Source organism: Papaver somniferum, chromosome 4, assembly GCF_003573695.1.
Source record: "Papaver somniferum cultivar HN1 chromosome 4, ASM357369v1, whole genome shotgun sequence".
In the NCBI taxonomy this organism is placed as follows: Eukaryota; Viridiplantae; Streptophyta; class Magnoliopsida; order Ranunculales; family Papaveraceae; genus Papaver; species Papaver somniferum.
In genome coordinates, this window is record NC_039361.1 from 42,069,540 (window position 1) to 42,130,487 (window position 60,948).

Consider the following 60,948-nt stretch of genomic DNA (forward strand, 5'->3'; position numbering starts at 1 on the left):
CTAATAACAAAATTTAAATCCCACAATTCTTGCTGAGACAATTCAGCAAACATTTGAAATGCATATTTTTGTTTTACCTTGAGGATATCTAAGAAAAGTGAATATTGTCGGGTTTCCTTCTTCATGGCTTAAACCAAAAACTGAACTTGGTTTTTTTTTTCCTACAACAAAAATAAGGAACAAATGATTGAATCCCAGAAAAAATTATAAACAAAAGCATCAGCAAAGAAACCCCCCGTAAAAAATGTAATTGAAACTGCACAAATATAGAAGTAAGGAAAGGGGAAAAGCTTACATGTTTGAACCGGTGGAACGAATGTTGTTTTCGAATGGGATGTGACATTATATATGGAAGCCACTGAAAACTAAGATGATCGTAACATCGAGAAACATTAATAAGAAGAAGAAGGTGAGAGGGTTATTCAACGTTGGTGATTAATTGAAATATCTTCTTCTGATGAAGAGGGGATCGAAAGGTTGAATCATTTTTAAGGTTATGCAGTTACAGAATAAATAGGAAAAGGAGAAATAGTTTTAGGAATTCACTGCGCCTATGTACACGTGGTGGGGACACACACAACAACTTACCATTGGATTAACTCAATTCTGGATGAGAAGATCACAGCCGGTAGTTAGAAAATCCAATGTATCATGGCCGCTGGGTGACACACCAAATCCTCCAGTTGTATAAGCATTGACGAAAGATGCAACATGACATTCCATGAGAAAGCACAAACCCTTTTTCGACTATCTTTAGAAATACTAAGACATTTTGAATTCTGATGTAATAAAAGTAAATCAAGGAATGATATTAAACATGCAAATAACAAACAAGTACACATGGACGGCACCAAACAGACACAATTTCAAAATCAACGTTGATGCAACTTGGTCTTCATAAGGACAACCTTATCGTTAGGATTTAATTCTTCGAAATGATGCGGATGAAAGTGAAAACAGAGGAGCATGACCATTATCATGTCTAGATCAATAATATGCATAAGTGGTTTAATTTCTCCCGACAGCAACATAGGCAACATAAAAATGACTGAAAAACTTCAGGATAGAGTTAGAGTGATTGTGAAACCTTAATCAACTATTTAAACTGAAATTGAACAACTATCTCATGGCGCGGTAAAAAAGTGGGAAGACTAATAAATTCCTACCAAAACTTTCTAGGTTTATATTTTGATTCAATGCCCAATACACTGGTAAAAAAAATTCCTTTTAATTTTAGTTTAGATTGGGAAAGCACTCCCCAATTTTGTATTATGGAAAACTCTCAGTAGATAAATCTAAATTATCTAATATTAGGAGAGGACTTCTTCATCCCTCCATATTAGATGTCTCTACTAATGATATACAACTCAGGGTTAGAACAACATTTGGATATTAAATTTTCATTTACAAAAAAAAAAATTCAAATTAGTAAAATATTTAAACAATAAAAACAATTAGAAAAAAAGTTTAAAATGTTTATCCAAAAATTTTGATTTTTTGTAGAGGAAAAATAGATTTTTGGTCGAACAGCACCTGACCCATAATATGGTTCATTCATTTTTGAAGGATCACTTGATTGGTCCTAATACCATATACTTGTTTCTACCGGGGTCCATCCATATCATAAGGTTTTACCCGGAGGTTCAAAATACTTGATAGCAAAGGAAAAACATAATAAACCTCTATGTCAAATTTGTGTGGAATACACGATCCATAATCCATCTTTCCGCCGCCACCACCACCAGCACCGCCGTCACCACCACTCCATTACCACCACCGCTAACTAACTACAACTATCACTAATATTCCACCACCACTATTAGTTTACTCCATCTTTGTTCAATTTTGTCGCCGCTGATGCCGCCACCACTGTTGCCACCATCGCCGCCATTAAAATTCAGGATCAACAACTGAAGTTGATCCAAAAATTAAAAGTTAAAAAATAAATTTACTAATGCATATTTCAGTTTTTTTTTTGTGTCAATAAATCGAAGTTTATCCCAGTGAATGGAGTCAACAATCAAAATTGATAAAAATAACTAGAAAATATTCCGGTTAAGCCGTGTCAACAATGAAAATGGAATAAACAATGGAAGTTGACCCCAAAAAGGTGGAGCTGAGGAACATTGTTTCCATATTATAGTGTCAACAACCAAAATTGATCCCTTTAAGTGGTATCAATAGTTGAAGTTGATCCCATTAAGTGAGATCAACAATGGAAGTTGATCAAAAATATATGGATCAACAGTTGGAGTTGACATCATTTATATGTTTGTTTCCTGTAAAAACCAATAAACCAGAAATCTGCAAACTGACATATCCTTAAGAAACACAAGAATAACATTCATCATAAAAATAAATCAGAGTGTATGTCATTACAAACATAACAAGTCCAAACTGAAAAAGCGGGGGTCTAACAACCACACTCAATATTTCGTTCGGGAATCTGAATAGAAAAACTCCAATATACTTTTAAGAGAATCAACTAGACATTTGGACTCAATCTAAGAAAATTATACCAAAGAGTTTATATCTCTATCTCTTCAATTAATCTTCAATCAACAAATAGGAATTTTCGAGCCCGATTCAATATAAGAGATATAACTTTAACGGTACCAAAGACCAATGTTCAAGGATCAATCAATTTCAATCAACAACCAAAGGTTGGATTTCCCAATTGATTGATTCAATGCACAACCTGTGATACTTCAATTATATAACAAAATATAATGTGGAAAGGAAATAACACAGACGCCAGAATTTTGTTAATGAGGAAAACGACAAATGTAGAAAAATCCCGGGACCTAGTCCAGAACACCACATTGTATTAAGCCACTACAGACACTGGGCTACTACCAATGAACTTTGGACTGGACTATTAGCAAATCATATAAACCTAATCAAATCTTCGTTTATACTCAAATATTAGTACAATTAAAATCATTCCAATAAAACCAAAATCAATTACAATAAAGCCCAAAATCACTTCAATAACCGTTGATTTTTCATATATTGAACCAAAAATCAGTTTTAATTGAATAAAAATGGCAGAAACAAGAAGATTAAGTTTTAAAAAGTCAACAATAAAAAACAAAGAGTATAATCAACATCTCATAAAAATCAGCAGCAAAAATCGAGGGATACCCAAAAGAAGTGACTAATAAATGTATATTCCTTTCTAGATCCAACGTTTTATTCTAATTTTTGATGTTTTGTTATGTTTTAAAAGTGCAGATACCATAAACTGTGTTGATCTACTTGATTTATGTGATTTTCCATTCATGTAAAGGAAGTTTCTAGAATTGAATATTCAATAACCAAATTTAGTGATTAGTAACGGTAAGTGCAGCACTGCAAGAGAAGATGACACTTAGCCCAAAACTGAAGAGAAAAGAGTATATACACAACCTGAGGAATGAACTTGTTTCGTGCTTGATAATAATGCTGAGTTCACCAGGAGGAGTGACCACAATAGTTGGGCCAAATTCATAAGCCGCAAAGTTAGCAACTTCCCCGACAATCACTGCAAAAATGAAATCATCCCACTAATAACGTAGTCTTGAAATAGAAAATCATGCAACTCAGATGGCTGAGTTAACTTCATAAGAGATATTTCATGTTCGAATGTTAATACTTTACTCAGCGGGAATTGAGTTAACCAAAAACACAAAACTTAAAGAAACCAACATGGTAACATAACAAAATTTAAAAAACAATCGATACAAAAAATAATTATGGTTCACTGCCTAAGGAACCATTGCAGATGTAAAATGCCCTTCAGGCAATCAAATCAACCACGTCAAACAATTAGAAGAACAAGATTCAAGGACTAATAAAGCAATCTAGTTTCTGAAGTCCAGTATTTAGAAGAATCATTGCTTGGAACAACAAAGTGTACATTTATCTCCCAAGCACATAAGGCAAGGAAAATACTGATGACTACACTTGCAGGAACCAAAAAACTCAAATTATAGAAAGAAAACCATCCAAAAGTGAAAAGGCGGGGGTATAACAACAACGCCAAATATTTCGCTTAGCAATCCGTATGGACTAACTCCAATACACTTTGCTAAAGAAACAACTAGACGGTTATACTCAATCTAGATTAAGTATATCAAGGAGTTAATATCTCTCTCTTGTTATGATTTACACGAGCTAACAAAAATCAGCGAGTCCTTAATCAAACGCAAGGAATAACTTGGATGGTACCAAAGACCAATATCCAAGGATCAATCAATGACAATCAACAACCAAAGGTTGGATTACTCTAATTGATGATCTAACACACAACCTGTATTATTTCAATTATAAAGATAAAACAATATAACGCAGAAATTGAAATAACACAGACACCAGAAATTTTGTTAACGAATAAACCACAAATGCAGAAAAACTCCGGGACCTAGTCCAGATTGAACGCACATTGTATTAAGCCGCTACAGACACTAGCCTACTCCAAGCTAACTTCGGACTGGACTGTAGTTGAACCCCAACCAGTCTCCCACTGATCCAAGGTACAGTTGTACTCCCTACGCCTCTGATCCTAGCAGGATACTACGCACTTGATTCCCTTAACTGATCTCACCCACAACTAAGAGTTGCTACGACCCAAAATCACAGGCTTTGAAAATAAAAAATCTGTCTCACATAGACAAGTCTATCAAAGGATCAATCTGTCTCCCACATATAAACCCTAAAAGGTTTTGTTCCGTCTTTTGATAATAATCAAGGTGAACAGGAACCAATTGATAATCCGGTCTTATATTCCCGAAGAACATCCTGGAGTTATCAATCACCTCACAACAATCTTAATCGTACGGTAGCGAAACAAGATGTTGCGGAATCACAAAAAATGATACGAAGATGTTTGTGATTACTTTTTATATCTTGCCTATCAGAGATATCAATCTCAAGCCAATCAATCTGATTGTACTCGTACGATAGAAGATGCAAGATCAGATACCACAACTACGATAAAAGTAGTGTCGGCCTGGCTTCACAATCTCAGTGAAGTCTTTAAGTCGTTAACCTGGTTTTAGAAGAAGAAAACTAAAGGTTAAAGGAGAACCGACTCTAGTATGCAAACTAGTATCACACGTGAGGTGTGGGGATTAGTTTTGCAAAGATACTAGAGTTCCCCTTATATAGTCTTTCAAATCAGGGTTTGCAATTAAGTTACCTTGGTAACAAAGTAATCAATATCCACCGTTAGATGAAAACCTTATTTAGATTCAAGCTAATATTTCTCAACCGTTAGATCGAAAACTTATCTTGTTACACACACTTGACAATGCACGCTTCTAGGTTTGTTAACCGTACCCAAACGTATGCACTTGTTGGTTCAACAATAGTTAACCAAATGGTTAGCCATATGAGCATTCCACATCAACCACGTTTTTCATCACCGTAACTAGTTCAAATGACTTCAAGATGAACTAGTTAGAGAGTTGTTCAATTGCAAGGAAATCTCATGTACTACACAAGATACAATTGAAGCAAAGAAGATTTGATTCACTTGAATCGGTTCATGAACTTTTATAGCCACAGCATGCAAACTGCATTCCTTAGTATTTTTAAGTTTAAGTTCAGAAATCATCTTCAGATATATAACCTTCTCAAGTTCGCAGACTAGGTTCGTGGTCTTAAGTTACCGGGCAGAGTTTACAAACTCCAGTAGAAATTCTCGGGTATAAGAACTTTTCCGGTTCGCGGACTGAGTTTGCGGACTTAGTTTCACGCAAATAGTTTGTCAACTCCAGCAGAAATTCTCGGGTTTGAGAACTTTGGAAGTTCGCGGACTTGGCTCACGCCATTCTTCCGGTTCTCCTGATCAACAAAGTTCGCAAACTTTGGTTCAAGGAATAGGAATTATACATAAATGTGTTTCCACAAAAATGCTTGTGTCCACCATTGGTTATGTAATCTAAACTCTCATTTCAATCATTGAAACATTCTTAGAGGACGTTATATAGTTGTTACACCATTTATCGTCAAAGCAATTTTCTAGATGATTGAAACATATCATGACTTTCGTCACATGGTTAAAGCGAAAATCTTACCAACTCATATTTCGAGATATAGATAGGCGAGGTATACTCGGCTCGAAATACCAAATGTGTATAATCAAAGTCTATATATATAGCATACAACTTCTTGTATCAAAGAGTAGGAGATAGAGTAGATAAACTTTTGAGTGATAGATAAGTTCAAGTCTTCACATACCTTTTTGTCGAGAAGTTCCACCGGTTTCTTGAGTAGTTCTTCTACTTGTATGATGAATCGCCATGAATTCCTTGAGCTCAACTACACTTTCTATCCTAGTCCGAGACTTAGCTATAATAGACTAGAAATCAAGACTTATAATTTTGATCACTAACATTGACAAACATGCTTGAGATAGCAACGCATGAGATTTCGACCGAGAAATGCTCTAACAGAAGCAAAACAAGAGATCATTGTTACGCTGAAAAATCTTGATGCATTGAAAACTGAGTTGGAAAAGGTTACTGCTGACCTTGGTCTCATAAAGTCTTACATCAATGATATTCACAAAGAGAATCACCCCTCTAATGTTGTAATGAATGTTGTTGTTCAATGCATCAAGATTTTTCAGCGTAACAATGAGCTCTTGTTTTGCTTATGTTAGAGCATTACTCGGTTGAACTCGCATGCGTTGCTATCTCAAGCATGTTTTTCAATGTTAATGATCAAAACTATAAGTCTTGATTTCTAGTCTATTATAGCTAAGTCTCGAACTAGGATAGAAAGTGTAGTTGAGCTCAAGGGTTTAATGGCGATTCATCATACAAGTAGAAGAACTACTCAAGGAACGGGTGGAACTTCTCGACAAAAAGGTATGTGAAGACTTGAACTTATCTATCACTCAAAAGTCTATCTACTCTATCTCCTGTTCTTTGAGACAAGAAGTCGTATCCTATATATATAGACTTGGATTATACACATTTGGTATTTCGAGACGAGTATACCTCGCCTATCTATATCTCAAAATATGTGTTGGTAAGCTTTTCGATTCGATCAAGTTTATCTTTACCATGTGACGAAAGTCATGATATGTTTCAATCATCTTAAAAATTGCTTTGAGGAGAAATGGTGTAATAACTATATAACGTCCTCTAAGAATGTTTCAATGATTGAAATCAGAGTTTATATTACATAACCAATGGTGGACATAAGCATTGTTGTGGAAACACATTTATGTATAAGTCCTACTACTTGAACCAATTTTTGCGAACTTTGTTGATCAAGAGAACCGGAAGAATGGCGTGAGCCAAGTCCGCGAACTGCCGAAGTTCTCAAACCCGAGAATTTCTGCTGGAGTGGACAAACTACTTGCGTGAAGCTAAGTCCGCGAACTCATTCCGCGAACCCAGTCCGGGAACCGGCGAAGTTCTCATACCCGAGAATTTCTTCTGGAGTTTGTAAACACTTCCCGGTAACTTAAGTCCACGAACCTAGTCTGTGAACTTGAGAAGGTTATATATCTGAAGATGATTTATGAACTTAAACTTAAAAAGACTAAGGAATGCAGTTTGCAAATCGTGGATGTAAAAGTTCATGAACCGATTCAAGTGAATCAAATCATCTTTGCTTCAATTGTATCTTGTGTAGTACATAAGATTTCCTTGCAATTGAACAACTCTCTAACTAGTTCATTTGAAGTCATTTGAACTAGTTATGGTGAAGAAGAACATGGTTGATATTAAACGCTCATATGGCTAACCTTTTAGTTCACTATTGTTGAACCAACAAGTGCATACGTTTGGATACAGTTAACAAACCTAGAAGTGTGCATTTCCAAGTGTGTGTAACAAGCTAAGTTTTCGATCTAACGGTTGAGAAATATTAGCTTGAATCTAAATCAGGTTTTCATCTAACGGTGAATATTGAATGCTTTGTTACTAAGCTAACATTGATTGAAAACCCTGATTTGAAAGACTATATAAAGGAGACATCTAGTATTGTGCAAAACTAATCCCCACACCTTACGTGTCATACTAGTTTGCGCGCTAGAGTCGATTCTCCTTTAACCTTTGGTTTTCTTCTTCTAAAACCAGGTTAACGACTTAAAGACTTCATTAGGATTGTGAATCCATACCGATGCTACTTTTATCGTAGTTGTGTGATCTAATCTTGCATCTTCTATCGTACGAGTACAATCAGATTGATTGGCTTGATATTTATATCTCTGATAGACAAGATATAAAAAGTAATCACAAACATCTTCGTCTCATTTTTTGTGATTCCGCAACATCTTGTTTCGCTACCATACGATTTAGATTGTTGTGAGGTGATTGATAAATCTAGGCTTTTCTTCGGGAATATAAGACCGGATTATTAATTGGTTCCTGTTCACCTTGATTTTTATCAAAAGGCGGAACAAAACCTTTAGGGTTTATCTGTGGGAGACAGATTGATCCTTTGATAGACTTGTCTGTGTGAGACAGATTTGTTTGTTGTCAATGCCTGCGATTTTTGGTCGTAGCAACTCTTAGTTGTGGGTGAGATCAGCTAAGGGAATCAAGTTCGCAGTATCCTGCTGGTATCAGAGGCGTAGGAGCATAACTGTACCTTGGATTAGTAGGAGATTGATTGGGGTTCAACTACAGTCCAGTCCGAAGTTAGCTTGGAGTAGGCTAGTGTCTGTAGAGGCTTAATACGTGATTGTTAAATCTGTACTAGGTCCCGGGGTTTTTCTGCATTTGCGGTTTCCTCGTTAACAAAATTTCTGGTGTCTGTGTTATTTCAATTTCCGCATTATATTGTTTTATCTTTATAATTGAAATAATACATGTTGTGCGTTAGATCATCAATTAGAGTAGTCCAACCTTTGGTTGTTGATTGTCATTGATTGATCCTTGGATACTGGTCTTTGGTACCATCCAAGTTATTCCTTGTATTTGATTAGAACTCGCAGTTCCTGCCTGAGTAAATCAAATCAAGAGAGAGATATAAACTCGTTGATATACTTTTAATTGATTGAGTCTTGTTGATTCTCTTAAAAGTATATTCGAGTTTTTCCATAAAGATTGCTAAGCGAAATATTGGGTGGTGTTGTTAGACCCCTGCTTTTTCAATTGGTATCAGAGCAGACAAACACGTTCAAGACCTTACAAGTCTGTGTTTGTAGCGATCTGACTCTATGGACAGATGTGTTATCTCTATTAACGTACCACCAGTCTTCCGTGACTCTAATTACTTATGGTGGAAAATTGTTATGCGAGCTTTTCTTCAAGCATGTGATTTTCAATCATGGGTATATGTTGTTAGTGGCTATGATGCTCCGGTTGTGGCAGTTGGAGATGTAAACGTTCCCAAGAATATTGGTGAATACATTCCTACTGAGATACTTGTTGCAATGCAAAATTCCGACGGTTTGAATGGAATCATACATGCCATTACCCCAAATTTTCAGCACCATGTGTCAAATTGTACTAGGTATAAAGATGCTTGGGATATCTTAGGAACCGTATTTGAAGGTAACTCCAGTGAAAAGGAAGCTAGACTTCAAAATATTAATTCTGATTGGGAGAACCTTCGTATGGCAGATGAAGATACATTTGATGAGTTTAATCAAAGAGTGTCTGAAATTGTTAATGCATCTTTTGCATTGGGTAAGACTATTTTTGAAAAGGACATTGTGATGAAAATTCTCAGATCGCTGCCATCTAGATATGAGTCTAAGAAGCATGCCATCGTTGAGGGAAATAACCTTGATAATCTTTCCAGAAATACATTGGTTGGAAAGCTAAAGATCTTTGATCATGAGAAAACATCCAAAATCGGAAAGGATGTTGCCTTTAAAGCACAGAAGAACACTAAATTACTTGATAAAGGTAAAAGTGTTTATGTCTCTGAGGATGATCGGTCTGAGGATGATTTTTCGGATGAAGATCTTGAAAAATCAGTCTCCTTGATCACAAGACAGTTTAGGGATCTTATATTGAAGAGAAGTAAACGGTTTTCAAGAGACAAACCTAAGTCATCAGATAAACCTCACAATCACGTTCTTCCTAAAAACAGGGATGCTGACGAGGCTGATGACGAGGAAATTCCACAATGCTTTAAGTGTAAAGGCTTTGGTAATTTTGCAAACGAGTTCCCAAATCGTAGAAAATACACTTGGAACAAAGGTCTTGCTGTAACACTTGATGAGATGTATGAGATCTATGATTCTGATGAAGACAGGAAATCAAGTGTCGGTCTTCTATGTAAAAACATTGATTTTGATAATTGTAGCAATACATATATCAACCTTGATGGTTTCAATGAAGAGGAGAATCCAATCAAGCTAGAAGAATTAATTGACCCATCCTTTGGAAACTTTGGTTGTAATGTTTCAGGATCTACTATGTGTCTAGCTGCGTTCACACCACAGATGCCTGAATACTATTCAAGTTTGATGTGCTCCATTTTGTTCTAAGAAGGGTCATGAACTATCAAGATGTTACAATTACAAACATAAAGTGAGGCATGCAAACAAACTTCAACGAAGAGCAAATCGATTGGCAAGGAAGCTTAAACTTGCTCAGAAGACTACTGAGGTATGTAGGATTTTATCTTCGTCTAAGAAGTTGGTTTCCAAAGACAAAATAAGACCATTAGAGAAGAAGGTATGGTCAAATCGCTTTGATAGACAGAAGTCAGAGGATTCCTCTCAAGAGGAAAATAGTGGAAAAATTGTCGTTCACCACAGCACAAATTAATCGTGTTGTTTGGTAAATCTTGTCTCATGTGCCTGATCAAAAGAGATAAGATTATGTACCGCTCAGGCTTTAGGAAAAGTTTTTTTTCTTAGGTTTGTTTTTCCTATCTATCAAATAAAGGATTATTATCGACAATTCTACTTTTATAGGGTTTAGAGTTGGACGTCCACGAACCTGTTTAAAGGTTGCGAACCCTACATTCCTTTTTCCTCTCTGATATTGTTTGTATCTTAAGACTGCTTGATGAGATTGCTAATTCCACTCATAAAAACCAGTTGTTTATAATTATTCTCTAATCATCATATCTTTGGATGGAAAGATGTCAATATGATTGTTAAGCCATCAATCAAGGAAAAAGAGAAATCTCCAGTAACTCCTTCCTTGAAAAGAAAGAGGAGGAATACAAGAAAGCCAAGGGATGTCCCTTCTAACTCTCAGAAGTTTTCCGATGTTCTTGATGAGTTTAAGGAAGTAAGAAAAGAGATTACTGGAATAAAGGCTTGCGTTTTAAGATCTTTGGAAATTCAGAAGGCCCAGGTTCGACATCATCAGCCAAGACGGTTCGTTGGTATTGACTCCTTCCTCCACGAACCTTATATTCCAATGGTTGTTGACGACAAGGAGTTCGGTAATGATAAGGAATTTCTCAAAGACATTGTTTACTAGTATGTCTTATTTTTGGTTTAGTTGGAAGAATAACTAGTGCTTTGGATAGCAATGATTGTGATTCCACATAACTATTATTTTTCATCTTCTGTTCTTTTTTAGGTTTATTGGTTAAAATTCTAAAAATATTTTGAGAATGATGTTTTGCAGTATTTAATCTTTATGATTTGTTATACTGCAATTTGTTATGGGATATTGGTGTTTACGTCCGTGAACTATGTTTGTCCCATACTTTGTCAAAATTAAAGTCGTTTGTGTTCGGCATTGACGTACTGGTAAAAGAATGAACGGACTTTTGACAAATACAAAAGTTAAGCCTATATTGTCAATCTTTGATGGCATATAGGTTAAAATCTTTTGTTTTCAAGGATTATGTCTATTAATTATCATTATGCAAATAGTGATTGAAGATAGAATGAATCCTTGTGTATTCCGCAGAATTGATCATCCATGATCCATATTTTATGTATTATTGTGAGGCTCCGTAGTGTATCTTATGTTGAGCACTATACAACCAAGTTAATCTTTTAGCTTAGTTGGTGTTCCGTGAGATATGTTATGTCGAGCATATTGAACTAAATTAATCATCTTGTTTGGTTATTTAGTTATTGCTCCGTAAGTTTTCTTATGTCGAGCAAAACAAATGACAATTAAATTAATTACTTTTGTGATTAGTTTGGTTGTGTATTCCAATTAGATTAATTATGGGTTCTCTTGTAATTAATCTAGTTGAGTTTTTTCGTGTCTCTATAAGTTCTCTTATGTTGAGCGTAATCAATTGAATTGATCACCTCTTGTGTTTAATTTGACTGTGTCTTCCATTTAAATTAATCATATATTTACTTGTGATTAATTTAATTGAGTTTTTTGGATATAGAAAATCGTTCTCATGGTTTTTGGTGTCCAATAAAATCCTTCTTTTCTTTTGAAATTAAGGTTGCTCTTGTCGTTCTTTCGCGAATGACATCTAACGGGGGAGAGTTCTTTTGAACTTGTGCTTAATGGTCATATCTTGAGGGGTGTGCGGCTGTGGAATTTTAGAGGGGTTATTTTGTATCTTTAAACTCCTTGATGAATGCATTTAGATTCGGCTTTATGATTGCATCTAAATTAGTTGGTATGTATTTTTTCCTTTTGTCATGAAATGTCTCTCTCGGAAATTTCATTATGATCCCGTTCTTGTACCTTTGCTAATTTTATTGATAAAATGGGGGAGAATTAATATGTAGTTCATACTACAAATACATATGATTTTCGGATCATTATGTAAAGGGGAGTGGTTTCCATGTGAGATGGAGTATTGACTAAGGGGGAATGATACATATCACCATAGTATTGTTGTTGAAGTTATGATACAATTGAACTTTGACGCTGTGTAATAATACTATGACACTGTATAAGAATGATCGAGAACTATGTTTTCTCATTGTTATAGCTACGGATCTTCAACAGCGGTGATGCTAAACTTCCAACCTTTGGGATCATTGGAGTACTTGAAAGTGACGAAGATTTCGAGGAATGTTGAAGATTAGACATGTGGAATAGGAGCTACTAAAGTTTCTTTATCTTTTTTGTATTCCATATGTATTGATGGTTTTGTCACTAAAATTGACAAAGAAGGAGATTGTTAGAGCATTGCTCGGTCGAACTCGCATGCGTTTCTATCTCAAGCATGTTTGTCAATGTTAGTGATCAAAACTATAAGTCTTGATTTCTAGTCTATTATAACTAAGTCTCGGACTAGGATAGAAAGTGTAGTTGAGCTCAAGGACTTCATGGCGATTCATCATACAAGTAGAAGAACTACTCAAGGAACCGGTGGAACTTCTCGACAAAAAGGTATATGAAGACTTGAACTTATCTATCACTCAAAAGTCTATCTACTTTATCTCCTACTCTTTGAGACAAGAAGTCGTATGCTATATATATAGACTTGGATTATACGAATTTGGTATTTCGAGCCGAGTATACCTCGCCTATCTATATCTCGAAATATGTGTTGGTAAGCTTTTCGCTTCAATCAAGTTTATCTTTACCATGTGACGAAATTCATAATATGTTTCAATCATCTTGAAAATTGCTTTGACGAGAAATGGTGTAACAAATATATAACGTCCTCTAAGAATGTTTCAATGATTAAAATGAGAGTTTAGATTACATAACCAATGGTGGACATAAGCATTGTTGTGGAAACACATTTATGTACAAGTCCTATTCCTTGAACCAAAGTTTGCGAACTTTGTTGATCAAGAGAACTGGAAGAATGGCGTGAGCCAAGTCCGCGAACTGCCGAAGTTCTCAAACCCGGGAATTTCTGCTGGAGTGGACAAACTACTTGCGTGAAGCTAAGTCCGCGAACTCAGTCCGCGAACCGGTGAAGTTCTCATACCTGAGAATTTCTGCTGGAGTTTGTAAACTCTGCCCGGTATCTTAAGTCCGCGAACCTAGTCTGCGAACTTGAGAAAGTTATATATCTGAAGATGATTTCTGAACTTAAACTTAAAAAGACTAAGGAATGCAGTTTGCAAACCGTGGATATAAAATTTCATGAACCGATTCAAGTAAATCAAATCATCTTTGCTTAAATTGTGTCTTGTGTAGTACATAAGATTTCCTTGCAATTGAACAACTCTCTAACTAGTTCGTTTGAAGTCATTTGAACTAGTTATGGTGAAGAAGAACATGGTTGATATGAAATTCTCATATGGCTAACCTTTTGGTTAACTATTGTTGAACCAACAAGTGCATGCGTTTGGATATGGTTAACAAACCTAGAAGCATGCATTGTCAAGTGTGTGTAATAAGCTAAGTTTTCGATCTAACGGTTGAGAAATATTAACTTGAATCTAAATCAGGTTTTCATCTAACAGTGACTATTGAATGATTTGTTACTAAGATAACATTGATTGCAAACCCTGATTTGATAGACTATATAAAGGAGACATCTAGTATTGTGCAAAACTAATCCCCACACCTTACGTGTGATGCTAGCTTGCGTGCTAGAGTCGATTCTCCTTTAACCTTTGGTTTTCTTCTTCTAAAACCAGTTTAACGACTTAAAGACTACATTGGGATTTTGAAGCCAGATCGATATTACATTTATCGTAGTTGTGTGTTCTGATTTTGCATCTTCTATCGTACAAGTACAATCAGATTGATTGGCTTGAGATTGATATCTCCGATAGGCAAGATATAAAAACTAATCACAAACATTTTGCTCTCATTGTTTGTGATTCCGCAACATCTTGTTTCGCTACCATACGATTAAGATTGTTGTGAAGTGATTGATAATTCTAGAATGTTCTTCGGGAATATAAGACGGGATTATCAATTGGTTCCTGTTCACCTTGATTTTTATCAAAATACGGAACAAAACTTTTAGGGTTTATCTGTGGGAGACAGATTGATCCTTTGATAGACTTGTCTCTGTGAGACAGATTTATTTATTGTCAAAGCCTGCGATTTTGGGTCGTAGCAACTCTTAGTTGCGAGTGAGATCAACTAAGGGAATCAAGTGTGCAGTATCCTTCTGGGATCAGAGGCGTAGAAGAATAAATGTACCTTGGATCAGTGGGAGATTGATTGGGGTTGAACTACAGTCCACTCAGAAGTTAGCTTGGAGTAGGCTAGTGTCTGTAGCGGCTTAATACAGTGTGTGTTCAATCTGGACTAGGTCCCGGGGGTTTTCTGTATTTGCGGTTTCCTTGTTAACAAAATTTCTGGTGTCTGTGTTATTTCAATTTCCGCAGTATATTTTTTTATCTTTATTATTGAAATAATACAGGTTGTGCGTTAGATCATCAATTAGAGTAATCTAACCTTTGGTTGTTGATTGTCATTGATTGATCCTTGGATATTGGTCTTCGGTACCATCCAAGATTTTCCTTGCATTTGATTAGAACTCGCAGTTCCTGCCTGAGTAAATCAAATCAAGAGAGAGATATAAACTCGTTGATTGAGTCTTGTTGATTCTCTTAAAAGTATATTCGAGTTTGTCCATACAGATTGCTAAGAGAAATATTGGGTGGTGTTGTTAGACCCCCGCTTTTTAAGCTTCCCCAAAATATTTTAGAAAGTAATGAACAACTTCAGCAGAGATCATATCATCCTTTTCAGCATCCTCATGAACATCGGCAAAATAACATGAAGCATTAGGATGATCTTCATATACAAGGGTTCTTTTCTTCTTGGACTCAACATCACAACCTTTGTCAAGGAATCCTCTTGCAAAACCACCATAGCAAGGTGAAGAATAAGACATTCTTGACAACCCAGAAGCCAACCTAGAGTATGCGTACATGACTTTCGTAACTCAATAGGTTGATATTTAAGGGTCTCATAGGGAAGGGATTCTAGGGTTTTCTTAAACAGTTGACTCGTCCCAGAACACGGGTATCCGTTCGAGTACAATCATGACCCCCAAAAAATAAAGACGCCCAAAAGGGACTTTTGCAACAAAAGACTCGAAAAAATCCATAACTCAGGAAAGCAATTTTGAGAACAGTTGTAGCAAGAAACAAGACTCAACCGAGGACTTCCTGAAGAAAAAGAGAAGCAAATTAAGACACAACAATACTTTAAGCACATCAAATCTGCAATCAATAGTTTAGCTTTGGACGATAAGAAGATAGCTCAACTCAACAAACGCATATGCCAAAAGTATACCTGATTATTAACACATCTTACTCAACAGGGTTTTTATGAGTAAGCTCTTCAAACCTTGTGATTAATTAGCACAATTATGAGCCACGAGATCATCAAGAGATTTTTGTTTATGGTCAGGTCTCTTTTTCCTCCTGAATCTAGAGAGGGATCCTTTTTGATGTGAGAAATTATCATAAAACTTACTGTCATCAAAATACGAAACATAGTTTGAGTTCTTACCAGAAGAATTTTGGTTTGAGGAGGAAGAAAAACTGTTGACGAATTCTTTATACCCTTTAATTATCTCTTTCAGATTATCTCTCATTTCATCAATTTTTCTTCTTTCTTCTGAAATTCCTTTCTCATCAGGGGAAACGTTATTTTCAGAGACCATGACACGATCTTCCTTTAGACGATGTTTATTAAGACGTCTATTTTTTTCTTGAGTGTTAGAGGAACTCATTGAACTGACTTTCCTGGTAACATACACAGGGTAGGTATGAAAAACAATTGGTTTAGTCATACGAATGTCAGTTACACCTTTAAGAATTAAATCTAAGGTGTGTTGAAGTTGAAACAGGGAGTTTTTCTTCAACCTAGAGGTTCCCTTTCGTTTAACAGAACTCTTTGTCTCATAGACAAGACATACTTTCTGATCATCAGAATGATTAGATAGTACAGTCTCAATATCATCGTTAGAAGATTTCTTCCCTCCATTTGATCTGTAACATCCTTGAGTGATGGTGACTTCAGGCACATCCGTTACTAGAAGGGGCTTCCGTTTTTACTTCTGAGCATGAACCATCTTTAGTTGTGTCAGAAGTACTTGGCATATTAGATTTCTTTGAGCATCATTGAATAGAGAGATTACTCAAGCGATGTTCAATTTCCAAGGCATCTCTTCTGAGGCTAGCTTCAAGAGATGTACGTGAATAATGAACTTCAGTATTGCCTTTGGGTTTGCAATCTCTTATTACACCAAGTAGAAAATTGACATGGTGCTTCAACCGATTGAATCTATCAGCTTGGATTCTAACAAGATTTAGAATCAATTCACTCTCTTCAGCTGAATCCCGTTCATTTCCAGAGAAGCTCTCTTTTGAAGGGTAATCGGGATCACACATGTCGATGTTAGTCTGTCTCGTCAGAACACAAGGTTCGTCTATATTCGAGATTGAAGAAACTTTCCCTTTGATAGAATTTGAAGAGATAGAACTTTTATTTATGGCGGCGCGTTTATCAGAAATAGTACTCTTGTCTATAGAGTCTGATCACTACAAACACACACTTGTAAGGTCTTGAACGTGTTTGCCTGCTCTGATACCAATTGAAAAAGCGGGGGTCTAACACCACCACCCAATATTTCGCTTAGCAATCTGTATGGACAAACTCGAATATACTTTTAAGAGAATCAACAAGACTAAATCAATTAAAATTATATCAACGAGTTTATATCTCTCTTCTTAATTTAATTTACTAAAGCAAGAACTGCGAGTTCTAATCAAATACAAGGAATAACTTGGATGGTACCTGGTAGGCTCGAAAACCTACAATAATATTACTACAAGTGCACAACTTCTAACTTGTGGATAATGGAAAGTACAGATCATTCCCACGAGGAGTGTGAAATACTCTACCAACTAATGCCAAAAATTAAGTAATCAACAAGATAATGTACTAACGATTTTAGAAATTCGGAACAAAATGAAATGATAAATAATTTAAATATAAACAAAATGAGTGTGGGTTATTAGGGTTTTCGATTTCCACCAATTAATTATGAAAATTCTACTATTCGTTAAAAATAAATTCCATGCCTTTTCAAATATTGTTTCTCCGCTATAGTTTTCTTGGCTTCATGGATAGCGATTCTAAACCATTACCTATCAATCCTAAAGCATATCACGTCAAGGGATTTAACCAAAGCACGCCATATCAATTGAAAAGCATAAATAATCAATGAAATCACATGAACAATAAAATACCAAGCTATATGAAGAAAAACTACTAGTCATTCAAACCATTATTGAGCATATAAATATAGAGTTTACACAATTTATTGGTTTCTACCTAAACCCTAACATAACACTAGCTAGAAATGGCTTTCTCAAAAACCATAAATATTAAAATTAAACTCTAGATAATGAAAAATGAAGAATCGAAAACAAAAATTCAAAACCCTTCCTTCGTTGCGGCACTGTGGTGTTCTAAACGCTCCGTATTTCCAAAATCTCCCAAATGAAGAAAGAATTATTTTATTTCCAAAATAATCTCACGTGTAAATATTCCTCAATTAATTCTTCACATGGCAAATAAATTATCTTTCCCGGTGGAATATATTTCTAATAAAGTAAGAAAGATAAAATACTTCTCATTTTCAGTTTGCATGTGCCAACCCCATTTTGATTTCAACTCCTTTGTTGCGTTTGTGCCTCGCCTATCGGAGATATCAGGCCAGCTACATTTTGTCATTTTTTTCATTGTGGTTGCTGATATATGGAAATACCAGGCCAACCTCATTTTATCATTGTGGTTGTTGATATATGGAAATACCAGGCTAACCCCATTTCATAATTGTGGTTGCTGATACATGGAAATACCAGGCCAACCCGGCTGCTGATACATGGAAATATCAGGCCAGCATAATTGATCATTGTGGTTGTTGATACATGGAAATACCAGGCCAACCACATTTCATCATTGTGGTTGCTGATATATGGAAGTACCAGGCCAACCACATTTTTCCATTTTCGTCGCAAACACCATTAAGTCTCACATTTTGCTGTTTATTCGCTGGATGATCGAATCCACTTGTACTTTCTACAAAAGCACTAAAATAGTATTAGTAACAAAAATAATTTATCATAGCTAATATAAATATGGGTATAAAATGTAGCATATACATGCTTATCAACACCCCCACACTTATATTTTTCTAGTCCTCGAGCAAAACCGAGATATTATGCAATTGATTTTTTTTCTTTTTTTATTCTAAGAAAAGTGAAAACCTGCAATAATATGGATAATTACCTACTCCCCCACACTTAAACATTACATTGTCCTCAATGTAATTGAGTCATCCAACGTAGAAATTAAGATGGGAAATAGAAAAATAAACAATAAAAATAAAAGATAGAGTAGAGGGAACAAATCTGATGGGTTGACTCCCATGAAGCGAAATGTATTTGTTTCCCTACTTTCCAATAGCATGTAGTCTCAAACAAGCTGAGGTTGGTACCCCAAAGTAGACATCCAATCATATATATAGAGTCTAAAAAGTTGAGGATCATCCCAACTAATCCGGTCAGCTGAAGATATGTCCCTGTGCACACTATAAACCTCCAAAATGGTATGTAAATTCATTCTCAATCGAAAACTATATGTGATATTCAAATAATGCATAGATGGGATAAGTAAAATCATTCCCATACGCAACAAATTCAGATTGTTTGACAGTTTTTATTGGAGTAACACGCTCTAAATCAGGTTCTAAATCAGCTGAAATAATTTCCGCGGAACAAAAGCTCAATGGAGCAATAATATCACGACTCATAGACCCATTATCATCTAAAACGGTTTCATTATCAATATCATGAAGACGAAAAAATTCAGAACTTAATGGATTACGGGTCAAGGTCGGATCTTTCTCGACTGATGAAACTAGTCGAGACTCGGAAAAAACTAGAGGTTCTAATTTGGGGTTCCATTTATTATTGTCTAGCAACGATGCGGAGTCTAACAAGGCATTGACTTCACAAATAAAACTATCATCATCAAAACCAAACCCAAAATGAGCTAAGTAAACCTCTAATGGATCTTCCAAGTGGCTCTTTCAAAAGCTTGTCGAGTGCATACCTATTTTTCGCCCGCAGCACTTCGGACTAAGGTACCTAAAAAATAATCAAGCAAACTGCATAAAAAGACTAAAAAAAATTTAAAAGAAAATAAAAATAAATTATGTACAAAAACTAAACATAAACTATATACAATGATACCAACAAAAGAGTATTTTGAAACCACTTCCCGGCAGCGGCGCCAAAAACTTGGTAGGCTCGAAAACCTACAATAATATTACTGCAAGTGCACAGCGTCTAACTTTTGGACAATGGCAAGTACAGATCATTCCCACGAGGAGTGTGAAATACTCTACCAACTAATACCAAAAATTAAGTAATCAACAAGATAATGTTTTAAGGATTTTTAGAAATTCGGAACAAAATGAAATGATAAATAATTTAAAGATAAACAAAATGAGTGTGGGTTATTAGGGTTTTCGGTTTCCACCAATTAATTATGCAAATTCTACTATTCGTTAAAAATAAATTCCATGCATTTTCAAATGTTGTTTCTCCGCTATAGTTTTCTTCGCTTCATGGATAGCGATTCTAAAGCATTACCTATCAATCCTAAAGCATATCACGTCAAGGGATTTAACCAAAGCACGCCATATCAATTGAAAAGCATAAATAATCAATGAAATCACATGAACAATAAAATACCAAGTTATATGAAGAAAAACTACTAGTCATTCAAATCATTATTGAGCATATAAATATAAAGTTTACACAATTTATTAATTTCTACCTAAACCCTAACATAAAACTAGCTAGAAATATTAAAATTAAACTCTAGCTAATGAAAAATGAAGAATCGAAAACAAAACTTCAAAACCCTTCCTTCGTTGCGGCACTGTGGTGTTCTAAACTCTCTCAAACTCTCCGTATTTCCAAAACCTCCCAAATGAAGAAAGAATTATTTTATTTCCAAAATAATCTCATGTGTAAATATTCCTCAATTAATTCTTCACATGGAAAATAAATTATCTTTCCCGGTGGAATATATTTGTAATAAAGTAAGAAAGATAAAATACTTCTCATTTTCAGTTTGCATGTGCCAACCCCATTTTGATTTCAATTCCTTTGTTGTATTTGTGCCTCGCCTATGAAACAGTTTTATGCTGCTGATATATATGGAGATACCAGGCCAGCTACATTTTGTCATTTTTTCATTGTGGTTGCTGATATATGGAAATACCAGGCCAACCTCATTTCATCATTGTGGTTGCTGATATATGGAAATACCAGGCTAACCTCATTTCATAATTATGGTTGCTGATACATGGAAATACCAGTCCAACCACATTTCATCATTGTGGTTGCTGATATATGGAAGTACCAGGCCAACCACATTTTTCCATTTTCGTCGCAAACACCATTAAGTCTCACATTTTGTTGTTTATTCGCTGGATGATCGAATCCACTTGTACTTTCTACAAAAGCACTAAAATAGTATTAGTAACTAAAATATTGTATCATAGCTAATATAAATATGGGTATAAAATGTAACATATACATGCTTATCAGTACCAAAGTCCAATATCCAAGGATAAATCAATGACAATCAACAACCAAACGTTGGATTACTCTAATTGATGATCTAACACACAACCTATATTATTTCAATTATAAAGATTAACCAATATAATGTGGAAATAAATATTACACAGACACCGGAAATTTTGTTAACGAGGAATCCGCAAATGCGGAAAAACCCCGGGACCTAGTCCAGATTGAACACACACTATATTAAGCCGCTACAGACACTAGCCTACTCCAAGCTAACTTCAGACTGGACTATAGTTGAACCCCAATCAGTCACCCACTGATCCAAGGTACAGTTGTACTCCATACGCCTCTGATCCCAGCAGGATACTGCGCATTTGATTCCCTTAGCTGATCTCACCCACAACTAAGAGTTGCTACGACCCAAAATCGCAGGCTTTAACAATAAACAAATTTGTCTCACACAGACAAGTCTATAAAAGGATCAATCTGTCTCCCACAGATAAACCCTAAAAGGTTTTGTTCCGTCTTTTGATAATAATCAAGGTGAACAGGAACCAATTGATAATCCGGTCTTATATTCCCGAAGAACATCCTAGAGTTATCAATCACCTCACAACAATCTTAATTGTATGGTAGAAAACAAGATGTTGCGGAATCACAAACAATGAGACGAAGATATTTGTGGTTACTTTTTATATCTTGCCTATCGGAGATATCAATATCAAGCCAATCAACCTGATTGTACTCGTACGATAGAAGATGCAGGATCAGATCACCCAACTACGATAAAAGTAGTATCGGTCTGGCTTCACAATCCCAATAAAGTCTTTAAGTTGTTAACCTGGTTTTAGAAGAAGAAAACCAAAGGTTAAAGGAGAACCGACTCTAGTATGCAAACTAGTATCACACTTGAGGTGTGGGGATTAGTTTTGCACAATATTAGATGTCTCCTTTATATAGTCTTTCAAATCAGGGTTTGCAATTAAGTTACCTTGGTAACAAAGCAATCAATATCTACCGTTAGATGAAAACCTGATTTAGATTTAAGCTAATATTTCTCAACAGTTAGATCGAAAACTTAGCTTGTTACACGCACTTGACAATGCACGCTTCTAGGTTTATTAACCGTCCCCAAACGTATGCACTTGTTGGTTCAACAATAGTTAACCAAATGGTTAGACATATGAGCATTCCATATCAACCACGTTCTTCTTCACCATAACTAGTTCAAATGACTTCAAGATGAACTAGTTAGAGAGGTGTTCAATTGCAAGGAAATCTCATGTACTATACAATACACGATTGAAGCAAAGATGATTTGATTCACTTGAATAGGTTCATGAACTTTTAAAGCCATGGTTTGCAAATTGCATTCCTTAGTATTTTTAAGTTTAAGTTCAGAAATTATCTTCAGATATATAACCTTCTCAAGTTCGCAGACTAGGTTCGCGGACTTAAGTTATCGGGCAGAGTTTACAAACTCCAGCAGAAATTCTCGGGTATGAGAACTTTGCCGGTTCGCGGACTGAGTTCACGGACTTAGTTTCACGCAAATAGTTTCTCAACTCCAGCATAAATTCTCGGGTTTGAGAACTTCGGCAGTTCGCGAACTCAGTTCGCAGACTTGGCTCACGCCATTCTTCCGGTTCTCTTGATCAACAAAGTTCGCAAACTTTGGTTCAAGGAATATGACTTATACATAAATGTGTTTCCACAACAATGCTTATGTCCACCATTGTTTATGTAATCTAAACTCTCATTTCAATCATTGAAACATTCTTATAGGACGCTATACAGTTGTTACACCATTTCTCGTCAAAAAAAATTTCAAGATGATTGAAACATATCATGACTTTTGTCACATGGTAAAGATAAACTTGGTTAAAGCGAAAACCTTACCAACTCATATTTCGAGATATAGATAGGCGAGGTATACTCGGCTCGAAATACCAAACGTATATAATCAAAGTCTATATATATAGCATACGACTTCTTGTATCAAAGAGTAAGAGATAGAGTAGATATAATTTTGAGTGATAGATAAGTTCAAGTCTTCACATACCTTTTTGTCGAGAAGTTCAACCGGTTCCTTGAGTAGTTCTTCTACTTGTATGACGAATCGCCATGAAGTCCTTGAGCTCAACTACACTTTCTATCCTAGTCTGAGACTTAGCTATAATAGACTAGAAATCAAGACTTATAGTTTTGATCACTAACATTGACAAACATGCTTGAGATAGCAACGCATGCGAGTTCGACCGAGCAATGCTCTAACAAACATAATAATTGAAAGTGTGCACACAGTTGGACCATATCCGCAAAAATGAACAAAAAATAAAAATAAGGTCGCGATGTCAAAGTCTCATATTAAACAATATATTTTATACGCAATATTAAGTCATACATATATATATACGCACACAGATGAACAAAAATAATGAGAACTCATATTGAATCAACATATGTAGTGATTTCGATGCATTGGTAGGCTTATATTGAATCATATAGTGTGTATGCATTGATCATTATAGTATGTATGCACTAATCAATTATATAAACAAATAAATAAAAACATTACTAACCTGACAAAAAATGAATAAAAACATTACTGACCTGACATTGAACATTATAGTATGTATGCACTAATCAATTATGTAAACAAATAAACGAAAACATTACTAAACTGACATTGAACAGTCTAGTGTGTACAATAGATTATACACAAAAATGAACAAAAACAAGACAATTAGATCCCGTTACTAAACTTATATTGAACAGTATATAGTATGTGCACTATTGGATATAAGAAAAATTGAGTTAAAACTTTACTAAACATTACTGACAAAAATGAATTTAAAAAAAAAAACTTAATAAACATTCTGAATGAAAAACAAAAATAAAAAGAATTAGATCCAATTCAATCAAGTCAAAAAAAAAACATGTTAAACTTATCTTATCTCAGTGCGGCTTATATCCACTATTGGATCATACTAAAACTCAAAACCAAAAGAATTTGATTAGGTCCGAAAATTAAAACTAGTCAGTTTTCGACAAGATCTTGATGAGTAACATAAATCTAAGCTCTCTGATTACGAATCTGAAATTAAGGTTTCAAACGGGATTAAGATTGGTAGGTTGGTCAATATTCAGTCACGAACCCTAGAAACATTTTCATCATTTTTTCGTTTCGAAATCTTTGGCTCAAATCACTGAAAATGAAAAGATGACAAGTGACAACGGATCTAAAAACTGATTGTGAATCTAGTCAATAATCAAAGTAAATTTCAAGTTATTAGGTTTCTGAAAACAAAAAATTAAATTACAACCAAATTAAAAGATTAACAAGAGATGAAATTTATCTCACCTATTGATTTTGTTGATAAGTCTTCCGATAATACTCGATGATGATACTTTCTTCATTAACAAAATTATTTTCAAATATAATTTCTTCAGATCTTCTTTGCCGAAGCTCGAGCTGTAGAAAATAAAATAAAAATAACAATATAAAATGAGGGTGTTTGTATATATGTAGATTACTTTTGGTATTTAAAAATTACGTTTTGTGGAACCCGCACGTGTCTGGCCTTGGAATAAAACTTTTGGTCCAAAAGTTTATTTTTGGACCTCCGGTTATATGGGCTTGATAAAAGGATCGGCCATTAAAACGGTCCACTAAATTTACAGATTCAATTTCAGACGACCTCACAATATAGTTACTACAGTAAAAACTCCATATATTAATAGCCTTGGGACTTTACCAATTATTAATATATGGAGGTATACCAAAAAAAAAAATTGGCTAATTCAAAGTATGTAAATGATGTTGGATAATGTGTATACATATTTGCAGACTCAATACAAAAATACATATATCTATGTGTGAACTTATATGACCTTTAAGAATTTTTCGATACTTTTCTGACCAATTCAACGTATGTAAAAGATATTTTGAAACGAAATGAAGAGCATGTTTTGGGAACATCAAAGATATCCGTTCTTAATGAAATTCTAAATGAAGTTGTTTCAACCGAAGAATACATCATTGATGAAATTAGATAAGAAGTGGAGGGAAATAATCCTGAAGATGATAGTACGAAGATGTTAAAAGCTTTAGCCCAAAAAGCTTTAAACATGCTCAAAAAGTTGGAAATGTTTTGGCTTCAACAAGAAGGTGTCAATAGTAATGAGATCTTAACATCCTCAAGTTAAAAGATGAGATGACAACTCAACAAGTTACATCCTTGTCCAAAACAACTATGGATAAGTATTTTATTTTACCTTGTATTTTGATGTAACAAGAACTATAAGTTTCCAATATAATGTCAATTATACTAGAAATAACATGTGTCGTAACGGCACGACATGAGACTAAGTAATTTTTGATCATGATGATTTAAATAAATATACTACAATCTATGATAAGACTTATTTCAACCCATGAGAACTTGTAGCTATGAAGATCTTAGATATTCGTCATCCAATTAATTAAACTCGGTTACATTTGTAATTTATTAAAATAATAATTTCTGATAACAATGCCAAAATAATTTTATTTGCACTAAATAATAAATTTTTTGTCGATCCCTAAAGTTCAGTGGTCTGCGATACTGTTTTGTGTTGTATTCGGACCATTAACCGTTCCCACCACTCTGCACATTTTCCAAGTTTGATATTTTCAACACCAAATCAATAGTTCAGAAGTTGGAGGTGAATCATGATAATAAAGAAGGAGCTGGTGATAGTTATAGATCAGTAATTAAAGTTTTAGATGATGATGCTCAATCGTGTTGTTATGGAGAAAAAGATCACAATCGGGATCAAGAAGATTAAAAAAAAAAATAGTAGATGCAAAAGAAAAATGAAATCATCCCAAAAGTCAGGGAAGTTTATTAAAATGTTGAGATTTCAGTGTCAGTGTAGCTTTGAAAAGGAATGCGTTTCCAAGCTAGAGAGTTTTCCCATTTGCAAGGTTACAAAGGATGCGAGCTTGCGAGTTAGTGATTCATTATCTGGATAGATATACATGTGTGTATGTATTTATTTCGACCTTCGAAAAAAATAAAAAATGAGCTGAATAAAAATGTTCTCTCTCTCTCACTTTTTTTTTCTTTTTTTTTTAACATGATATTCATTGTTCTTTATAGGATGATGAAGGACAATATTTTTAAGATAATGAAATAAGGGTTTTGCATGTTGTAATCGTAAATATTCTAATGTTATTTGTTCTTTGTAGGTTGGTGACGATGGACTAATTCGATTTTAAAAAGATATGAGTCAAAATGAATATAAAATATTATTACTTACAAATAACTCGTGTTGCATGAGACTAACGTATATCAAAATTATGATTAGTTTACACCGTTGTTTAACATTCGACTTTATTTGAATTAATATATGTGCATAATGTTGTTCCAAATTTCTGTTGATGACACTTGATCATATTTAATCGGTTCCTAAATAGATAATGAATTATTTTATTTTTTTATGTTGACAAAGGTTTTAATGTTTTCTTTTTTCTTATAGATTTCCAAACTGATAAGAGATGGTTAGTTTTTTGAAAATAATAATATCAACTATACATGTTTGTAACTGCAAAGATAGTGGTCATAATTAACTTTTTTCATTAAATTTTTCTTTTATGATTCTAGTTACGAAGGAATTCAATGAAAAGAGGTTACAATAATTATATTCGTCGGATGTCTTTGATTAGGATGATACCGGAATGGTTGGATACAGTGTTTGTCTCTCAAAATGTTATTTGACCGTCCAATGCTCAAAAACCCCTTCTGATTTGTATTATAGACTAGGGTATTACGTCACGGGCTTTGGTCTTACTTTCTACCTTTGAATATTAGCTTATTAACATATTAAGAATCTTTCCTATTAATGTTTAGATGAATCTAAGTTTTGCAATAATAATTTTCTGTTTAAACCGATGTTCTGAAGGTACAAATTTTGTAACAAACTCATTCTTCGTCTTACACTGGATGAAGAGTTATACATGTACCTACAACCATACTTATCCAATGACTCCCAAAATATACTGGTTGTAGGTTTATACATGTACATATAAGTGGACTAATCTTTACATGTACGTAGTAACCTATGTAGTTTGGTAACCCGTTTTTCGGTTAGCATTTAATTTTTGGAGACCTCCGCTAAAAGCTACCGTAGAAGATGTAAAATCAGCCACTTTGATATCAACAGTGCATCAAAAATTGATCTTTGGATAAATAAATTATTATCTCCACCTAACTTGTGTGGATTGACTCTGGTTCTTCATTTTTATTATCCCTGTATTTGTATTACGGTATATTCAACAACTTCTGCTTATGCTTAAAAAAAAATCGTCTGCTTTGTGCTTTCATTGTGGTTCAATAGAGTAGCAAAACTTAGATTTGTCTGCACAACATTGAATCAAGGTTCATTGATTCATATCCTTGCATCACTTCATGGTCATGGTCCTACGGACAAACTCTGTCGCTTGTCTGGGCACAGGCGCATCCTTCGAGGTAATTTCTGAGAGTTCACAATCTATAGATGAAACTCTACAGTCTAGGCATAACCTCATGGCTGAAAATATCTCCTACAAAAATTCCTCACAAACCGCCCAAAAAACCAGTTAAAAACAGCCCCCTCTCATCTGCTTAAATAATAATGCCAAAAAGTGACCCTCTGCTGATCCCAAACAGACGGGACCCGCCTTCATGTGAGAAGGTGATTTTCAGGGGCAGTTAAAGAATGACTGTATCTTTTGAGAATGATTGTATTAAGAATGACTGTATCTTTTGAGGCAAGATTACGGAACTACATTTTCCAAAATGAACTATTCATACTAAACTTCGTGGATCATTGACGAATTAATCCGTCACCAAAGATTCATAGTTTATCTTTTGATAATTAGCTCAGTGTTACACCAGTTCATAAATTTGAGAAAAAACTTTAGTTCATAAACAAAACATACTGCATTTACCATCTTCTTTACTAATACAACTTGGGATTTCGACAAAACAACAACAACAAAAACTTGAGATTTTAAGAAAAGCTCCCAATCTTAAACTAACAAAAAATAATAAAAAAAAAAAGTAAAAGAGAAAATGCTAATTTTCTTGGCGTAATTCGTCACCAAGGATCTGGAAAACATAGGACAACTGACGTTGCCAACCCATAGAGAACATATAAAGTCATACCACACAACGCATGACCATCACTTGTTTGTTTAGAAAAATGATGAGAAGAGATATCTACCATGATAACAATTTTACCGATTAAACAAATAAAAATAGGTGTACCAAAAAAAAAAACCTGATGCAGTGATGTTAAAGAGAAAATCCATATTCATTCTTGTACACTTTGTACTACGGTTAGATGGAGAGGCATACGGGGAAGGGAGATAAATATAAACATGGAAATTGTTGTGATGGATAATTCACAGATTCACAGCGATTTCTACAAACCACGTTTTAAGCCTGCGATTTCTATAAACTACATTTTAAGCTCCATGTAATGAACATGAGATCGCTCCATGCTAAAATAGAAAAAACTCGTCAGGGTCATACATATTACATTTTCAGATGTCAATGGGAGATGCCTAATTGCATATGAAAGATTCATGCACTGCGATATAACTTTGATGCACTGCTTCATCAGAGAATGCATCAACATAAGCCTAATACGTGTCCATGGACTATTATTTATTTTTTAGATTGTATCCTGCAAAGAAATCTAGATATTAATAAATTCTGTACATCCTAGAATTGAAACTAACATGGAGCTTACTCAATGTGTGAGTTAATTGGTGGGTAGAGGAGATGGAAAGTCAAAATTAGCTGCTTTGAACCAACTAAATCCCTAATTGGATCACCACAGGAAACCTTATTTCATCTTCATATACTAACCCTTTACGAACTACTTGTCATATTAGCTTCATTAGATTTTATGGAGTTTCCATTTTGTCAAAGAATTTAACAATACAGGAGGGGAGAGTTTTTGAAGAGAGGGTAAGAAAAACAGAGAAATGTGAGTAAACTGGTGCAAGAGAGACTTGTTGCAATAGCCAATAACTATTTACAGGCGCCAACGATTTACTAAGGTGAGTCAAAGAAATCCAACAACCAAGATACAAATTTTAGCAGAGCAGAAAGAAGTTGTACCGTAATTTTCCGTTTGGAAATTAAGTGTTTCAAATATTTCCCATCAATCTATCATCAATCCTGTTGCAATGGTCCAACCAAGTTAACCCAATCAATCTAAATAAAAATATTGATGAATTAATATGAGATAAAAATGTGAATACATATTAGATCAAAAAACAAAAACAACAGAATAACAATGAAATTAGTTTAGATAACAAACAAAATAACTATGATTTCAAAGGACGGGCACACCGAGATTGAAAAGCATAAAAAATTTGAATTGAGAAAAGAAAAGCTTACCTTTGACAGTCGGCACCAAAAAATTGTTTGAAAACAACAAATTTTAATTTATAGCTTTAAGAATTCACAAATAAGAATGTAGAGAGCTGCACAAACAAATAGAGAATATATACCATAGTGAGAATGAGGAGATCCTTTTTCAGTTTACCTTTTTCCCTACATTCACCGCCGTGATTTAAGTGGCTAGGCAAAGGGTTTTCCATGCGTTTTCCTTTTTTGCACGGAGTAATTCTCATTGATGGCTTGGCAAACGGAAACCGTTTTGAGTCTTAATGCGAGGAGTAATATGTGGAAAGAAATTTGGGTGATTATCATTAGAGTGTGAGAATATTCAGATCGATCTAGGCCGTTCTTTATGTGCCCAAATTATAAATTACCGTTGAACAGGAAAATCTGGAGAGAAGAGTAAAACATATATTAATGGTTGAATATGGACCGTCCTTTATGTGTCCAAAATGTAGATCACCATTCATTGGTGAAAACACCATTGTCCCTTATAATATATACTAGGATATGTTACGACACGGGGAAATAAGTTGTTTTGCTGTTGATTTTTTTTCTTGGGAAAATACCATGAGCTGAGCGTGTGAAATTTGGTAAATGATAATCTTTCTTAAGCAGAATTCGAAGCTTTGGTCGATATTATTAACATCATCGAGAGCAGTTTCTTGTTAAATGGTGATTAGGATGTCCATATATTTATGCATATTGATATATATATACAACATACAGTAATTTTTTTGGTGGTTAAAATATCCGATGTAAGCGTGTACACTGGAACTCCACCCAGTTTCATTTGTGGTAATTGATATAACCACCCATTCACAGTTGTTGTAAATAATACCAACAAACTTGAAAACCTAAAGTCCAAGCGGGAACTCGTAGAAATTCCTAGTTTGATAAGATTAACTTGTCGACTGCATTCCAAATTAAAAATGCAGTTCAGTCATCATTTAAATAGATTATACTTTATGTGTCCAAACTGTACATCTCTGATGGTTTTTAAATAGTGATTGTAGTTGTAGTGGTAAACAGGTTCTTTTCAGACTTGTGAAGAAAACAATTTTTATAGATTTAAATTAAACAGGCAACTAAATAAAATAATTCAAAGTTTTGAAGAAAAATACCAAGACTAGGATTCCACCATTGACCAAATAAATATTAAACTCTAAATAATATTCATGCAATTCTATCTTTAAAAATAACTCTAATATTTGCCTCAAATATATTTTTGAAGTAATAATTGTAATCACAAAGTATAAAACATCAAAAGTTTTTAAAACCCAGCATGCTTCATCAAAATAATTCACAACTATTCAATAAAAACTAATATTTCAAATTCAATTCCATGCAAATAATCAAATAATAATATTGCAATAAATAATAAAATTAGAATTATACCAATCAATATGGATCAATGGCTTCCTCCGTCGTCTCGGCTAATGGGTTTAGCTCCTCATCCCAAAAACACACTCACAAGATAAATTCATGGCTAAAATAGGTGTTTTTATTGATGTATATAAGATGAAACAGGAATTAGCAACGCTGCAGAAGTGTTACAGCGTCACTGTTACAAAGGGGTAAGTGCTGAAAATTAAACGATAGTTTTCTGTTGCTGTAAAACAACGACACTCGTTTCTGTTTTAAGACTGTTGAAGAACGACTGCCTTAGCAGGTATGTTCTTCCTCTTCTTCTTCCTCCTCGAACAGCAGCAGCAGCAGCACTGTAACTCTCTGTAATCGCTTCTCCTCGGCTCTCCTCGACTCTAAACTCTCTCCTAAGGTTTTCCAACCCTTTTTATGACTTGAAACCACTCTTATATATCCCACAGACCCCAAATATCTCGTATAAATTCAAGATTTCTTCTCCGTGCAGTTAAGAGAATATCTCTCTTCAATCCTCCCTGTACGCGTCTTCTGACCTCTTCTGAGTTATCTAAACTCTCCAAACTCCAACTAATACTTGAACAGGACCAGGCACATCCATATCCTGGCGTCAAAGTCCTCCAGAAATCTCTCAAAAATCTTCTAAACTTGAAACAGAACACGTCTCTCTGTTGAGACTTTGAAACCCTCTCTCGGCCATTCCAGCCCAATTGGTTGGGTCCAATCGATTGTAACAGACCTGTTGAGTCTTGTAGAGTCCATACGTACCAAATACATCCATTGAATCTCCTAAAATCACGTAGAAATTCGATGTCCAAATCTGCTCCTCGCTGCATGCATTTTCTCGCCAAAAATGCATTTTTGAAAACGTGAAGAAATGTGACCTTCCCCTATCCAGTCCCGGTCTCCCTTTAGCAGATGCCTGGAAATGGGTCACCCCTTAGTAATTAGGTTACCCCTTATCCAAAGTGAGAGTCCGTATAGTAATTTTCTCCCACGAGCGCAAAAACCACTTTTTTAGCCAATTTCACCGCAAAAGCTTATTTCTCCAGAAATACCTACAGGGACATAAAAAGCCATAATAAGTACAAAAATGGGTACTAACACAATATACAATTGGGCTATATTAGACACATAAATGTGTCTATCAATCTCCGTCCAAATAAAAAAAAATCATTGTCCTTTATAATATAGATATTTGATCAATACATTTTGACTGCATGAATCACATAAAAATTGGCATGTATATTTTTAATGGGAGGAATAAAAATAACGGTTTGACATTAAATAAGAGGAATAATTCCCAAATATATGCACATTAAAAATCTAATTCATTGTCTTAAGTAAAAGCAATATGTGAATTAATTTGTAGCTCAATCTGGACCATTCTTTATATGTCAGAAATGTAACTGAATAACTTAGATATGTGCCTCAATCTGGACCGTCCTTTATGTACCCAAACTGTACATCTCTGTCCAAATAAAAAAAAAAACCATTATCCTTTATAATATACTAGGATATGACCCGTGTCGTAATGGCACGGGCTATGGGTTTTTCTTATGTTGGTTGTATTTTTTTTTCCTTGGGAAAATACGATGCGCCGAGCATGTGAAATTTCGGGGAATAACAATCTTTCTTAAATTGAATTCGAAGATTTGATCGATATTATTAACATCAGCGGGAGCAGTTTCTTATTAAATGGTGATTAGGATGTCCATATATTGATGTACATTGATATATATATATACACAACAGAGAGTAATTATTTTGGTGGTTAAGCGTGTACACTGGAACTCCACCCAGTTTCATTTATGGTAATTGATATAACCATCTATTCACAGTTGTTGCAAATAATACCAACAAACTAAAATCCCAAGCGGGAACTCCTAGAAATTCCTAGTTTAATAAAATTAACTTGTCGACAACATTCCAAATTAAAAATACAGTTCAGTCATCATTTAAATAGATTTTCGTTTTGTGCTAAAAAAATCAGTGCAATTTTTTTCCAAATTCAAAAATTTGAATCTGATCTTGGAACTCTTCTTTCGTATTTATATCTGCATTAAGTATTGGAATTGCTAATTGTTTTCAAAAATGAATATTGACTGTGTGCTCGTATCAATGTATAATTGGCATGTAGATTTTCAATCTACATTTTAGGAGTATAAAGAAGGGTCCAGATTAATTCTCATATTGATTTTACCTAAGACAATGAGCTAGATTTTTAATGAGAATTTATTTGGGAGTTATTCCTCTCATTTAATGTCAAACCGTTACTTTTATTCTAAATTAAACGCCCGTTAACTTAACTATTTATTTAATCTTCATTTACTATCAAACCGTTTCTTTTTTCCTATGATTTTGGCCTGAAGAAATCAAAGTCTAATTGGAAAATTCCCTATCCAGAGAAAAATAAAAGTTGTGTAAAAAAAAAATAGAAATCAAATGATATGGTATTAAAAAAAACTAACATAAGAATGAAAATGAATAGATAGCAATCATATTTGATCAATATCTTTTGACTGCAGATGGAAAAACAAAATTGAGATAACAAATACAATATTAATGAAAAGAATCAAAGAGAAATTAAACTGGTCAAATGGTGTGGTATTAAAAAAAGCATAACATAAGAATGAAAATGAATAGATAGCAATCATATTTGATCAATATCTTTTGACTGCAAATGAAAAACAAAATTGAAATAACAAAATACAATATTAATGAAAAGAATCAAAGAGCAATTAAACTGATCAAATATAATATTTGATCAGTATCTTTTGACTGCATAAATGACATATATAAAAATTAGGCGTGAGGCACCATGAGTCCATTGATGTTAAACAAAAAATTAAAGAGAAAAGCTAACAACAATGATCCAACTAAGAGTATGAACAGTTAAGAAATGATATTTACCGACCCAAGTTAAGGATATAACAATGAAACAGTCGTTTTCTTCGCCATTTATTTTCACTCTATGTAAATCCTATGATGTTGGCCTGAAGAAGTCAAAGCTCTAATTGGATAATTCCCTGCCCAGAGCAAAAAAAATGTGTAAAAAAATAGAAATTAAATGGTATGGTATTAAAAAACACATAACATAAGAATGAAAGCGAATAGATAGCAATCATATTTGATTAGTATCTTTTGACTGCAAATGAAAAAAAAAACTGGGATAAAAAATATTGATGAAAAGAATTAAAGAAAAACTAAACTGATCAAATACAATATTTGATCAATAACTTTTGAGTGCATAAATGACATAATGAATTCATTGACGTTAAACAAAAAATTAAAGAGAAAAGATAACAACAATTATCTTAATCAACCAAAACAATAGTGAATCATACCTTGGGAATAAAGTTGTGCAAAGGATGAACCTTTGGAAAAGGAATTGGAATATAAAAAGGATTAAATTAAGAATTAGGTTAATGGGAAGAACAAAAGTAACTCCCAAATAAATGGACAATTCCCTTCTTTATATCCCTAAATGGAAGGAATAACTCCCAAATAAATGATATTAAATCAATGGGCAATCAATTTAAATTCATTATTTTAGACAAAATTAATATTATGTGAATTAATCTGGACCCTTCTTTATATGTCTAAAATATAGATTGAAAATTTTAAATATGTAGCCCAATCTGGACCATTTTTTATATCCTAGAAATGTAACTCAGTAACTTCAATATGTGCCTCAATCTGGGCCGTACTTTATATACCTAAAATGTGTGAATTAATATGTGAATTAATTCATTATCTTAGGCAAAATTAATTAATATGTGAATTAATCCGGACCATTCTTTATATACCTAAAATGTGGATTGAAAATCTTAAATATTTAGCTTAATCTGGACCATTCTTTATATGCCAGAAATGTAGTTGAATAACTAAAATATGTATCTCAATCTGGGCCATCCTTTATGTGTCCAAATTGTGGATCTCCGTCCATTAGTAAAAACACCATTGTCCCTTATAATATAGACTAGGATATGACCCGTACCGTAACGGCACGGGCTTTGGTTCGGAATGTTTGCTTCACTTTTTCGATTAGTTATATAATTGTAGATCATACTCCTTTGGAGTTCAAAATGGAATAAGACATCGTTATTGTGACGATTTCGCAATACTATAACATTGTATCATGTATATTATTTTATATATATATCATTAGTTGTTAGTATGATGGACCTGACGGTCGATCTACCATAAATGGAATTGGCAATGAAATCTTTTTCCGTCATTGTTTTTATGTTTCTGAAGTTGTAGAATGTGATAGTCCTATTGTTATACCGCCAAATTATCACTTACCGTTTTTCTACCCATCGCAATCATTCGATGATGTTTGTGAATGCAGTTCAATTATTTCGATTTACTGTAATTTTTTTAGTATTCCTACTTATAATTAAAGTGAATCTCCAACAATATTATTAATTCGGTTAGAGAGCCAATTCGTATACGTTAAACCATAAAACTCAACTACATTCGTGTCTCCCAGTAAAAAAATCTCGTGGTTGCTCATCTTTTCCCGTCATTCGATTTTAGGCTCCCTTTGTCATTGCTTGAATAATTCTATCAGTTTTTCCATTCGGGTTTATCAGTGTAACCTTCGAAGAAAACTTAGTGCAGTATGTTAGATTTTTTTGACTGTTAAACCTAAAACGTGTTCCAATTATGGTAGCCTTTTTAAATTCCTATTCCGTCGGCGGTCAACCTAGGAGGGAGGTAATGTATTTCCAAGGTATATTTTGGTCCTCTTTTATGCTCTTAGTGTATGAAAATTTTCAGTAAACTCTCATTAATCATATATTTTGCACGAGATACGTGAAAATACGATTGATGCCATCATATTTCAACCAAAGATTGTGAAGTAACACATGAGAGGGTGCTTTGTGATCATTCTATTTTAAAATCCTACATGAAGGATGTGCCAATCAAATCCTCATACGGGTCTCAGTAGGCATAAGCTGGTCAATCAATAGTTCTTCATGTTTTAATGCAGTTTGTTTCATCGAATATAATTCAAAACCAATCACATCCTCTTGGAGTCTTAGAATCTAGGGTGGGAAAGTATGGATCTTAAAAACGTCTTCCCTTCGGATTTCGTGTCATTAAAACTTTCGCTTATTGTCAGAGTCCACACATGAGATGTAATTTCAAGGTTCACATAATATAAAAAAAATATTAATCAGGGGTCCCAATCCATTTGATACCAACATGTGCATGACATAGTCCAAATAAGAGGCTGAAACTCTCTAGCAGAAGTGGCAATACAGTTAAAAAAATCTTTAATAATTCTAAGGGCAATAACAATGGAACCAGAGCTTTCTTCGTTAATTATTTTCACTCCATGAAAATCTTCTTGATTTTGGTGGCCAAAGAAGTCAAAGTTAAATTGGACAACATAAAAAAATAAAAGATTAAATGATATGGGTATTAAGAAACCTAATATAAGAGTAAAAATGAATAGAGAACAATCATATTTGAATATCTTTTAACAGCAAACGAAGAAACAAAATCCAGATCACAAAATACAACATTAATGAATAGAAACAAAAAGATATCAAATTGCATATATGACCAAAAAAATTAGGCATGAGGCACCACCATTCTTTATATGCTGAAAATGTACATTTTGATTATGAAAGGGATTAAGTTAAAAGGGAATTTAATTTAGAATAAGAGAAATGGAATAAGAGAATTTAATTTAGAATAGAATAAGGGAATTGAATTTAATTTCGAACCTTGAAGAGATGTAATTTCAAGGTTCACATGATATAAAAAAAAATATTAATCAGGAATCCCAGTCCATTTGATACCAACATGTGCATGACATAGTTCAAATAAGAGGCTGAAACTCTCCAGCAGAAGTAGCAATACAGTTAAAAAAATATTTAATAATTTTGACCATGCATGAGGCACCACCATTCTTTATATGCTAAAATGTACATTTTGATTATCAAAGGGATTAAATTAAAAGAGAATTTAGTTTAGAATAAGAGAAATTGTTTCACATTAAATGGGAAAAGTAACTACCAAATAAATGATATTGAGAGGGTGGAGAGGAAACTAAAAAACTTATTAAATATGTGGCACAATCTAGATCATTCTTTGTATGCTAAAAATGTAGACTGAAAATCTTAAATCTGGGGCTCAATCTCAACCCTTCTTTATATGCTAAAAATGTAGATTGAAAAACTTAAATCTATACCGTCCTTTATGTGTCCCAAATGTAGATAACCGTCCATATGGAAAACCACCATTTTCCCTTATAATATAGATATAAATATATTTGATCAATACATTTTCACTGCATGAATGACATAAAAATTGCGTGAGGCACCATGAATCCATTGATGTTAAACAAAAAATTCAAGAGAAAAGCTAACAACAATGATCCAACTAAGAGTATGAACAGTTATGAAACATTCGTTTTCTTCATCATCTATTTTCACTCCATGTAAATCCTATGATTTTGGCATGAAGAAGTGATAGTCTAATTGGACAATTCCCTACCCAGAGGAAAAAAACATTGTGTGAAAAAAATAGAAATTAAATGGTATGGTATCAAAAAAACCTAACATAAGAATGAAAACGAATAGATAACAATCATATTTGATTAGTATCTTTGACTGCAAATGAAAAAACAAACTTGGGACAAAAAAAAAATATTGATGAAAAGAATCAAAGAGAAACTAAACTGATCAAATACAATATTTGATCAGTATCTTTTGACTGCATAAATGGCATAAAACTTAGGCGTGAGGCACCATGAATTCATTGACATTAAAGAGAAAAGCTAACAACAATTATCTTAATCAACCAAAACAGTAGTGAATCATACCTTGGGAATAAAGTTGTGTGCAAATGATGAACCTTTGGGATAGGAATTTGATTATAAAAAGGATTAAATTAAGAGTTAAGTTAATGGGAGGAATAAAATAACTCTCAAATAAGACAATTCCCTTCTTTATATGCCTAATCTACCCCTTAAATAATTAGTGGTAATCTCACTTAATTAGTGCAAAATTTTAAAATCAAAATCAATTTTTTTTCCGAATTTTATGTTTGCAAAAAAAATAAATCTACCCAAATTTGTATAAAATTTTTAAAAAAATAACGACCCTCAAGAGTCGTCATTGTTTCAGTCTCTATGCGAGTGATTATATCCCGGAGAATACTGTTTCCCCGATGCCAATTTCGACTTATTTTCGGAAAAATGCTACGGAGACGGGGCAATTTGAGAGAACTATCATAATTGCAGAGGAAGGGAGCAAGGTAGAATACTTGGAAGGGTGTAGGGCTCCAGCTTATGATTCTAATCAGCTTCATGCTGCTGTGGTGGAGCTTTACGCTGAAAAGGATGCAGAGATTAGATACGTGCAGAATTGGTATGCTGGGGATGAGGAAGGGAAAGGTGTGATTTATAAATTTGTCACGTACGAAGCGTGGCGTTTGCAAAGGTGACCGTGCTAATTAAGATATCTTGGACTCAGGTTGAGACGGGATCTGCGATTACTTGGAAGTATCCGAGTGTTGTTATGGAGGGGATGATTCTGTGGGAGAGTTTTATTCAGTCATAATAACTAATAACCATCGGCATACTTATCTCCACAAGACTAATTCCTTTCCATATTTCTAGATTTTATTACAATATAGTATTTTCTGTTAACTAAATTCACGTGAATAATACACATGTTAATGCACCGAAAATCCAACCGTAAATCAAAAAAAAGAAGAAAATAATCCAGCCATAAATGAGGAGACACGGGTGATTTCAAGCAAGGAAGAGCAGGACCAATCTCAGTAAATGTATTAGAAGAAGTGGAAGCTCTAGGATTTCTCCGGGCATCAAAATGGGCAAGAACAATGAATCTGTCAGACTTTAGTGTGGAGGGAGACCGTAAGAATCTTTTTGATTATCTGAATGGAGAGCCATCTCAAATTATCTAGTAGAACCAAACTATTACGGATGAAGTTCGGCATGAATTTTCCTTTTGTAAAAACTTTAAAGGTATTTTATTCCTAGAACAGCAAACAATGTAGCTGATACACTAGCTAAAGAGGCTAAGAGCTACAGAACTGCTATTGACCGGAGTATAAACCCTCCTTCCTGTATTCTTTATGCTTTTTAGAAGTAGATAAATCTAATGCCGGGGTCTCTGACATAGGCCCGGTACTAGATGGCTCTACTCATTGTGATGTAAGGGTTATTAACTCCCTAAGTTAGTTCTTTTTAGTGCATTTTAACTTACAAAAAAAAATTCAGACGTAAATATTTCTACGGTTACTTAAAAAAAATCCCCAACCATAAATCTAAATTTTCTGAAAGAATTATAATTCAGGATATTTTACGGTTAGGTTTTATGAGAGTCGAACCCAACCATAAATAGGTTTATGGTTAGAAACCTAACCGTAATAACACTTATAATATATTTTTTTAATTTACGGTTAGGATTCTTAGTTTCCTAACCATAACAGCTTCAGAGAATAAGTTTATGGTTAGAAATTAAGAATACCTAATCGTAGGTTTTTGAAGATGAAAAGCATTAGATTTTTGAATTAGAAATTAGGTTTTTATTTTAGATGGAGGGTAACATAGACATTTGTTATTGCATCAAGATATCCCATAGCTAACTTTTTAGTCATTAAGAATCCAAGTGAAACCCCTCTATTGGAATGTGACGCCCCAATAATAGGCTTCTTAATATATGGAGGTAAATTCCTTGTAGTGGGACTAAAAATATCTATTAATATTAAAATGTGGAGGTTATTACTATTTATAACTGGCCCAATTTGAGACTATGATTTTTTATTAATATATGGAGTTTTTACTGTATTTTGGATTTTGATTTAACATCTGAATTTAGAATCTGTCACGTCACTCCAGATACGCACCTTCAACTAAAGTTTCTTACCGTATGCGGAAATTTCTATTTTGGTTCATAATCTCCATCTGAAATGCCATCTCAGATGATTGGGTCCATTTTTCCGAGTCCGGATTTGTGCACATTCCTTAACGAGGATGCATTTAACATTTCAATCTTCATCATTAATTTAATTTAAGAAATTATGTAACGAGGGTCGAGATTCTAAACATATAGAGTAATGAGGTTATCAGTTAAATAATCAACCAATCAGGAAAAATATAAATATACATTTTTTAAAGGAGTGTGAATAAATTTGGATTCCATTTTGCCGCCCATGTTTAACGTTTGGACGTACACTAAGCAAATTACACTCAATTTCTCAAGCACACAAGCTCACTTCCTGCTTCTAAGCCCATAGATGCACACATATATATATATATATATATATATATATATATATATATATATATATATATATACAAATTTGGTAATACAGTATACGAGCAAGGGCAAAGGGGGAAAAATCAATCCCTGCCAAATTTGGTGCGATCACCTATATAATTGCTGTACACAAAAGAGGCAGTATGTCAGACTGCTTATCTTTGTTCCCGCAGCAACCCATAAATGGGTTGAATGTGTTACGCCTGAGATAAGCATGCGAGTACCTGGAACCTGCAAAAGCTCTTTGGTTGCATTCTCTCTAGATTGAACAACAAACTGCCGCTAGGATGCTTACAAAGTCCTTGGCTCCTTACCGACCAACATGAAGCAAGTGAAAGGAACTGAAATGAGAGGATGGATCTTAAGCGCTTGACAAATAAAGTAAGATATCCTATATATAATGCATCATTCAGTGTTGCCGGATTTCTGCGTCTTCTTTGCACAGGTAACATCTGTCAGGGGCTCAGGTATGGGGAGTCCTTGGTTGGAGATTGTACATGTATAGCGAGAATCTGAATGTAAGAGAGTACCCGCATGAGAAACTGATTTTGAGAGTATTCCACTGGAGATGAATTGAGCAATTGTTTGTAAATATATTTGACTGAAAAATGATCAGGAGAGGGAGAACAACTCATGAAGTCTTCATTGGATGCAAGAACAGATTTCATTCACGAGACGAAAGCTATGGGTGAACATAATAGCTCCCAATAACTACTTCCACCTACCTTTTTGGCCAAACAAAGAAAGTTGCACAAATTTCTGCTGTATAAGCGTTTTGCTACAGAGGCAGGGGATTCTAGTAGAGAAAGACATAGTGGAACTCGAAAGACAGGATTTTGCCAGAGTCGATCTATTTCCTTCTGATATGTTCAGTTATAGGAACTTGAAAAATTAAACAAATATGTTCAGTTACAGGAACTTCCAAAACTATATAGTCTCACAGATTCACAAACATGCCCAGTGGCAGGAACTTAGAAGAAAAAAAAATAGATAGACAGAATTGAAATTTTACACGAGCCAATTGTGGATTATACAAAGCTGACTTCATTGGTTTTGAGCTCTTCAAGAGTCAAACAGTTGAATCTTAGGTTCATGTGTTGCTACAGCCTTCATAATGTCCACCCAGTTGGTGTAAGAGAGGTAACCAACCAAACATGAAAATAATACTGTGAATATACCTAATCCAATCACTATCCAGCGATACTCCTCCCAAGTCTTTTGAGTGAGCGTTGAACCTTGCTCCATCTCATCGATAAACGACTGCTGTTTCTCACTTTTTAACTGCAAACCTCTGGAGCCAAAATTCCTTGAACAAGGGCTACTGATTCATTATTCAAAATTCGTCGCTTTTCTCCTAAAGAGGTAACCCTGCTCTTTAAGGTAGCTAATTTCGACCAAACGGAGTAAAGGTACAGCAGTGTACCAAAGACGATGACTACCATGAGAGCAATCAAAAGCTGAAGCTCTTTATGTGTCTGCAAGGGCTGCTGAGACACAATCGTGGTGAACCCCACTAATAAGGACATAAACACTGGAACGTTCATTGTCTCTGCTATTTTTCGCTGTAGTTTACTCTCAGCCTTCTCGACATTTGACTTCTCTGCTATTTTACTGCTGAACATTTCAGCTTCATCGTGGTTTTGGTTGGCATGTGTGCCAGCTTGTCCAGTAGGTTGCAGGTTGTTTAATGCAGCATTCACTTGATTCTTAATCATCAGCTTCAGTATCTTTGTGGCTGGTAATGATGCAAGGACTGAGTCTTTTATTTGCTCTTTCTGCCCTTCCCTTTCACCACTGAGTACGGTTACCACTGCTGTTGTAATTACCTCCTTGAACTTTTCTGTAGATGGCAGTGACTCGAGGACAGAATCGTATAGTTGCTGCTTCATTCGTTCCCTTTCGTCAGCAATTACTGTTTCCACCTCACTCTTGACTACCCCCTTGAAGTTCTCCAAATTTGGTAGTGACACGAGGAGAGAGTCGCAAATTTGCTTTTTTTGCTGTTCCCTTTCACTTGCGAGCATTTTTTCCACCTCACTCTTGACTGCCCCCTTAAACTTCACAGTAGTTGGAAGTGACTCGAGAAGAGAATCACTCATCTGCTGCCTCTGAATTCTCATTTCACTATTAACAATTGCAGTCACTTCAGACTTAATTGAAGCTCGCAATTGCTTCAGCATTTCCAAAATGATTGCGTTCATAGACTGAATTCACATATAAATTCATTCATTCAGTTTCACAAGTACATCTCTAAACTAAAAATTGGTCTCAACAAAGAAAACAGGATTTGTAAGTAAACTCCAGAGAAACTATAAACAAACAATGAAGAGGCAAAAATTTGAAAGCCAGGTAGTCCTATAATCTTCCAGGAGATCATCAAGGACACAACTAAAATGTTTCTGAGGAAAGTTTAATTCAGTCTCAATAAAGAAAACACGATTTACAAGTAAAATCGAGAGAAATTATAAACAAACAATGAAGAGGCAAAAATTTGAAAGCCAGGTAGTACTATAATCTTCCAGGAGATCATCAAGGACACAACTAGAATGTTACTGAGGAAAGTTTAATTCGGTCTCAATAAAGAAAACACGATTTACAAGTAAAATCAAGAGAAATTATAAACAAACAATGAAGAGGCAAAAATTTGAAAGCCAGGTAGTACTATAATCTTCCAGGAGATCATCAAGGACACAACTAGAATGTTACTGAGGAAAGCAACCATCTTCAGTTCTAACCACATGCTAACCGCAAATACGAGACATTTAATATTTGCATTCAACTGAATTAATGGCATATCAAAATAAACTATCTTCCTAAATTAAACCAAACAAAAAACCGAGTAAATGCTTCAGCACGGTACTGGGGAATTACAAGTCTTTCACTGGCAAACTTGCTCTCAATGCTACTAAAACAGTCAATGTGCTAATGGATTTAACCCAATTTCATCAGAATGTCCTCAAACTGCTGTTACCACCTCCCAGTTTTCATCAGTAAAGTAAAATCATCCCCATATTCAACACAATAACATTATCATACATTCCTATTTTTCTAGTTTGCCAAGACCCCTCTCTATGCTCACATCCAAGTCAAAGACACAGTATGACCGAACCTAGTTTGATTCCATAGCGATAATTTCACATGACCTACTATTCTAGTCTGACTCTCAACTTTTGATCACCGAATTGAAAAACAAACAATAAGTAGTTTTATATTTAAGCGTAAGAAACACATACGGTATTGACAGAATATTGAAACATCGTTACCTCGGGTTGCTGTTCAACTTTGCTATTTGGGCTAGCCTCCTCGTCTGATTTCACCATTAGGATTAACTACATATAGTACAACAAGTAAAATAAAATGAGTTCTAAGTTGAGATTTAAAGAACTAAAACAGAAAGAAAATATATTGAACTAAAACAGAAAGAATACTTATAGGATCAAATACGTATGATAATCGAAATAAATCAACATCAAGAAAAGTTATAGAACAAAGTAGATGATTATACCTTTTGATAACCAGTCAAGAGCTTTAAGATAATTCTCCTTCCTCTTCACTTCTTCTTCTTCTTGTTCTTCTTGTACTTGTTCTTCTTCTTCTTCTCTTCTTCTTCTTCTTCTTCTTCCTTCCCCTTTAATGGTTTACACAGTAACACTTCTTGATATCCAAAAAATATATTGATAGAAAGAGAAGGAATACTTATGGGATCAAATACTTATGATAATCGAAATAAATCAACATCAAGAAAAGTTATAGAACAAAGTAGATGATTATACCTTACGATAATCAGTAAGAGCTTTTTAGATAATTCTCCTTCTTCTTCTTCCTTGAATTCCTTCAATGATTTACACTGTAACACTTGTTGATATCCAAAAAAGGGTTCTTGTTTTAACTGTTGAAATCAACAAATTTTAGCAAATGGGTTTTCTTAAATGTCTATGATATGATGTCCTAGTATTGAATTACTTCAAGAAACTGAGAGAGATCGAGAGACAGAGTCAGCGTACTGTTGTGGAGAAAAGAGAGGGAGAGGCAAGAGTTGTTATTATTTATAAGTGTTAGTGGCCGCCATCTTAGTGTTGGGGCGCCCTCCAATCACATTATAACCGTTCCGCTTAACCTCTTACTCCAGCTAACAATACCCATATCTTAGTTTTCCCAAATCACGTATAAACTGGTTGAGACAATTTATCAAACACCTTGTGTATAACCCACTTGTCCACACTGTCTGTGAGTAGATAATCATGGCAACTGATCCAAAGGAAACAATTGCATAGACCAACAAGAATCTAAGTAAGTAAATTATATAACCAATGATTTGAGAAGTGAGGTAATCCTCCTTCCAAGCCATAGGTTCCTGCACCAACATCCCTACAATCAAAAAGTTTAGGAACAACAGTATACGTCCAGTGACCAGTGTAACCAGGTGAGAATAGCCTAATTGGATTTGATAGTGTCACTCGAAATTGAGTGACACAATTGCTTCTTCTATTTTTCTTCACAGGGAGATGAATGAAATCTGAAGAAACCAAAAAAAAAATGCATCGTTTTTAATGACACAGAAGTATCTGAGGTGCAGGATAAGCAAAAGAAGCAGTGACGGATAAGCTTTTCAAGTTTTCTAATTCCCTCTCTAGTGCTCGCGTGTTTATCACGTGACTGTTTTATCATCAGCACGCATGCGCTTTGTACGTGTGCAGGCAATACTTAAGTCTGTTAAGCTGGACCACAAATGACGATTATCTCCCCTAACGGAAGGATCTGTCTTCTCCTCCCAAACACTGTTATTAGTCTTGACTCATTAATTATGACCGATTTAAAATATTGCGTGAGACTAATTGTGACTGATAGTGTTTATATAAGAGTGTACATGGTCTCTCTTGTATTATCCCGTAGGATTTGAGCTCTTTTTTCCATATATTTAAAATTAGTAATTTGATGATATGTTTTTCTCAATGAAGCTATGAATTTGTACCAAAATTGAGTACAATGCAAGATACCAAACTTTATTATTTACCAATCTTAATTTTAACTGTTAATTTTTAATGTCTTCAGAATAGTAGATTGTTGTGTTATATGTTTCTGATTATGCTCATTTTAGTAGTTATGTAGATTGTTATAAGATGAATGTATCATCAAAATATTAACTTTAAATAATTTGAATTTCACGCAAAAAAAAGGTGTCGTAGATCATGTGAGATAATGTCTATATTAGAGTGTACATGGATCCTCACTTTTGATTAAATAACCTTAATTAGTGATAGGAAAATTCTTTCTGCATTCACAATTAGATACGTAAATAATCGATAGTGGTGGTGCAGTTAGATTAAAAAATACACGAGCAAAATATTTTCCAGATTTTAAACATAAAGTATGACATTTTTGTTTGATTGTTTCCCAACCGAAAGTGTTGGAGGTGAAGCATTCTCTTCCACCATGTGTCTACTTTTTTAACATTGAAATTTATAACAACGTCTTTCTCTACTAATGTGTCCACATCATATAACACATAAGGAAAAATTCTTATTTTCCATCTTCGTCATTTTTGTCGATCTTGTATTACAATATCAACATTTATCTCACCCTAAGTCGATAACGATAACAAGTCAAATGAAAGTTATAAAGCCTCCAACTTCTTTTTTATATCTTGAAATCGGTAAAATAACTCAGTCGAATTGCGATTATTGGGGTTACTTGTATCATTGTAGAAGTTTTTATATATTTTATGGACATAACTTATACTTATTAATCCATTTTGACGTCGTTCCACATCCTAGCCGGATAACAAGCTACGTTGTATCGACAAAGCAATAAATCTTCATCTTTTGTATACTCTGCAGGATTAATGTATGGTTGAGCCATTAATCAGTAAATTTATGGGTGTATAAGGTATGATTTTTGGAGAAGGTGCGGTTTTAGAATAGAAATTTTTTTAATTTATAGGAAGTGGATTGAGAGCCGTTGGATGGGACGAGACTCGTCTCAATATGAGACTCGATGGACGAACCGTCATATTCGAGGGTTTATCCATCCATTTTACTTGTTTGTCAATCCCACGTATGGGTACTAAATACGCAAGTATGCTTATTTGCCGGTTGGGAAGCACTAATATAGATCACGGGATACAGACATGACACGAACACAGAGATCGGTTAAATTTGAAATCATCAAGACGCGAACACGTTTATATATATTAATTAAATAATTTATATAAAGAAAGATCGCAATTTTATAACATATTAAATACATTGATGACGTCAAAACATTAGAAAAACTAAATTTTATGTCGTCGTAGGTTAGCCGATATGTAGAAAAACCAACTTAATTTCCCAAACATATTGCCCAACTAGTAAATGAAGTATAAATTTCTACAGGCTCATCGTATCGGTATCCCACACGCAGTTATGCATCCGACGCACGTCTAACGCGGACACGGCGCCAATTCGGCAGATGTGGGTGCTTCACAGTTTGCCAGTTCCACTGGACTTGCCCTTAGCAGTGCAATAAAAGATCCGGTTAAAGTATTTTGCTTGACCTGTTGGTCCGGTAACCAGTTGTCAAAGAAATGAAATATAAAGAAAACCCGAAGGGTTTAGGCAAAATGGTTTTCCAGAGTGTTTTGGGAGGAAGGACAACAATTCATTTAGAGAAAAAAGAATCTAAATTCTCTGAAACTATACGTTTGCTTTCTGAGAGAAATGGGGTTCTGAGAAATTTGTGAAAACTTGACTTTTCTTTTTTGTTTTTGAGTTTGAAGATCATCAAGTTTGGGCTTTTACGGTTGGTACTGATAAAATTGGGGATCAGATGTTGAAGGAGATTCCGTGAGCCTTACTGTCAGGTAATTGCTACTGAAACTGAACTAATTTTAGCTAATTTTCAAGCAAGATGACTTCTATTTCTGATTGCAACAATCCATCATCATCATCATCGTCGTCAGCATTAGCATCTGTTCTAGTTAGCAACGTTGATATGTTAACCCAGATTCTATTGCGTTTACCAGTTAAATCCCTGCTAGTATTCAAATCAGTATCGAAACACTGGTTTTCCCTTATTTCTGATCCATTTTTCTGCAACAAATACAATAAATTTCAAAAATCACTTTCAATCAGAGGCCTACACACACGAGAATATCTTTCATGTGGTGTTTCCTCAAGACTCCAATACGTTCCCCTCGATGGATCCACATCCTCTGCCCCCTTCAAAACCCTAGATTTTATCAATGATCCATCAGGTATAAGGATAGTGCAATCTTGCAATGGTCTCATATGTTGCAGGAGTAATCCCAGACCCGTCAGACGATTTATATCGTACATATTACGTCTGCAATCCATCTATGAGACAATATTGCCCAGTTGTTTGTGAATCTCAGAAGAAAGGTTTTGAACAACTTTTTAGTGTCAGTTTAGCATAAGACCCACTCAAGTCACCTCATTATAAAGTTGTTTGTCTTTGGTTGGTTTCAAGACCCACATTTTTTACTGCCAATTATCAAATTGAGGTATACTCATCTGAAACAGCTTCGTGGAAGCTATCTGGAGAGGTTTTCTCCAGATTGTATCGTCATTACATGAGTAACTGTGTGTTTTGGAATGGTCCATTGCATTGGATAGACATCTTCGGGATTTTATTTTACTTCAATGTTGATCAAGAATTAAGGATGGAAATGAAAATGCCAGTGTATGACAAAGAGCTTCATATGGAGCCAAAACACTTTGGGGAGTGTAAGGGTCGCCTATATCTTACATTTAGTCCTGTACATTCACCTGCCAATTTTGAAATCTTCGAAATGAAGACAGACTACACAGGTTGGAGCAAAAGATATGTTGTTAATCTCCAGCAAGTGTTATCAGTGTATCCAGGATTTGATGAATATTCATCAAAGGAGTTCGATGTATTACTTGTCAGGGAAGTAGAAGAGGAGTCACCGAAGAACATGGTATTAATGCGAGTAAAGGATAAAATTCTTGCTTATGATCTACAGGACATGAGCTTTAAGGAAATTCGAAATACTCCTCGACATTTTCACGAAAATGTTGCCTATCAATATATTCCGTCGCTCGCCTGTGTTTGATTGTGTACTTCATTTGCTAGACCTGTTCTCTTTACTTTTGGTATGTATTAAAGAAGTGTGCACATTAGAATTTACACTGGAGGGTATTTCTTTATCAATGCTGAACTTGTTGAATATGTTCTTAAGCTTTTGGGGTGGGGGTTTTGGTTGGCAGTGCTGGTATCTAACAATGTTATTTAGCTATCAAAAACATTGATATGAATCTATAATGTGAACTGACCCGACTGATTATTTTTTATTATTATTATTATGTTTGGTAAATTTCTTTGTTCTAGCACTACTTTTGTGAGTTCGTGCTTTAGCTCTAGACCTGATTTTGTTTTAGGTGGTTGCAGATCTTGAAAATTCTGACGAAAATTAGATTTGGGCATGTCTACAGGGAAGTTAACTTCTCTGCAGACACACATGCCAAGAGGGGTGCTGGTTTGGGAAGTGGTTTGGTAGAGGCTTTTGATACTAGACCAACTTTTTGAGGAATGCTGGAACATCAAGATGCCTTGTATTATTCAGGTAGGCTAGATGTCTTGAGTGTGGTTTTTTTTTCTTTTAATGTGTTTTGGTTGCGGAAATGCTATTTGGCTCCCTATTCTCCGCCTCCCTATTCACCTCCCTATAATCTAAGCCTCACATCTATGTCGAGATTCGCATTCAGGTTTAGGTGGGTTCACCATTCCCCTAATGTGGGGTTTAGATTGTAGGGAGGAGAATAGGGAGTTGAATAGCACTGCCGGGCTGGTTGTGAGTCTCTGTTTTGTAAGGTTCTTTGGTGATTAAAGTCATTGAGTTAATATGTCACGGCTCCTTAAACGAGTTTTATGTACTGGTACAAGTAGAACTTTTGTAGAGGCTACAAGTCCAGACATAGCATTTTTGTTACTTAGAGCAGGATGAGATTTGAGGACTCCAAAAATAGAAATCTGACTTTTAGTTAGGACAGATTGTGTGAATTAGGACAGGTTGAACAGCATTACTAAAACACACGACTTTTTGACCTGACATTTCTGTTTCACCTGTGGCGCTGGTGGTCATGGTAGGCAAGCAATGACAGTGGAAATGGTAATGCAAACTGTATCAAATCTAGTCTTTGTCCTTTTCGACTTAAGTCACCCTCAATGAAATCCGCTTTCAAGAATCTGCAGGAAAATGGAATTCCAGATAATGTCTGGCAAAAAAAAAGTACCTAGTCTCAGGCAGCACCACCTTTGAAGATCGCATAATATGATTCAGTGTATAGAACTAGGTTTGCAAGAATTAGATCATGATTTGGACTCATAAATCAATAATCAAGGAGTTGCAATTATAGCATACCAATTGTCAGTGAGAGTACTCAGTCAGTCGCAGAAGACTCTCAACTATCTCCACGGCCTACGGAAGCCGTTTGTCAAGCCAAGCACTGAGTCAAGTCATTTGATAAATTACCCCCATCTTGGAAAGGTTTTCGTAATGCTTTGCGTCAAAAAACTAAGGAATTTTCTCTTGAAAGTTTGATTGTTAAGCTCAGGGTTGAAGAGGAAGCACGGAAACAAGACAGAAAGGAAGAGATTCTTATAGTTTCCAATAATAAGAATCAGATTCAACCGAGTTTGAAACCTAAGAAAAAACCGATGAAACCTGACCATAACAAAAGAAAAGGAAAACCTAATCAAAACAAGAACCCACACCCATCAAGAAAATTTCAGAATTCTGATTCTGAGTTCCTTTGTTATACCTGCGGTAAACCAAACCACATGGCTAGGGACTGTAGGAATAACAAAGGAAAGAATTACCATGGTTTCTGATCCAGAGATTCACATGGTTGGTGGAACCGATGGGTGGTGGATAGACAGTGATGCTTCGCGCCATTGTTGTTTTGATAGGTCCATATTTAAGAGCTATGCAGAAATCAAGGATAAGAAAGTGTTGTTGGGAGACTCCCATACCACTATTGTGAAAGGTTCTGGTACGGTAGAACTGAAGTTTACTTCTGGGAAGACAATTATGCTGAAAGATGTCCTCCACACTCCAGAAATGAGAAACAATCTTGTTTCCGGCTATCTTCTCAACAAGGCTGGGTTGTATCAAACTATTGGATCTGATGTTTACACAATTACTAAAAACAGAGTGTTTGTAGGAAAAGGTTATGCTGCTGATGGAATGTTTAAGCTTAATGTTGAAATGAATAAAATTGCATCTTCTTCTTATATGGTGTGTACTTTTAATGTTTGGCATGCTATACTTTGTCATGTGAACAGTAGATCAGTAGATACCATGAGAAAGCAAGGTCTTATTCCAAAACTATCCATGCATGATTTTGAAAAATGTGAATCTTGTAGTCAAGCTAAGATAACCAAGAGTTCCCATAAATCTGTTATTAGAGAATCTGAACCATTAGAGTTAGTGCATTCTGATCTGTGTGAATATGAAGGTATATTAACTAGAAATGGAAAGAGATATGTCATGACTTTTATTGATGATTATTCTAATTATACCTATGTTTTCTTGCTAAGTCATAAGAATGAAGCTATTGAAAAATTTAAGGTTTTTATTGTTGAAGTTGAAAATCAATTTGGTAGGAAAATTAAAAGATTTCGTAGTGATAGGGAACTGAATATGATTCTAAACCATTCACGGAAATTTATGAATCTTCTGGAATTATACATGAAAAAACTGCTACGTATAACCCTGAAATGAATGGAAAAGCTGAAAGAAAGAATCGTACATTTACTACTCTTGTGACTGCATGTTTGCTGAGTTCTGATGCTGCCCCTCATTGGTGGGGAGAAATTTTGCTGATTGTTTGCTATGTTTTGAATCGTGTGAAAAATTCAAAAACTAAAATTTCACCCTATGAAATTTGGTAAAATTGAGAACCAAATGTATGTTATTTTAAAGTATGGGGTTGTTTGGCTTATGTTCGTATTCCTGATCCTAAAAGATCAAAGCTAGCTAGTAAAGCTTATGAATGTGTTTTTGTTGGGTATGCTCAAAACAGTAAATCTTATAGATTTTTTGATCTAAATAATAAAGTTATTATTGAATCTATTGATGATGATTTCTTTGAAGATAGATTTCCTTTTAAATCTAGAAATAGTGGGGGTTCTCTACATAGTACAAGTTATGAACTTAGAATAGAAGAACCTAGAACTGCAGAGACTAGAGACGCTTAAATTGAACCCAGACGTAGTAAAAGGGCTAGGATTGCGACAGATTATGGTTCTGACTTTGAAGTTTGTACCCTAGAGGAAGACCCTTCTAGTCTTCAAGAGGCACTTAATTCTCCTGAATCTGGTTTTTGGCAAAAAGCCATAGATAATGAAATGGACTCCCATAATCTTAATGGAACTTGGCACCTAGCAGACTTACCCCCTGGTTGCAAAGCAATAGGTTTTAAATGGGTACTTAAAAGGAAGTTGAATCCTGATGGTTCAGTAGACAAACACAAAGCTAGGTTGGTAGCTAAAGGATTTAGACAAAGAGAAGATGTAGATTTCTTTGATACTTACTCTCCCGTTACAAGATTGACTTCTATTCGTGTTTTGATTGTTGTTGCTGTTGTGCATAATCTTGTTGTTCACCAAATGGATGTTAAAACAACTTTTTTAAATGGTGAATTAGAAGAAGAAATTTACATGGAACAACCTGAAGGTTTTGTTGTTCCTGGTCAAGAACATAAAGTGTGTAAGTTAGATAAGTCATTCTATGGTTTGAAACAAGCTCTTAAGCAATGGCACGAAAAATTTGATAATTTGATGATTTCACATGGTTTCAGAATTAATGAAAGTGACAAATGCATATACTATAAGTTTGAAAACAATACATGCATCATGATTTGTTTATATGTGGATGATTTGCTGATTTTTGGTTCAAACTTGTTTGTGGTTGAAGAAACTAAGAATATGCTTAAGTCTAACTTTGAAATGAAAGATTTGAGTGAAGCTAGTGTAATTCTTGGAATTAAGATTACTAGAATTAATGATGGTATTTCTTTGGATCAGTCTCATTATATTGAAAAGATTTTAAAGAAGTACAACTATTTTGATTGTAAACCTGTGAGTACTTCTTTTGATGCTAGTGTTAAACTGTTTAAGAATACTGGTGATAGCATTAGACAATCTGAATATGCTAGTATAATTGGTAGTCTTCGTTATGCAACTGATTATACCAGATCAGACATTGCATATCCAGTGGGGTTTTTATGCAGGTTTACCAGTTGTCCTGGTTTGGAACACTGGAATGCAGTTGAGAGGGTTATGCGGTATCTTAAAAAGACCGCTAAACCTAGGATTAAACTATAAGAGATTTCCTGTAGTCCTTGAAGGATAATGCGATGTTGATTGGAACTCTCTTTCAGATGACTCCAAGGCCACTGGTGGATGTTTGTTTAATATTGCTGGTGGTGCTGTGTCTTGGAAGTCAAAGAAACAGACAATTCTGGCTCAATCTACGATGGAGTTTGAATTGATAGCACTAGCAGCAGCTAGTGAAGAAGCAGGATGGTTGAGAAACTTGCTTTCTCAAATTCCTGTATGGGATAGACCGATACCAGCTATTATGATCCATTGTGATAGTACCGTGGCTATTGCAAAAGTACAGACCTGTTGTTATAACGGTAAGAATCGACAAATGCGTCGAAAGCACAACACAGTTAGAGAGTTTCTCACAACTAGTGTTGTACGTGTGGATCATGTTAGGTCGGAAGAGAACTTAGCTGATTCTTTGACGAAAGGATTAGCTAGGGAAAAGGTATTATATACCTCTAAAGGCATGAGACTTTTGCCCACTAGAAGTTGAGTCATTTTGTGATGGATACCCACCTAGAAATAGGTTCAAAGGTAATAACGATTCACAAATGATATGGAGATAAAATCATGCACCTTTACCATGGCATGATATCCTGATGCGGGTTAAGGTTGAGTTTTTTTAACTCTTAATGAAGTCTATAGCTCTGTATAGAGTGGGGTACCAAGCTACAGGAGTACCTTTGATAGACTCACCTATGTGAATGAGAAAGTGTGGCCGCTTTCTATGAGAACATGGGAAGTTCTCTAGAACATTCATTGAAACTGGGATAAACACAGGGCCGTAATGTGATGGCATTTAAGACTTTACTCTTAGTATAGTTGTGTGTGTGTTAAGTAATCTGTTCTCTCCATAGAATTCAAAAACATGTGTTCACTCTGTGATAGAGTTCAGAGAATTTAATACTATGTAAAGGTTCAAAATTGAAAGATACCTTTGCTTATGCACATAACTATACGAATCTTGCTCAATGATTTTAAAAATATAAGTGGGGGATTGTTGGGATATATGTTTTAAAATAATTATTTTGTACATTTATATCAACAATTCGAGCTTGGACCAGTGGTTAAACATTTTTGGCCTGGAGGGTTAAGTCTCAGGATCGAATCCCTCCCCCTACTGATTGTGCATATATATTATTATATATATAACATTAGTCCGGGATCGGGGCCTTGGGGGTCTTGGGAGGTCTCTTGAATTTGGAAAGTATTTTTGCTGTTTTTAAAAGATTTTTTTCAAACCGTTTTTACTGCACTTAATTATGTTTTAATTGCGCTAATTATGGCATGATTTATTTTACCCGTTTTTTGACTGTTTCGAATGGAATTTTAATTACAGCAATTAATCCAATTTATTCTCCATTAATCTGCATTGACTGCATGGTTATAAAAACAGTTTTGAGAACAGAAAGAATATACAAGTTTTTACACTATTGTATTTCTGAGAATCAAGAGACCAAAAATATTGAGCAAGAATAGAGAGAGTAAAAGTGATCGATTTCTCATTGTGTGCCTGAGAGATCGAAAGAGAGTTTTTCTCGGCTGTTTTATCCTGGGGGCATTGTGACGGAAAAGAACTGCTTGCACAAAATTCAAGGCAGAGCCACAAAACGTCCTAAAGAGAGCGACCTGGTCGTGACTCAGCCGTCACTTTGTTTCGTGTCTTAATCTTTGTTTTGCAGGTGCGAAATTGGCAATTGTTCCAACACTTTCTCTCTCTTCTCTAAGGATCGGTCTCCTCTTTTGAGTTAACTCAGTTTATTTTTTCTATTGCAATGTCATTCCCTAAAGCTTAATATCTCTAAAACCTTGTTTTTTTACAAATTGTTTATGTTTGATTCTCTTATGTTAATGTTCTATTGATCTAGTTAATCTTTCTTTTCTCTTTTCATCTTTTTTTAACGAGGAACTAATCTTTTCTGTATTCTTCTTATTGTGTATGCAGTTTGTTTAATTTCTAGTGACTTTTGCCTATTTTCATATTGTGATTGAAGCTTTTGCTGAGTTTTTTTATAAGCGTTTGCTTGCAGGTTTCATCTGTGTTGGTATCTTTGGTTTCATTGATGTGTGGAGGAAGAAGACTCATGTCCGTCTCAACTCGGCAACTCAAATCACGGTTTCATCCCGCCTTCAAGATAGTTCAAAAAATTTCAAATTCATAAAGTCAAACACCTTAGGAAACTTAGTTTCCTTTTTCTTCTCCTTTGGTTAATTAGTAGTTGTTATTGTTACCAAACAAATCAGAAATCTCACTCTATTCTGTTACCTTATTTCAAGCCTGAATATCTCAACAATTCAATTCTAAATTATCCTCAGTTACACGATTATGATATTTTTATAAAACCTAATAACCATCAAGATTATTTTTCTCATCACAAGAAAAAAAAAAAAGAGTAATCATGGAAGGGAAAAATGCAAGTATTATAGGTGATCTGGTTAACAAATTCAAACAAGCAACACTGGATTTAGGTGATACGAATAATATTGTTATTTTTCAGAAAGAGAATAATGAGAGTGTTGAAGAAGAATCGAACTGGGAAGCAAGTGCGATTGGAAAAGTTATTATACAGGGAAGAATGAATTATGACATTGTTGCAAGATTCATTAAGTTTACCTGGACGTTCTCAACACAAGATCAACTAAGAATTGTGGAGGTTGAACCCAGTATAATGATCTTCAAATTTAGTGACTGGAATTTATCAAACATAGTGATTGAGAAGCGACCTTGGCACATCAACAAGAATTTATTGGTGGTACATTATTACATTCCTGAGATGGTTTATACTTACAAGCATTGGGGCTTTCAACAATTTTGGATCCAGCTGAAATTTCTTTTGCCAGAACATATGAATGTTGCATCTGTGACCAAGATTGGGGAAATTGTTGGTGAGGTAACAAGCATAGAGCCAAAAGATGTTATTCCTAATGGCAGCGATCCAGTTAAAGTATGTGTGAATGTGGATTTATCGATGCCAATGAGGAGAGGCGTTAAAGTTGTAACAAATGCCCTAGTATCTGTACGGAGTGTTATATAATTAACCATTTCAATGGAGCTTGCAAGGATGCAGCAAATTATTTGGCAAAGGCGCATGAAAAGCCTTACTTCTTTGGGAAAGCTAATAGTGTCAGGAAAACTATCACTACCATGAATTCTTCTTCAGCTCCAGAACAAAAATAAAAATCAAAAGAAGTTTGTTAAGAGTGTTGTTTTCGTCCCTCATAAGGATGAAAGGATCATTAACATGGATTTTTTACTCAAGGAAAAAGCTACGGAAGAAACAGAAGATTTAAGACTTGGAAAGAGGCTCATATCTAATGAGGAAGGCAGCAGTATCACGAGTTTGAGTCTTCTTCCCATGTTACCATCACTGATACCAACACGATGAACCAAAATACTCAAATGGTTACAATGGGAGATAAACAAACTTCTATCACTGATAAGAAGAGTCAGGTAATTCCTCCCTTTTTTGTTAAAATTAATTATCTTTTTACTTATTTTGAAAAGTTTGATCTACGTCATTTATATTTCCTGTTTTTCCTTGCATGCATTTATTACGTGAAAAAACACAATATTTTTATAGTCATCTTAGAAATTTGCATCCATGAGCATCAACTTATTTTTTCATTTTGTTAGTGTTTGTAGGTTTTTTGTGTCTTGTTACCTCTTATTTGATAATGAAAATCGTTTCCTGGAATGTTCAAGGGCAGAAAGCTACTAATACTAGAGATCATATCTAAGACATAATTAGGACACAAAATCCTGAATTATATTTTTATGTGAAACTAAATTAAATGAAGCTAAGATGAAACCTCTAGTAGCTTCATATCATTTCCCAAATGTGAGATATCTATCTTCAGTTGGTTTATCTGGGGGCCTGGTTATCATGTGAAAGAATGGTTTTTCTTGTGAAGTTTTAACCTGTGAAAATAATATGATTCATCTTCTCATCCAAGATGACCCTAGTCAGCCTGAATGGTCATTATCGTGTATGTATGGTAATGGGAAAGGTCATACAAACAGGAACAATGGGATTTCATCAATGAAACGGGAAAAAACATCTCCAGTCCGTGGTGTTTAATAGGCGACTTAAATATCCATCTTTGTAATTCTAATACTTCTACGTATACTTCAAGTGATGGTGGTATTAATGCGATGCTTCAAGATATTGGTTTGGAAGACTTGGGTTTTATAGGTCATGGACATACATGGACCAGTAATAATCCTGGCACTGGGAAAAACGTTCAAGAATTGATCTAGCTCTTGGTAATCCATCCCGAAATGTTAATTTTCCTTCTTCAAAAGTTCTTCATCTTAATCAAATGGGCAGTGATTACTGTCCAATAATTCTCATTACTGATTACAATCAGCCTAAATTGTGGAAGCCTTTCAAGTTTTTTCAGACATGGTTAAATGACAAGAGATGTGCTGTTGAAGTTGCTAAAGCTTGGAGCATTCATGTTCAAGGGTCTGCTGCTTTCAAGCTAAATAAAAAACTGCAGTTTACTAGAATTGCACTTGCTAAATGGAATAAGAAGCATTTTGGTGACATAAATATGAAGGTAGACAGTCTTAACAAGGAACTCTCTCCATTACAATCTCTTCCCTTCTCTCAAGATAATACTTCAAAAGCTTTCCAGGTGAATGAAGAACTTCAAAAATGGCATCACATTCAACATGAATTTAATAAACAGAAGTCATTAGACAACGTTTTAAAAGACATGGATAATAATACTAAGTATTTCCATTCACTTTACAAGAGGAAAAGAGCAAGAAACAATATTGATTCATTAAAATATATAAATGGGATCTGGGTTCATACGAGAGAGCAAGTGGCGAATCTTCTTACTGAGAATTTTCAGGATATAAGTACTTCTTCTAATCATGTTATTGAATAAAGGTTTTATAATCATCTCCCTACTGTCATTACTGATGAAGATAACAGTTTGCTTACTTAAGTAATTTGTAAACATGGAAAATAATTCATGGAGTTAGCTTTGATTGTAAATTACTAAGCTTTGCTATCATTATATATAAATGACTTTATGAAAAATAAAATATCAATACTGGCACTTTTTTGTCCTAGTTACGTCTAGTTTCGTCTGGTTTACTTGAGAAACTATATTAGGTTCCAACTTTTAAAGTCTCAGCTAGGGTACTCAGTCTGAAGTCCGAATAGTTGGTTAATATGTTTGTAGCGACTTAATATAATGCGTTGTTCAAATTGGACTAGGTCTCATCCCAGGTTTTTTGTACAAGATTCTAGTTTACTCTTTAATAAAAATTTTAATGTCTTGCGTTATTTATTTTCCTCATTATATTGTTTATCTCTAGAATATAAATATCACAAGTAGTATGTTAAACAACCTAGACAACTTTAAGCTCAAACTTTATGGAACCTATAAGACTTGTTGTTGTGAAGTCGTATCTTGAAATACATATCACAAGAGTTTTTCTTGCTAGAGTTCGGTTGGTCTACTGTTCGGGTAAATACTAGTTTATTCTTAGATATTGATTTTTGAGATCATCCAATAACTTGTTCTACAATCAGGTATAAGGTTCTTTTTTGCTGATTTATACTTATAATTGTAACTAGTAATTTTCCAAACAGGTTCACGAACGAAAAAGTTGGTTGTATACTTTGTACCCTCTCATTTTAAAATTATACCGGAACTTCAATAATATTCTAGGTTCAAAGTGAGGAACAACAACCATAAGATTCTGGTATGGAAAATGGAGGCGTATAGGTTGTTTAATAGATTTGTTTCCGGGATTTTTTTAAAGATTAAACTGTATAGAACCTACAAGATTTGTTCTTGTGAATTTGTGTATTCAAATATAGATTACAAGACCTGATCTTGTTGGAGTTCGGTTTGTGTACATTTTGGGTACATACTAGGCAAACCTTGTATTACAATCAAATGCAAGGATATTTTCCGTTGATTAATACTTATTAATTGTACAAGGAATTTTCCATACAATTTAACAAATGAAAATTTTGATGGTGTACTTGGTACCTTCTCATTTTCAATTGGTATAGGAGCAGGTCCATGCATTGCTCACAACCGACATGATGTCATTTCCATCATATGAGAAGTTCGTGTAAAAAAGATGAGTGTTTTCTTGATTGTGAGGTTTTACTTTAAAAATCGGTTCAGAAACGAAACCTGAAAATGAATAATCCATGTCTCGTGCTCTTGATTCTTGTATAAATAATTGTTGAATATCAGGTGACAAACGCGACATTGCTTTGTAAATCCTGATATAACTCGGACATCGTTATAAATTCAAACTAGTCTTAGCGTGTATGTTTGGTGGCATAAATGGTCATTTTTAACACACACGTAAAATTTTAAACAAAGAATTAATATGACCTAAAATCTTCATAAGAAGGCCTAAAAGCTATTGTCTAAAATCATAAAGTTTACAAAAATCTGACAAAGCACAATACGAATGTTTGATCTTAAATTTATGTCTTCATTCCAAGAGTTTCTTGATAGTTGATGTAGTTGACACATGATATGAGATCTATTACGTCTTGTGAACGTTGACGACTACAAAGGGTAACCTGTAACCTTCATAGATATGAGTTGTTGCTACATCAACAAAAAAGGAATGATAAAGCTACCCGGAGTTCATGACGATATTTATGTTAGATGTTTGACTACTAATCTCCTTTATGTTATGCAAATTTATGACAAATGCCATATATTTCTTCAAGGTTGAAGGATGTGATATGGAAGACACGATAAGAAAAGTACTTTTTCATGGCATTCGTGAAAAACTAATTGTTATTTTTTAGATATTCAATATAATCTTTGTTGCAATTTGACTAAGGTATAATTGACTCTCATATATGGCATGAACTTGTCGGTCACGCAAATTCACACTTACTTGGCAAGATTATTACTCCCTATGTCCTTTTTTATCTGTCCTAATTTCTACTTATGTCCCCTTTTATCTGTCCGCTCTGTTTATATACATACTTTTCCCTTAAACTATCAAATATACCCTTTATTTTTTATAATCATAAAATCATTTTTAATATCAAAATCTTAAATAATATCTCCATATATAAGGAAAAAAACGTACTCAATATCTTTGTATTCTAATTGTCATTCCTTTTTTAAATAAAAACATTTATGGATAGAAAATTAAATTTCTTAAATTGTGGATTCCATAATAAAAACAATATAAATTTGCTTTTATTTTCTTAAAATATTTTCTAAAATTTGAGTTTCTTCTTCACGGTTTGGACAAACCAGGTGAGCTTTTTCCAGGTGGTGCTGATGCCTGCTTAGTTTCTACCTGCAATACAACATGTGGACCTGTAGCCTGCTTAGTTCCTTCCTGTAATACAACCGGTGATGATGTAGACTGTATTGGTGATGGTGACGCTATAGAAGTGTCTACTCCAGGACCCTCCCTTTCTACAGACTTACTAAACGCAGTGCTTCAAAGGCAGTTCACGACAGTCTCTAGCATTCCGCATAAATGCAGGCTTGGTTTTGCGAGAACACTAAAGGTATGTCTTGACAGGATTATTGTAAATCCTGGTATCTTAGCAGCTTGGTTACATCTTATCTTTCTCCCAATCTGCACGCTAACCTTGTTCAAGCCAAGAAGCTCCGCCGAGAAGAAATCCGGCAACAGAAAACGTTTACAGGTTGCATCCATTAATCGGGATCTTGCTGTTTGGAAAGAGCCTAACGGCTGTTCTATTTTGTTAAAGAAACTTCTACAGCATCCTTTACGTTTTGGGTCTAAAGAGGCAGATGAGAAGAGACAAGACGCAGCTACCTTGTTAGCATGTCAAAAGAAGATAAGCTGTGGCCATTTCGCAGCAGCCATTCGAGTGCTCTCTTCGTCTGGTTTAGCTCCTCGTAACGAGTACACGTACTTGGAACTGCTAGACAAGCATCCACCTGTGCCTCTGCCCACTGTTTCCTGTGATGAGGCCATGGTTGACCTAATTATAGTAGATTTTCGGGTTGTTTTACGGGCTATCAGGAGCTTCCCCAAAGGCACTTCATGCGGTCGTGATGGTTTGCGTGCTCAGCATCTGGTCGACGCAATCAGTGGGGCGTCAGCTGC

The 60,948-nt window shown here is 34.6% G+C and overlaps 1 protein-coding gene and 1 pseudogene across 1 annotated transcript; one reads left to right on the forward strand and one right to left on the reverse strand.

Annotated features, from left to right (window-relative positions):
- Positions 1-37,753: 37,753 nt before the first annotated feature.
- LOC113272414 lies at positions 37,754-38,839 on the forward strand (annotated as a pseudogene).
- Positions 38,840-41,451: 2,612 nt separating this feature from the next.
- Positions 41,452-45,054, reverse strand: LOC113273782. The gene is made up of 5 exons (XM_026523392.1): positions 44,513-45,054; positions 44,282-44,397; positions 44,014-44,162; positions 43,772-43,837; positions 41,452-42,712 (listed from the first exon to the last, which is right to left on the reverse strand). Exons 4-5 carry the CDS (start codon positions 43,826-43,828, stop codon positions 41,786-41,788), a joined length of 984 nt encoding a protein of 327 aa, XP_026379177.1. The 5' UTR covers positions 43,829-43,837; positions 44,014-44,162; positions 44,282-44,397; positions 44,513-45,054; the 3' UTR covers positions 41,452-41,785.
- Positions 45,055-60,948: the final 15,894 nt, after the last annotated feature.

Coding starts and splice junctions, on each gene's coding strand:
- LOC113273782 (XM_026523392.1), bottom strand. CDS start 43,828: ATGGTGAAATCAGACGAGGAGGCTAGCCCAAATAGCAAAGTTGAACAG. Junction 42,713..43,771: donor AAGTTGAACAGCAACCCGAG/GTAACGATGTTT, acceptor ATGTGAATTCAG/TCTATGAACGCAATCATTTT.